This window comes from Carassius auratus, chromosome 28 (assembly GCF_003368295.1).
Source record: "Carassius auratus strain Wakin chromosome 28, ASM336829v1, whole genome shotgun sequence".
Lineage (NCBI taxonomy): Eukaryota > Metazoa > Chordata > Actinopteri > Cypriniformes > Cyprinidae > Carassius > Carassius auratus.
In genome coordinates this window covers 1,269,581-1,341,669 of record NC_039270.1, presented here as the reverse complement: position 1 = coordinate 1,341,669, position 72,089 = coordinate 1,269,581, and the positions used below count along the sequence as shown (strand labels likewise).

General features: G+C 39.2%; 1 protein-coding gene across 1 annotated transcript; it reads left to right on the top strand.

The window, feature by feature from the left end:
• The first annotated feature begins 54,388 nt into the window (after window positions 1-54,388).
• LOC113046565 (interferon-induced protein 44-like) lies at window positions 54,389-60,781 on the top strand. The gene is made up of 7 exons (XM_026207382.1): window positions 54,389-54,540; window positions 55,547-55,580; window positions 55,690-55,888; window positions 59,210-59,356; window positions 59,483-59,648; window positions 59,907-60,007; window positions 60,323-60,781. Exons 1-7 carry the CDS (start codon window positions 54,498-54,500, stop codon window positions 60,503-60,505), a joined length of 873 nt encoding a protein of 290 aa, XP_026063167.1. The 5' UTR covers window positions 54,389-54,497; the 3' UTR covers window positions 60,506-60,781.
• Window positions 60,782-72,089: the final 11,308 nt, after the last annotated feature.

The following is a 72,089-nucleotide window of genomic DNA, read 5'->3' as shown; positions in this document are numbered from 1 at the left end:
CACCCAAAGATAAACTGCAGTGCTTTACAACCATAGGACAGGAAGAGCTAAATAAACTTATCACTGTATCTAAACCAACAACATGTTTATTAGATCCTGTACCCACTAAATTGCTGAAAGAGTTGTTACCTGTAGCCGAAGAACCGTTTCTCAATATTATCAACTCGTCGTTATCTTTAGGTCACATCCCAAAACCATTCAAGCTGGCGGTTATCAAACCTCTTATTAAGAAACCAAAACTAGATCCTAGTGTACTGGCAAATTATAGGCCTATTTCAAATCTTCCATTTATGTCCAAAATCTTAGAAAAAGTTGTGTCTGCTCAATTGAGCACCTTCCTGCATAAAAATTATCAAATTACAAATGACCTGCTCCTTGCGTCAGATCAAGGCTGCATCTCATTTCTAGTCTTACTTGATCTTAGTGCTGCGTTCGACACCATAGATCATGACATACTCATAGATTGATTACAAAACTATACAGGTATTCAAGGGCAGGCCCTATAGATGGTTTAAATCCTACCTGTCCGATCGCTACCATTTTGTTTACTTAAATGGGGTGTCACCTCATTTATCATCAGTAAAATATGGAGTGCCACAAGGATCCGTCCTAGGTCCCCTTCTATTTTCAATATACATGTTGCCCCTTGGTAATATTATTAGAAAATACGGAATTAGCTTCCACTGTTATGCTGATGATACTCAGCTATATATCTCAACGAGACCAGATGAAACTTCTCAATTATCTAAGCTAACAGAGTGTGTTAACAATGTAAAAGATAGGATGACAAATAATTTTCTCCAATTAAATTCGGAAAAGACAGAGATGCTAATTATTGGACCAAAAAACACTACACAGAATCTTGTATATTACAATCTGCAACTAGACGGATGTACTGTTACTTCCTCTACAGTGTTATATTTAGACAGCAATTTGTCTTTTGAAAATCATATTTCCAATGTTACAAAAACTGCATTCTTCCATCTTAGAAACATTGCCAAGCTACGAAACATGTTATCTGTTTCTGATGCTGAAAAGCTAGTTCATGCATTTATGACCTCTAGACTGGACTATTGTAATGCACTTCTAGGTGGTTGTCCTGCTTCATCAATAAACAAGCTACAGGTAGTCCAAAACACAGCAGCTAGAGTCCTTACGAGGTCAAGAAAATATGATCATATTACCCCAATTTTACAGTCTCTGCACTGGCTACCTATTAAGTTCCGTATCAGTTACAAATTATCATTACTTACCTATAAGGCTCTAAATGGTTTAGCTCCTGCGTACCTAACTAGCCTTCTACCACGTTACAATCCATCACGCTCCCTAAGGTCACAAAACGCCTTCCTAGGATAGCAAAGTCCACTAAAGGAGGTAGAGCTTTTTCACAATTGGCTCCCAAACTCTGGAATAGACTTCCTGATAATGTTCGGGCTTCAGACACACTCTCTCTGTTTAAATCTAGATTAAAAACGCATCTCTTTCGCCAAGCGTTCAAATAATGTATCTTTTAAATTGTGAGTGTAGTTGCATCTGATCAGATGTGCATTCTTATTCATTAGCTTGGGTTAAACTAATTTAACTTTGTTGGATCAGCAGCTATGCTAATGATGTCTCTATTTTGTTTCTATGTTTTGCCACAGGATCTTCATCCCGTGGTAACTAGGATTTACACAAGCGCCAGTCTGGATCCAGAACACCTGAGAAGAGATGATGCTGACCCTCAGAGGACCTCAGATGATGCTAACCCTGAATCAACTAACAAATATTGCTACATGTGTGACTGCATCATATAATAATTCTTAATGAATAATATTAATAATGTTCATCATCTAGCTGACTATGTCTTGTATTAATTTTTTCTAAAAATCCTGTCAAACGTGCACAAACTGACAGTCACCACCATAAGCTACTACTAAATATTGTAGAAACATAATTTTCTGTAAAGTTGCTTTGTAACGATTTGTATTGTAAAAAGCGCTACACAAATAAACTTGATTTGAATTGAATTGAATTGAATAGTAGCGAGTGACTCAAGTTCAACGCAACATGGGTGTTATTTGATTAGGTTAAGTAGATGGTGGGTGGAGTCGACCTATTTGTGTATTATTGTGCAGTTGTGACAAAAGAATTGTGTCAAAATTCACAAATGCGCAGAAAGCAATTCACAATGTACAGAAAGTGATTCACAAATGAATGCAGGCAGAATTGTGCTTGTGACATAAAAACATATTTGTAAAAATGTTTTTTATTAGCAAATAAAATTTTTATATATTTGTGAATATTTTTTTTTGTTTTTGTTAAACTCCTAACATATATTTGTAGATCTCATTCTATTAATTTGTGGATACGATCATTTTTTGTGAATAGCTTTATTTGTGGATCATAATCAATTTATTTGGAATATTGCTACAATCCTACCCCCATAGTGATCCACGTCATAGCAACAATCCTGTCAGGGAGTGAGAGTGTAACGTTACAGGTCGGCTGATCTGGTTTCATGGTTAAAGTTAACCTTTTGACATGTTTCAATGCTGTTGTTGCTCAATGCTCAGCTCATGTAATCCAGGGTAAATATAAATAGAAAATAACATTAAAATTAATTAGTAAAAGTAAATTATTAATAGTTATTATAACATAGCTATTTTTCCCAGTCACCTGAACACATCCTTCGTTCACATTTTTATGCTGGAGTCACATGGTAGTCTCAGTGAATGCTTTCAAACAATAATAGCACTTAAGCGTGTTTACAAGCTGTGGTGAGTTCCCCAATCAGTAGTGTGAGGGAAAGCCACCGGAGCAGCTGCACGCGGTATGTCTCTACACAAACAAAGCTATTTTTCGCTTAGTTTTCATCTTAAATGCTTGGTTAACTCTAGCATGCGATCCTTACTTGTAGTGTCCACTATCGTTGTCTTTAGAAGTCAACTGGTGCCGCGGTGTGTCTATATCTGCGGGAATTGGTGAGTCTGTTGTTGTGTCTGCTAGCATGTTGCTGTTGGCATTGGTTTCTTTATTTATTATAGTGAAGGTTTTTGCTAGCTTAATGCTAACAGCATTAAGCCATCTCAATGTATTTATATGGGCTATGGTGGCTGGTACCATTAGCTTTCCATTTGCTCCTATGGAGTTTTTATTGGATTCCATGAATTATAATGTAAATCTAGCATTTGTTAATGCTATGGCTTTAAATATTTAAATGGTTCATTTACATACTGAATGAAAAGATTATCAATTGTACTGAATGGTTGTAAATGATCCCAGTATTTATGGGTGGTTATTTCCATGCATTTGAGCATTTTTTTTATATGATTTTGTTCTTGTCATTTAATATAATTGACAATTCTTATGTAGTATTTTGAATAGTATTGTGTACACACTAGAATATAGAATGTAAAACTAGCTAGTAGGTAAATTATATTATTAGTAGTGACTAAACAATGGGTCCTGATATTTAATACAGCCCAGTTGCGGGCCAGTTGATGGCGAGCTATTATTACTTGGAACAGAACCTGCCCCAACAACATCATCAGGCCCTTTGGTTTGGAAGGAGGTTGTGCAGTTCTGCTCACCCCCCCACTCTCATACAAATACACATACACATACACACACCCAGCCATTCACTAAGCTCTGGCTCATGGACTATTTTCGTCTCGCGAGTTTTCAGTATGTGATCAGGGTTCCCGCGGGGTCTTAAAAAGCATTGAATTCATTAATTTGGAAATAATACCTTAAAAAGACTTAAAGTCTTGAATTTTCATTTCTGGTTCTTAAAAATTGTGCTGTATGTAACTTCTATGTATTCTAATTTTCCTCAAAAGTTTCATTTGTCAACCATGATTTTGATTAAATGACGTAGTATAAATAAAGAGTGGCGGAACCAGTAATTGAGAATGCAACGCAGCCCCGGGTCACAGTACAAAATACTGCGAACATGTGATGCCTTCAGTAAATGAAGATCACGTGCTAGCTACAGCACCACAACCATAGACTGCAACAAAACACAACACAGACCTTGAGTAACAAGCAAAAGAGAAGGGTGAAAAATCAAAGAAAATATCAGCATTCCAGAGGAAAGGACTGACGCCGTTATATTTTTAACGTTTGTTTTTAAGTTAGCTAGCTAACGTTACCAATTTCATTCTGAGGTTATGGGGAAATGTACATTTAATGAAGCGTGGCTGGATAAAAACTATTTTCATCATTGGTTAAAACCTGTGGACAGCAACGTTTTTGAGGCTTTTTGCACCATATGCACAAAAAGGATTCAGCTTGGTACAAAGGGGTATGAAGGCATTAGAGGCTCATGCCAAGTCATCCAAGCACATGAATGCTCTCAATGGATAAAAACAAATTCCATCGCCTACGTGTTTCAACCATATACTGTATGGTTTCAACCAACAAGTGCCAGCTAGCTGCTAATGGGCCTGAAGCGGCAGAAGGATCTAATGTTAGGGGCCGTTCACATATCGTGCCTGAAAACGCTAGGCGCACCACTTTCTCCTTCTTTCCAAAGGGCTCGGCCAGAAGCGCACTTGAGGCAACAATGACGCGTGCTCTCCATTAAGACGCAGAAATTTCAGCAAAGGATAAATGGATTTGCAGCACTAAAAATCGCACGCAGTAGCTCTGCTACTAAATTTATTTCAAAATGGCAATCCATATACAGCTATTATCAGCTGTTCCTTCATCTTGGCTGAGCTTTCAACGTTGTTACGGGAAAGGATGAAGCTGATTGGTTAGTTCTTGTCACATGACCTGCGGTGCGCTTGCAGCTCTCTGAAAAGTTGAGATTTTTTAACTCGATGTGGTGCGTGGGCGTCGCAACCGCGACGCTTCCATTATGAACGCACATACCGCGCGCCTACATTGGAAATAACGAACTTGAGCGCGCAAAAGACGCGGTATGTGAAGGGCCCCTTATAGCCAGCTTGCTGCTATCGCTGCAGACCCTTCAGCTATGACCGCAACTAGAGTGGATCTGCACACAGCTTTTGGGTCCACACCAACAATGAAAGCCAAGGTGTTGTGGACTCTTAACACAATCGTTAAACATCAGTCCTACAATGGAAATGAGGGTATCTCAGAGCTTTTCAAATGCATGTTCCCTGACTCTGACATCGCTAAAATGTTTACTTCCTGTGTTTCTTAATTTAATGTATTGTTGAGTTCTAATTTTCGATGTTTATTGTTCAGGGGTCTCTCAGTTCCCCATATTCCCAACATGGAATAAGTAGCTAGCTTAAAAAAACAACTTAACATTGTTTGGCAAACTGTCTTGTGGCCTACTGAAATGTTTTTATTTTTCACACCTGCTAGGCTTATCTTTTACCCATTCCACATTTTAAAAGTTCAAGGATTTTGTTTTTCTTTGCTGGTAGGGACGTGAAATAGGTATTAATTTTTTATATAAATGGACTTAAAAAGGTCTTAAAAAGACTTGAATTTAACTTGAAGAAACCCGTAGGAACCCTGTGTGATGTTATATATGCTTCTAATATTCAAATCTGTTAAAGGATTTTTAGGCTGCATTAATTTGGTAAACCAGAACGGGAACACTTCCCATACCACCCGATGTACTTGCTACATCATTAGAAGAATGGCATCTACGCTAATATTAGTCTGTTTCTCTTATTCCGAGGTCACCGTAGCCACCAGATCCAGTCTTTATTTATTCTCAAAATATGATGACTTTTCTCAACAATATGGCTTGTGACTTAATTTTGATTTTATTCTCAAAATATTATGACTTTAATCTCGTAATCTTATTTCTTTATTAATTTTTTTTTGCTTTATTTCTTTATTTTATCTAGCATGGCACTAAAACACCATGGTAGATCTTGTCTTGGTGTTTACAGCAGATTGTTTTTCTCTTCGCCATCTGGTGGATATTTTGTGAAGCACAACAATGTTTCTAAAACTCAAAGCGTCTGCAGGAAACTCTGTGATGAATTGCGTGCTGCCAGGAGAACAAGCAAACATTCTTCATGGCCACTACTGTAAGTGATCTGTAGAGATCATAAACTTGAACATAACTGAGAAATTATCTGTAACTGTACTATAAGTACAGTAGTAGTACAGTATTGTTCAAAATAATAGCAGTACAATGTGACTAACCAGAATAATCAAGGTTTTTCGTATATTTTTTATTGCTACGTGGCAAACAAGTTACCAGTAGGTTCAGTAGATTCTCAGAAAACAAATGAGACCCAGCATTCATGATATGCACGCTCTTAAGGCTGTGCAATTGGGCAATTAGTTGAATTAGTTGAAAGGAGTGTGTTCAAAAAAATAGCAGTGTGGCATTCAATCACTGAGGTCATCAATTTTGTGAAGAAACAGGTGTGAATCAGGTGGCCCCTATTTAAGGATGAAGCCAACACTTGTTGAACATGCATTTGAAAGCTGAGGAAAATGAGTCGTTCAAGACATTGTTCAGAAGAACAGCGTACTTTGATTAAAAAGTTGATTAGAGAGGGGAAAACCTATAAAGAGGTGCAAAAAATGATAGGCTGTTCAGCTAAAATGATCTCCAATGCCTTAAAATGGAGAGCAAAACCAGAGAGACGTGGAAGAAAACGGAAGACAACCATCAAAATGGATAGAAGAATAACCAGAATGGCAAAGGCTCAGCCAATGATCACCTCCAGGATGATCAAAGACAGTCTGGAGTTACCTGTAAGTACTGTGACAGTTAGAAGACGTCTGTGTGAAGCTAATCTATTTTCAAGAATCCCCCGCAAAGTCCCTCTGTTAAAAAAAAGGCATGTGCAGAAGAGGTTACAATTTGCCAAAGAACACATCAACTGGCCTAAAGAGAAATGGAGGAACATTTTGTGGACTGATGAGAGTAAAATTGTTCTTTTTGGGTCCAAGGGCCACAGGCAGTTTGTGAGACGACCCCCAAACTCTGAATTCAAGCCACAGTACACAGTGAAGACAGTGAAGCATGGAGGTGCAAGCATCATGATATGGGCATGTTTCTCCTACTATGGTGTTGGGCCTATTTATCGCATACCAGGGATCATGGATCAGTTTGCATATGTTAAAATACTTGAAGAGGTCATGTTGCCCTATGCTGAAGAAGACATGCCCTTGAAATGGTTGTTTCAACAAGACAATGACCCAAAACACACTAGTAAACGGGCAAAGTCTTGGTTCCAAACCAACAAAATTAATGTTATGGAGTGGCCAGCCCAATCTCCAGACCTTAATCCAATTGAGAACTTGTGGGGTGATATCAAAAATGCTGTTTCTGAAGCAAAACCAAGAAATGTGAATGAATTGTGGAATGTTGTTAAAGAATCATGGAGTGGAATAACAGCTGAGAGGTGCCACAAGTTGGTTGACTCCATGCCACACAGATGTCAAGCAGTTTTAAAAAACTGTGGTCATACAACTAAATATTAGTTTAGTGATTCACAGGATTGCTAAATCCCAGAAGAAAAAAAATGTTTGTACAAAATAGTTTTGAGTTTGTACAGTCAAAGGTAGACACTGCTATTTTTTTGAACACACCCCTTTCAACTAATTGCCCAATTGCACAGCCTTAAGAGCGTGCATATCATGAATGCTGGGTCTTGTTTGTTTTCTGACAATCTACTGAACCTACTGGTAACTTGTTTGCCACGTAGCAATAAAAAATATACTAAAAACCTTGATTATTCTGGTTAGTCACATTGCACTGCTATTATTTTGAACAATACTGTAAGTATATTTTTATTGCACTGATTTTTAAAAAGATATGAAGATAAATGATGAGGCTAGGATTTGTCAAAGGAACACTTGACAATGTTGTGTAAAAGAAGCAGAATTATAATTAAAACAGAATTAAAATGCAGTATCCAACTTTATTACAAATATTTATTTAACCCATAAGAACCCGGACCAATTTCCCCTTATAGGAAAATTATGGGGCATATAAAACAGACTAAATGGACCACTTAAAACATGTTTCTGCAGTTGTTTTTTTAAATACAACCACTCCTTGTCAAAGATCTGTAATGTTACATATATGTGACATTGGGCGTTTATGATACATTTTTAATGTTACATATTTGTCACATTGGGCTTTTATTTCTCATTTGAACAAAATAACATTTTGTCAGTTTTCTTGCTAAATAACATTTTTTTTTTTTTTCACAACATTTTCAAAATTATTACTTTTCTGGGAAGATAAATAAAAAAAACTTTTTCAGAAGTAATACAGTTTTTGCATTTTATTTGCTTTGCCACATATTTCAAAACCACATAACTGTGACCATTCAATTTTACAACAACTTTTTTGTAACTTATCAAAATTCTACCTTTTCAGGTATACGGTTTAACCAGAAATAAAGTTTTAGAATATTTTTTCACAACTCGAAAATGTGCAAACTGAATAAAAATAAATAACTACCTCACACTGGAGGCAAACATGTTGAACATGCATGTAGTGCAATAACATTGCAAAAATGTGTATATTGTGCAATACAACTGTAAACAAACAAACAATACAATGCTCAGTGAAAAAAAAAAAACTTGTTCACTCTGATCAAACCATTTGTATCACTTTTCACACTTTTTTGGCAATTTAGGGCAGATGGAATGGTATGCAAAAAAAAATTCTAAAATACATTTCATTAACAATGCTATGTTAATGTTAATGTTAATTTTACATTTATTTTGTTTACATATGTTAAAATATGCTTTTAATTGAGCAGCAGAATATATATAACACTAAAATGATTGAATTTTATTTGAGAAGCTCATTACCATTTTTCTTAATGTGACACATACGTCACATCAAAATTCCACCTACTGTTTTGTTTTATATCAATTTGTACAAGACATGTTTTAAAATCAGGTCAAGTGTAATCTAGGATATGTTATTGAAACATTAGAATTGTTGCATGGGTTGAAACATACCTTTAGTAACAAAAACAAGCGTTTTTAAAAATTGCTGACACTGCAACATGTGCACACCAGGCAGGCCACCACGCTGAACTTCCAGTTGTGTGTGATGTCTCTTATCTTCTCCTTATTGTAGCCAACCTTTTTAATAACTTTCTTGTGCCAGGTCACTGCTGTTTTACTATCATTACTTGCACTTTTGATATTCTCCCACTTGCCAAATGCTGGGCCTTTAGTCATCGACAGCACACCAGAAGTTAACAACAGAGGGGTGAACAGAATGGGGATCGTAATCATTGTTTTCCATTATGCTGTTGGCTTTATTATATTCAGCTCCCTACTCTGAGACTGGCCTGAGGAGGCAGAAGCAGTTGTATCTTTATTAAGGTTAGATTTGTTTGTTTGTGCGTGTAGATGTATCCACATTTTATATTTTATATTTTGATCTAGATTTTTAGGCTTTAATGTTAATGTTATCTGTGTGCACCGGGGGTCTGAAAGTAACGCAATTTCGATTCTCTGTATGTATGTACTCTACATGTGAAAGAATTGACAATAAAGCAGACTTGAACTTGAACTTGAATGTCTGACGAAAAGTTCCTTTTTCTTGGAAGATGATGTAAAACCAGCCATTAGCTGAGAAGTAGTTGTCCCCACCCCTGCAGTTGTCATCAAGACTCAAAACTACAGCATCGCTGTCTGTTGACAGGTCTTTGACCTTGCGAAAGGAGTTACCCTTAATGATGTAAAAGTTGTCATTCCAATCTGCAAGATAATGGTCTCCATATTGGCAGGAGGGGTGCAGACTGAAAATAGTGATGTCTGAACCTTTATTCAAATTACTTGACTGCATGTAGCAGCCGAGATCAGAGCGGATTATATAACTGTGTGTTTGCCCTCCACAGAAATCAATCCCTTTTATTTTATTCTTAGAAACAATGGCGCTCATTACGCCTAAACCTGCAACACAGGATAACACAGACATTTAGCAAGCAGATCTGATGGGATTCTGTTGTTCTAGTACTCTCATAAAGAACTAATATTTATCTTCTATAAATTATACTTTGCAAAGTAAAAACTCAACTTAATGTCTGTAGCTAGTAGTAATACAATCATGTACTAATATATTGTACTGCTTTCCTCTGACAACAGCTGCATTTGAACATTATTCATTAGACATCTTCAGCTCACCTGCGTTTGTTAATCTCTGTTTATGAAGTTCAGTACAGTTCAGTTTCAGTTTATTGTCCCCTAAGGGAAACTTGTCTTACAGCCAGGTAAACACACAGGTAGCACAACAGGTAAACACCACATACACATACGAATAAACAATACAAACTACTAATTAAAAAAACACTGTTATACTACTACTCATCTAGATCAAAAATTTTGCAAATTTGGCAACCGAATTGCACTTGGTATAAAAGAGTTATTTGGCCTGTTGGACTTAAAACAAGGGACTCTGGCCTGAGGGGAGGACCTCAAAAGAACAATAGCAATCGGGCTAGTGCGTGCCAGGGCCAGTCGCGTTTCCACTGTCACTTCCGGGGCTTGATCGTGCCTCCCCGGGGCTTCCTCGGGGCCAAGGTTTTTTTGGCCCGACGAAATCCTTGGGCCAAAGCGGGCCAGCTGGGGCTAGAGGAGGGGTTATGAACAAAGGCGGAGTTTCTCCGCGTCTAGAGAGCGTCAGCAAGAAGAAATATTTATAAGCGATGTAAAAGACTGTGCATGCTAAAACTTAGCATTACCATAGTGAACATGGTAAATACAACAACTTGGAGAAATCAGGTTTCAGCTTCTTATTCTCTATTGTGTTTTTATTTATTAACATATTTTATCTGTCATCTTGTCTCGAGAGTTTAGCTCCACGTTGCATATCATCAAAATAGTATAATCATTTTTGTTCGTGAGCATTTATAAAAATAGCGAGTCTGCGCTGCTGATCATTTCAGAAAGATAACAGCTTTAACACCAGCATTAAACACTTTTTAAAATAAGTCAAGCTCAAAACTCACTTTCAGTCAGCAGCGAGTCTTTGAAATAATTTGATCCAATGTGTATTATAATCACCATACAAGGCAGAAATATTTATAAGCGATGAAAAAGACTATGCACACTATAACATTATCATAGTAAATATGACCGTTAGAAGAAATCAGATATCAGCTTCTTATTCTCTATCACAATCGTGTAATTATTTAGCAACTTATATTATCTGTCATGAGTCTCGTCTCGAGAGTTTAGATCCACTTTGCCTATCATAAAAATAGAATAATGTTTTTTTCTTTTTTTTTTCGGGAGCTTTTATAAAAATGTGACGTATAGGCTATACTGTGGCTAAAAATAAACAGAAACAGAGTCGACTGAATAAGCAGGCTATTTTCATAAACGTTTAAAATAAATAAATAAAATAGAAATAAGTTTATTTCTGTGTGATTTAATTTTGAATCCTGATAAATTAATTCATGATCAATGTATCACTTATTCTATAGTAAAACATCGATGCTTTTTAAATTAAATATTTAACAAAGCATGCAAACAAATGGCCGCTTTTATCATGTTCGTTTTTTGATCGCGCATCGACCACTGGTCCATGCTGAGATTCATGTTTCTGCAGTAAACTGACAATAACTGTATCATCAGCATATTTCGGGATGTGTCTATTACTATACTGACTCCTACAATCGTTAAAGAGCCAGTAAGATGAAAATTCTAAGCTTCCTATCACTGTTTATAAGTCCTGTACATTAGGTTTAAATCCATCCCAGGTTAAAAAACATTGTCATTTAATCAAAATATCATTTTAAAATTACCTCAATTCTCAGAGATCCCCAAACGATTCGCGTGAAGCTGTTCAAAAGATTCAGTTTCCTTAAACCCCACCTTTCGGTAGCATACTGTGTTCTGATTGGTCAACTAACATAGTCAGGTTTGATTGGTTGTTCCGCACACAACTTAAAGGTAAACAATGCGTTAGCATCTTTTTGGGGTGAATTATGTCTTATTCCTCTCATCGCGAAGCAAGCATTAAGATAAAAAACTTGAACGGTCTCGCTGCTTTTTCTTCTGTGTGGGTGTATTCAAGCCGCGCGCTTCAGTTTGAATCTGAATAGCGCGTTCAGCACGGGGGCGTGGTCACATTAGATATAATGAAGGGAGACGTGAAAAACAGACATCGCGTTGTTTTCATATGTATTACTTTATCACAGAATATCTGTTTTCAGCAGCACTTGTTACACTTCATTTTAAAGACTTGTTTCTAAATGAAGATCAGCACAGACAAAGGCTGCAGACAGCACACATACTGATAAGACGCTCGGGAGAAAACAGACACATAACTTCATAATCATACTTCGCGTTGTGATTCGGAGATGCTTGTTGGTCTAAATAAAGTTGGTAATGAACCCTCTTTTATGGCCAAACGCTTTGAAAATCCCGCTGTACTCACCGAGATTAGAAAAGCAGTCATCAGTGAAATGTTGTGAACACAACAAAAGGGATTTGTTGTACTGCTCTGGTATTGTGGTAAAAATGAATTTTAGCCATTGGTTCTTCTGATCTTCATTCTTTGGCAGTGAAAATAAAACAAACTTGCCTTTACAATGAAAAACACACTGTCTCCTCAACATGATGCTATCACACCAACCAGAGCGTCTGTGTGTGGGGGGGTGGGGCAGGTCAGAGGTCAGTTTCTCCCAAGACGGTAGGCGGAGATTATTATGCAAAGTGTCCTAGTGACGTACATAGAGATGGGCAAAAGATTTGAAATCTATAACGACTCGTTTCAGCGATTCAGAGTCGACTCCTTACTTTAGAAGCCAATTACTTTATAAATCGTGTACTTTTTGGTTTAATTACTTTGCACATTGTTTACACTGATGGACAGCTACATCATACACTGTAATACAGGTAATTTTTGATTTCCCATCTGTATGGCTCTTTAATGTAGAGGATGTATAGTAGAGGTGAAAGTACACAACCCTGTGGGGAGCCAGTGGAAGAGACACACCTTCCAGAGAGACAAAAACCGATTTAATGAATGTCAAGAGCAGACACGTAACTAAATATTCAGATTTACTTCTACTATATTTTCAGACATAACTATATATTAAGATTTACATATATATATATATATATATATATATAATTTATATGTATATATTAAGACTTATAACTATATATTCACAATTTACATTTGTATATTCAGATTTGTATCTTTATGTTCAGATTTACATATTCAGATATGTAACTGAATATTCAAATTAGCTTCCATATATTCACATTTTACATTTATATATTCAGATTTGACATAATTACTGTATTTCCTGTGTGTGTGTGTGTGTGTGTGTGTGTCTAAGTATATATATATATATTGTAACAGATATGCAGGTCAGCGATTCATGGGTTAAATTCTGTTTTATAAATTCAGACTGTTGGTACTAAATGCCAGCCTGGCTGGACTTAAATTACTTTACGATACCCATGCGAGCCTCAAAGGATACCTGAACCCCCCCCCCAAATTCCTCCAACACACTGGAGACAAAGGAAACCTTTTTGTATAAGTTCCTTACTTTCATTTTATTATTAATATGTATTTTAATTATGTTTTTGGATTGCATAAAATGGTTAATCCTTGTTATGTGAAGAGTATAAGTTGCAAGCTCATACTTTAGGAAATGTCTCTCCTCACTTTAACTTTCTCAAAAGGAAATGTTCTGCAACCCCCACACTCCTTGGTAGCTCGTAAAATTTTACGACCACACAGGACAGGAGAGAAGCCAAGTCACTGGCTTCTTTTGAACAATGCATTCTATGGAATGTATTCATTAACTTTCTGTTTTCATGTTTTATAAATGTATTACGTATTCCCTTTTGGTACATTTAGATGTTTCCCAACATCTGCAGTGTTATCATGTGTTAAACAAATCTTTAAATGTGTAATTCGATCTAAAAATTAGATCTTTGGTCATATATATATTATGTCTAGTCTTGTTCTAATCGTCATGCTTTGACAGACCCACTTATCTAAAGTAAAGTAATGAAAAATGTATTATTCTGGAATTACGAACGTGCTAGAATATCCCTGATGAAATCGGACAAGTCCTAAATCATTAGGGTGGGTTGTTCCCAGAGACAAAGGAACTTTCCCGCCGCTTCAGATCGCGGATGTTCATTGGGTGGTTCACGCGAAAAGAGGCGTGAACATCTCAAGCTATAAGAGTCGACCGAACAAGGTCCGCCTCTCTCTTCTTCCCGTTCTCGGACACGTCGGGCCGCGCTCAGTTCTCCTCCCCCCTCAGCACACGGACTGAGGAGAGGAAAGCCATTTTCATGGCTCATTTGGAAACTTTCATTTTCGTTGTTTTGTTTTCTTTTCTTTACTAAGTTTATTCAACTATTCGCCTCTCCACACAATGAAGACGAATTCTGGAACATTGTTTGTTGAACCTTTCAAATACCGCGCGAAGATGAACGAACACCTCTTTGCAACAAAGGAACACGTGACTCCACGCTCACGCCAAGATCCAGCGCAGCTTGCACGCGCGTCACACGGCCTCCGGCCCACGCGCGCAGTTTTCAAAGGACCACGTGACATCACACGTGCGTCGCCGGTACCACGCTCACCCACTGGGCCATGCAAGTATCGTTTTCTATGGAGATTTAAATGCTGCTTTAAAGTGTTGCTATTATTTGATTCGTTGTTGGTTCCACTAAGGTTTACTGACTGATTTTCATACCTGAGCTCATTCTGTGATCTCTCTCGCTTTCTCCACTTCTCTCTCTCTCTCTCTCTCTCTCTTTTATTTGGATTCCGTTATGTCTTGTAAATGTTTATTGTCTGTATTTTCGTACGCATATTTACTCTGTGTGATTTGTAGTTTGATGTATTACTAGTTGAATTATTAAAAACCCATATATAAAATGATTGGCCTGGACTCCACCCCACTCACATTACGAGTCACTGAAATGTTCTGATCTTTAGCTACAAGCTCTAAATTTAGAAACTAAATTTATCATAAGGATAGGATAATATTTTCATGGCCAGAGAATACTTTTCCTTGAATTATAAGGCGTGATAACTTTATTGAAAATTGATAGGTCTACAGTGGTGTGCTGGACATACCACGGTTTGATCTGCAGTAATTTACAGTAAGAGATCACAATAATTGATATGAAGAATGTAATATTGACATATTAATGAGTAAATTACAGTGCCCTGTGATTAGTATTGGTATTGGCAATTGAGCTATTTTTCATAATCAATAAAATTAAATGTAACTGTCATCTGAGATATATATTAATCAAATTCTTGATTAATTATTCAAATTCCCTATATATCATTTGAGTTAATTACTATGTAAAACTCATTGTTGTTACTATATATATATATATATATATATATTGTCACGGGAGGAGCACAAGACAGACACAGTGGGCGTGGCGTCAGGCCTCGGAGAGGCTTTTATTAACAGAAATCAAATAAAAGCAGGGGATAAAAGGTGGCCAAAAGGGAAGAGGGTCCAAAATAACAGGGAATCTGGTGTCCTCGTCGTGCTGCAGGGTTCGTGTGGGTTGGGCAGTGTTCATCGAGGAAGGGTCCAGGTAAGGGACGGAGTCCAGTGGCCACACGCGCTCCCCTCTTCAGTCCGTGGCGCGAGGGGTGGCGGCTTCCTCTAGCGGCCGCATCTCTCTCATTGGCCGCGGCGCTGTCAGGGGATGGACGGCCCGGCATCCTGGCCCGTCGGCCGTGTAAACGGGTGCGGTTCTCTTCCGGATCGCGGGTCCGGCAGCTCACATCTCTTGTGGCACGGGGGTCCCTCAACGCGCCCTTCCTAGACCCACGAGGACACCAGTGTGCATGCACGGGGAAGAGACCGGTCCCCCGAGGAGAGGCGCGTTGGGCTTTTAAACAGCGGCGGTGATGAGGCTCCATTCCCTTCAGGTGTGCCCCATCACACGCCGCCAGCCCTGACTCGTCCAGCGCCCCTCCTCACACACCCACTCCAGTCGGGAGCCTGGTGAAGGGCGGCGATTTAGGACGGGGTGCCGGTGACAATCAGGGAGGAGGCAGCTGACTCGTCACAATATATATATATATATACAGTCTTGTTCAAAATAATAGCAGTACAATGTGACTAACCAGAATAATCAAGGTTTTTAGTATATTTTTTATTGCTACGTGGCAAACAAGTTACCAGTAGGTTCAGTAGATTGGGGGTCCGATGCCTTGCTCAAGGGCACCTAAGTCGTAGTATTGAAGGTGGAGAGAGAACTGTACATGCACTCCCCCCCACCCACAATTCCTGCCGGCTCAAGACTCGAACTCACAACCTTTCGGTTGCAAGTCCGAGTCGCTAACTGTTAGGCCACGACTTCCCACAACATAGGGAAGAGAACACTGATTCCGAGAGTCTTGTGTGCCAGTTTAAAAAGTTAGTTAGCCATTTTGCAACTAGCAATTACTCTTATGAAAAATAACCATGGTTTTACTACCAAACAAAAAACACATGGTTGATATAGTTAAATCATGGTATCCACAGATTAATCATGGTTTTGCTGCACTAACCATAGTTTAACCATGGTGTTTGTACACACTAAAAAATGTTGGGTTAAAAATAACCCAAAAAGTAACCCAACTATGGGTTGGTATAGCACCTTCCCATCTATGGGTTATTTCAACCCAACCCATTGGGTTAAAATCCTGTTGAGTTAAAAGTTACCCAACAGTTGAGTTAAATATTTATATTAATTAACATCAGTATTTTTAGTAAAAATTACTTAATACAACCATATTTTGAAACTACTTTGTTGTAAATTACAGATTTTATTTTAATATGCAAGTAACACATTTACAAATATATTTTAATTTTTTTTATTTAAATGTACAAGAACGTGTAAAAATACAACTGACATTTTCAAGATGTACAAATGTGTCAATTCATATTCATATCAAAACACACAAATGTGCAAATACAGTTCACAGCTGTGGCCTAATGGTTAGAGTTGGACCTGTAACCCAAAAGTCTCAGGTTTGAGTCTCTGTGCTGGCAGGAGTTGTAGGTGGAGGGAGTTAATGAAGAGCACTCTCTTCCACCCTCAATACCCATGGCTGAGGTACCCTTGAGCAAAGCACTGAACCCCCAGTTGCTCTCCGGACACTGGATCTATAGTTGCCCACTCCTCTGGGTGTGTGTTTACTTCTCACTGCTGTGTGTGTGTGCACTTGAATGGGTTAAATGCAGAGCACCAATTCCGAATATGGGTTACCACACTTGGCAAATATTATGACTTTCAAATAAAATGAACATAACATATAATAAAACAAAAAATAATCAAATCAAGTAATAATAAAAAAAAAAAATACTGCTGGACCTACTGATGATCAATAAAATAAAAAAGTTTTTTACTGATTACTAAATACAAAGTTTTTAAGGAGGAGACAGTTTGCAGAAGAAACTATTAAAGACTGTGTGTTACAAAAACTCTCAAATATAAGCAGAGGGCTTTGGGTAGTAGATTTCATATACAAAGAAAAGTTTAAAACACAGATCGACTGCTTGTAGTATCGTCTTCTGTTCCATCGCCTCCCTGTTTAAAATAATAAAAACTTGGGAGGAGTTTTCCTTGTCACCAAGCACCAGGACATGTGGATTCTGACTTGTCTCGTGTTTCATGTACAGCACTAATTAGTGCCAACCTTAAAAGAATATAAAAAAAAATGTTCAGTCAACATGCATTGTGATGCACTGTCATTTTAAAGCTGCGGTAGGGAACTTTTGACGCTCTAGCGGTTAATAAACAGAACTGCTTGCGTCTTGCAGAAGAACATCGTAGCCGGAACTACTTCTCTCTGTTTATGTCTATGAAGAATCACAAAGGTACTGGGTTACTCCGCCGCGGTATCCCCGAAGCAATCTAAAATAGTCCGAATATAAACACTTATTATAGGTGCACCCTAGTGATTCAGGACAAGCTAAAAACACGGTTTGGAAAATGGATTCATGGTGTACTAGCTTATTATATACATTTTTTAACATTTTGAACACAAACAAAGTTACGGACCGCAGCTCTGATTGGTTGTATTTTACCGGGAGCGGATGACTTTCTGCAAATGGCAATAGGACACTGGGAGGAGCCAGAGGAGCTTGATTTTTTCCACAGATTATCTGTCTCATATTCTACTGTCAGGACATAATGACAGGTTTAACAAATATGTAAAAAATATATTTTTAAAAAAATTACCTACTGCAGCTTTAAGTGTTGCTTTTACTTACAGGTTGAATGTCAATGAAGGACCGCTTCATTTCCGTGTATGATGTGCACACCATTTTTCCATTAGTGTGGTATGGTGCAGATGGCAGGAAGGGTTTTAAAGACAATTTCTGCACGAAGGCCTTTAAATGACAAAAGTAGAGATTTTACAGACAAGTAAAAAAAAAAAGCTAAGCTTACAGTTTACATTTTTACAGTCCTTGTGGGGATCTACTATCATTTGCACTTAGAGACAGACTAAATCAGTTTTCACTCCCTCCAGAAAATTTGGCAATATTTGCGGCTAATGTGAGTTAATTTTCCCACCCTTTGACCTTTGACTGATTTGGACTTCTAGGGAGGAACAAAAGTACACTATCAATGAAAGGAAGCTTTGTTGGATGGAATGCAACAATACACTTATTTCACCTCATTTGTCCTTTTTCATAATTTTTGGAAGTCATAGGTCTAAGTAAAATTGAAAACGTATGTATCATTAATTTAAATAGGTTACTTACCTTGAAATGTTTCAGTTAACAGGCAGAAATTCTATTGTTGCATTTTTTTCCTTCACGAAAAAGTCCATTGTCTAAAACATAAGTATAAACACATTTAGTACAACACATTTAAAAAAACATGTCAATCAATCTAGCTTCATAAGAGAAACTGCTGTAATTATAGGGTATTCTAATAGATGTTTAACAATATTCAATATGAATAAACCATTAAAACACTTTTACTGTAAAATTAATTAGTGCTGGTGCGCTAAGACGAATATGGCTTCTGTTTTACGCTCCCCTCTTAAAGGTAGGAGTAACATTATGTAAATTTGGGGCACTGGTATAAATTTTCGCTGAAAGAGCGGATTGCCTCACGACTGCGCGCTTTTCTTTCGTCTGGTTTTTTAACTTTTATAACAGAAAATTGCAGGTTCATTCAAACGATTCTTCTCGCGGAGTCTGCTGTCTGTCACATGACTGATGTGTGTGAGCTCAGCTCGAGCAGCTTCTTACACTGGTCCGATCCGATAAATGGTCCGTGCGGCTTTTCTAACATTCTTATTAACTTTAAGTAATACTTGTCTTAACATCTTTGCAGCTAATCTTTTAGTGTATTAATACTGGCGAACAAACAGGAATAGCATTCATTTACAATCGATCTGATTATGTGGGGGAAACAAACGGACTAAAGGGAATTAAATCTTTTTAACGTATAAAAAAAAAGAATAATTAACCTATCAGACACATTACTTATATGACAGTTATATACATCATACGATTATATTAACAGTTACTTACCTTTCATAATCATGCAGGCTGCCGCTGATGTCCGCGCTGAGTCTCTGACTGGACCGTTAAAATTTGAACAGGAGTGAAGCGGGAAACATATTTAACCCAACAGTTGGGTTATAACTAAAAATAACTCAACGACGAAAAAATAATTACCCAACAAATTTTAAGATAACCCAACACATTGACCCAATATGTGTAACCCAACGGTTGGGTTAAAAAAACAACCCAACGTTTTATGCTGTGTAGTAAAACTCTGGTTATACAAATGGCACGGTAATCATTACACAAAAAAACATGTTAGTACCCTTTTACTACAATAAAACCATGGTTACTTTACGTCTGGGTAAAGCAAATTATTTAGAGCTATTAGATTGAAATATTAGTCTAATTATAACATACCTGTATTAGTCTGACACTAGTTGTTTAATTAAATGATTTTGTAGAAACAATGGTTCTGTCTTATAATTAAATATATATTTGTTTGTTTCAGTCAATCAAGTTATTGCTGACATTTTCTGGGTAAGCGTGGCTACGATGAGCAGGACGATTACCTGGATTCAGTACCCATTTAGATGTCCAGGCAACAAATAAGCTCCTCCATGCCAGAGAATTACTGTTTGTTCAGTCCAAACCTGCGAGTCATCCTGGACTGTACAGAAATCTGGGTAACACTTTAGAATACTGTTTCTTACTTACTACATAACTAATTAGGAATTATTGAAGAACTAACAGGTGATTATTCATTAACACTTAACTCACTACTGTTAACTACTAAGGAAGATGTGTTAATTAATCAGTATGTAATATAATTTTATGATTATGTTAAGTAACAGTTAGCTAATCAATAACTAATGTATTCTGTCATACCTCCTGAAGAACTACTATTGATTATCTACTAGTTAGGGTTCAAGAAAAATAACTATGAAGTAACTACTAATGAACAGTTTTACACAATTACATTGAATTGTGACCCTCATATAAATGCTATTAGCAATAATAGTAGTAGTATGAAAATGCAATAATAATAAATGCAATAAATTTTATAGATGTTTTGCCTATGTAGTAAATTGTTTTGTGTGTGTGTTTTGTAAGAAATCACCTTCCAGTAGGAACCCCACTCCAGTGCCTTGTGATAACTTACCTTAGTTTTTATATTTTATATACAGTACTGTATGTGTGCCTCCTCAGCATATACCACATTATATATATATATATATATATATATATATATATATGTACCCAATTTGTAATTAATAAAGAATTATAAAATAATTATGCAGGACTTATTTTGAACCTGAAACATTAGGCCTATTCTAAAGTGAAAATATTGGGAACCCATTAGTAATTAATAAAGAATTATCAGATAATTCCTGAAGAATTACTTAGAATCTGAAACAGTATTCTAAAGTGAAAACATAGGCAACCCATTATTAATTAATAATTAATTATCAAATAATTCTGCAGGACTTATTTTGAACCTGAAACATTAAACCTATTCTAAAGTGGAAATGTTGGGAACCCATTAGTAATTAATAAATAATTATTAGATAATTCCTCAAGAATTACTTAGAATCTGAAACAGTATTCTAAAGTGAAAACATAGGGAACCCATTAGTAATTAATAATTAATGATCAAATAATTCTGAATGACTTATTTTGAACCTGAAACATTTTGCAATATTTTGCTGTGTGATTTTCTCCTATCCAATGAGTGGCATTACAACCATAGATACACAAAAGCACAGCATAAAATTACAAATCACATCCATTTTATTTGTTTGCTGTACTCCATATCTTTAGAATCCAGATGTTTGCGAGGAACATATCCAAATTCAGCCCTTTATCAATCGATCTTCATCTTCATTCTCAGTAACAGCAACCGTCACATAGTCAAAGCCAGCGCTCGTTATGATATGATTTGAATGTGAAAATAGCGCCAGTGCGCCACCCTCGAGAAACGTTACGACACGGTTTACGGCACTGATATCGAACTCTCATTGGTTCTCACCTAATTCGTCACAGATTGCGACATGCTGTGTTTCAGTTGATAGACATTTGAAATCAGTACTGCGCCAGTGCGCCTTCACGAGAGAAGACAGATTCATAATTTCACGGATTAATAAATTAAATTCTGCTCTGTACCTTATAAAAACTATTACCTCCAGAGATGACTGCGACTGGAACTCATTATCATTTGAACTACTTTTGGTACCACTTTTGATCTTTTCGCAAAAAATAAATGATTAATGTTACGTTTGTTTGTCTGTTATTTGTTTATTTTTTAACAGTAACGTTATGTAGTTTTAAGAAATGGTTATTGGTAGGTTTAGGAGTAGGTGTAGAATTAACGTTAGTGGCTCAAAATAACGTTTTAATGTTATATTTTTACTAAAATTGTGTTTTATTATGTTTTATTCTTTTAACATTCTGTATAAATTGGGTAAGTTTAGGTTCGGGTGGGGTTACGCATTTTTCTATGGATAACTGACTGGTCAGAGAACACGTTCTATCTGTACGTATTTTAGGTTGTTTTTATGTGAATTTAGTTACGTATCGAACCTGTAATTACGTCCAGATAATACGTAAACAACACTGTAAATACGTAAAGGCACATACGTATTGGATAGTTTTAATTTACGTCTAAATATGTACGTTTTGATTGTGAGATCAGGTTGAATTATTAGATAATTCCTCAAGAATTACTTCGAATCTGAAACAGTATTCTAAAGTGAAAACATAGGGAACCGATTAGTAATTAATAAAGAATTATCAAATAATTCCTGAAGAATTAATTAGAATCTGAAACAGTATTCTAAAGTGAAAACATAGGGAACCCATTAGTAATTAATAATTAATTATCAAATAATTCCTGAAGAATTACTTAGAATCTGAAACAGTATTCTAAAGTGAAAACATAGGGAACCCGTTAGTAATTAATAAAGAATTATCAGATAATTTTGCAGGACTTACAGAATTCTAAAGTGAACCTAGTAAATAATAAACTACATCATTTTGACTAAGAAAAACCTATAAAAGTAATCATAAACTTTGTAAAATACTCTCATCTGTTTATTTCAGATGAGAACATTTCTTAATACAGCATATTTTATTCCATTTTAACATGTATACTGCCCACATTTTAACTAATTTAACAAACATTTCATAATCAAAAGTTAAACATTTAGAAGCAAACAAAATTCATATTTCATTTCCATTATAGGCTAATAATTGGGCTGTAACAAAGTTGCTACTGTAGTAGTACTTTGTCCTTTTACTCAAGTAATTTTGAAAATTAACAAGCCTACTTATAATTTTACTGGAGTAATATTTTATTGGGGTATCTGTACTTTTACTCAAGTACTTGATTTGCGGGACACAGCCTGATTATTATAGTGTTTTTTTTGCGTATAACTGTTCAGAAGTAGTTATTTCATAGTTATTTTTCTTGAACCTTAACTAGTAGATAATTAATAGTAGTTCTTCAGGAGGTATCACAGAATATATTAGTTACTGATTAGCTAACTGTTACTTAACACAATCATAAAATTATATTACATACTGATTAGTTAACACATCTTTCTTAGTAGTTAACAGTAGTGAGTTAAGTGTTAATGAATAATCACCTGTTAGTTCTTCAGTAATTCCTTATTAGTTATGTAGTAAGTAAGAAACAGTATTCTAAAGTGTTACCGAAATCTGCTGTGAAAGCCCTACATCCCTGAAACTCCACCATGAAGTTATAAGTGCACTACCACATTCAAAGGTCTGGTTGGAGTAGCTCTGTGTGGTGCAGTGGAGATGTGGTCATGGCAGAAAAGGGGTTCACTATTGAAGATATGCTCTCCAGTGTTGGTGCTAGACGGATCATTCCACCTTTCAAATGTGCCAAGCAGTTCACCAAACAGGACTGTGAAAAAACACAGGCCACTGCACGCCTCAGACTTCTGGTGGAAAGAGTGATTAGAAAGGGTCAAGGAAAACCACATCTGGGATTCTGTTGTGCCACTCACCTTGTCAGGAAGAATTAATCAGATCTGGCATAATTGCTGTTTTATGGTTTATTGTCAGGGACCAATGTTTCTTGAGCAGTGAATGTTTATTAATATATTTGACTGTGATTATTACAATAGTAGTGTTTCAGTGTTAACTTTAGTTGCAGTGCACACCCTTTAATACTTACCATCATTAAATGTGTTTTTACTTATTTTTACTTTTTATTGTAAAGTAAAATTTTATCTTTTGAATATTTAAATTATTTATATAAAATTTCTCTGAAAATAATTTGACAGACACATTGAAATAGTTGGCAATGAAAAGTCTTTTTATAATAACTTATGAAAAAAAGTCAATTCTGGTGTTATTTGTTACATCACACAATGTATCAAATGTACTGTAAATATACACAACTAGTAAAAGAATATGCATATCATATACATTACAGAAGATCTAATACAAAACAATGTATTCACCTCGGTATGTACATATTTACATCTAATTAATGGCAAGTACAATATATTTAATGTTATAATTTGTGATTTATCTAATTTGTTACAAAAGATCTACTACAAAATATGCAACATACTGCTCGACTACATAAAGTAGGCTATAAACTTACTATTACTGTAAAAATAAATCTTAGGTTCATACTATAATAAGAACAGTATCTGTCCATTCATACCACTGAAAGATACACATCCAGGTAAACGTTATAATAGTACTTTCATTGATGCTATGAAGGCATCATCTCGCCAGATCATCTGTATTATGAAATCTGATTTTGTGTCAGTCACAAAGTCACACCAGTGTAGACCAGTGACTGCAGTCTGACCTTGTACCTGCCAGTAGTACTTACAGGTCTCTTTAAGTTTGGCTAGTCCTCTTTGAATTTTCATTAATGGAACCTGAGCAATGTTTTCAGCAGAGGTTTTTACCTCCACTAGTCCAAACTGGAATGTTTCAGATGGATCATGTACTCGTCCATCTGGATTATTTTAAAATTACAGCCAAACTGAAAACCAAGCACAGGTAGTGGGAAAAATACACATCAGGAACACCTGCAGCTATAGGGGGACATTGGTATGAAAGTGGACTGCCATGAGGTACAGGACCAAATTGTGAGGGGACCAACTCTACTTTTGACATGCCCTCAAGTATGTGTGCCAGCATAGACTTGGGATTTATCCGATTTAGTTTTGCACCAGAAGCCAAGACATCCAGCATTTAGAAGAGGACCTAAAGAAGTGAACACACATGATGAGTCATTAAGACTTTAATCTATAGCTGTGCACACGCAAACAGAGTTGTGAATTACCCGTGTAAGCCTTGTATAGGGTAATCTTGATTCCAGTCTTCCCAACTGATCCTGGTTCCAGGACACAAAGTTCACTTACTGCCTCTGGATGTACTCCCTTAGTATAAAACTAATACAGTTGTAATGGTGGTGGCTGCCCTAGCTGAAATAAACTTTTAAAGAATTTTTTTTTTACGTTAACCCAGGATAACCCACATGACAAAAGGTCATAAAAAAAAAAAAAACAAAGTTCACACTTTTCTCTTGACACGTGAAATTTGCGATTGACGTGCAGAAAACCGCGTCATTCAGGTATGCAAATGTGAAGGAAGCTAAAGTAGCCGGTCACTGTCAAACACCAGGACAGGAGGATGAACAGGCAGCTTTTTGTTGGAATATTTCACCAATAGAGATGGTCTGGAAGCATCACGCTTAAGTTTAGTCAAACTCCACGCCGCTCAAACATCACTCACAGGGAACAATACTCCAAGCAGCGGTATTTTTACTCCTCACCTCCATTAACTCTGAACCATGCACCTGTCAACCGTGCATGCAAACTTTCTGATGACGCGCTTCTCTCAGGTACGTCACATCACCTTTATATCCTCCATCCTTCCGCCATTAATTGAAAACTCTTCCCCAATCATTCCAAGTGAAAACAAAAGTAAAATAAAAGATATGGTGGCCCGAAGTTTTTCCACTGCCACACAGTAATAGTTAAAACGTGTTTACTGATCTTGGGTGATTTTCATTTATATATTTGTTACTTAATCTGCACCCTTGTTAATTATTAGTCCATGATGTTTTAATGTTTAAATATACTTTCTTTGAGTTAATGGTGTTCTTTCCAAGTGCAGAAAAGAATAATTCATGCCTGTGCTCTTAGACGATGACATCTCTGTGGCTTACTTGATTTTATTAATCTTTTCAGATGCCTTTCACAGCAAGATAAAAGCATAAGATGCTGTAAAAAAAATTTATCATCTTTATAAGGATATATTGTATATTTAACATCAGTCTAGCAGTACATTGATTTAACTTAATGGTAATACGTTCTATGAAGACCGTATTTAAAACACATAAGAGTATTATGGCATAATGTATTAGAAATAAACGTTATAATATTTCAAATCATCTCTTGAGTAATCAACAGTTTTAATGCGTTATAATATTTACTTATTTGTGGTTATAGCATTTAAGATTAGGATTAATAATACACAAGGAATATAATGCATCCACTTAACTAACAATAGATTGTTAGTCACAGGTCGGGTGGCCCCAGCTAGACTGCGCCCACCCCTAAACCAGGACCACCTCGAGGAGCATATCAGAGGGAAGAGTCGGAGACAGAATAAATTTAACAAGTTTTATTTTGAAGTAAAAGCAAATTGGAAATCCTAATCTAAAACCTTCTTTGTTGCCCTCAGGGATCGAAGGTGAAGAGTGCAGCGACCGGAGTCTCTCCCGCTTCCTCTTCCTCTGGGCAAGTGAGAGGTCCGGTAAGGATGTAATTCCAACCTTCCTTCCTTTCACAGATGCGAAATTTGAGGTGAATGATATCAGTCGAGTACGTATACGGCAGGTGCACGGTCTTACGGTAAGGTGGCTTCTCCTGACACCGACAGAGTGGATATTCCAGACAGAGCGTGCCAGCCTCAAGTTCGTGACAAAGGACAGTCATCTCTCTCAGCACAGGTGGGCCACAAGGATGCAGCAAACTCGAGGTCAACAGGCTGTGCGGGGTTTCTACGGAGACAGACAGAATGAATGCTTCAGACAAAGTATACAATTCACATGTGTTGGAAGGAACGAACACGTCTCACAATACAGATGTATGGCAGGCATACAGCAGACTCAAAGTCAACGGGCTGCGCAGGGTTTCTACCGAGACAGAATAGATGCTTCAGACAAGTCTATAGTTCACATGCATTGGAAGGAACGGACACTTCTCACCATACAGATAAGTTGCAAGGATACAGCAGACTCAAAGTCAACAGATTACACAGGGCTTTTACTGAGGCAGATAGTAAATATTTTAACAGGGCATCTCTTCTCCTATTAGTACAAACAGAGGGGTTAATTCAAATCCCAGATGATAATTCCTCAACATCCAGACAGTTGGAATAGATCAATGTCACAGAACTTACTATTGACCGTCAGCCCGCATAACACATGGAGAGTGCATGGCAAAAAGGAATATATCTTCCACACACACAGCAATTCCACTTCAAGCATATAATGTGGGGGAAAACATCAGTTTTAGGCACTGCAAACTCACTTTGGGGGGGGGCGATCCTCAATGCCGCTGAGGATGTTCTGAGATGTTTTTCTAAACGGTCACAGGCAGAGTTCACATCACCATTTATAAAGGAGGGAGAGGTAAGAGATCACAGCAGTGATTTTCTTTCTTTTTTGCAGTGATTTTCTTTCTTTTTTGTTTTGTTTTCTCCTCCCGGAATGGCTTTCCCGGCAGTCTGACTCCTATACCTGGATAAACTGGACCATTCGCTGGAGGACCACACCAGGGACTTTATTGGTACGTCGTGCCTTACCCACTTCCCAGACTGCTCGCTCTGTACTTTTTATTACACCAGCCTGAGCGAGCGGTGTAAGGCACGCCTACCAGTAAATGGTCCCAGAGAGGATTTTGCCACCTTCGTGTAGTGGGTGCTGGTGAATAACATATCCCTGTTCACCGTCGGCCCAGCTGAGGAGGATATCTCCAGCCCCACTCAAGGGGGGGGCGATCCTCAATGCCGCTGAGGATGTTCTGAGATGTTTTTCTAAACGGTCACAGGCAGAGTTCACTCAAGAACCAGAGACCAGCCAGCCATCATCCCGCTGCACAGAGTTAAAGCCAGAGCCCACCACAGCCGCAGAGCCCGAGCCATCCATAATAAAGGAGCCAACCATTGTCCGGGAGCTAGGACTTGAGAGCACGATTGACCAGGTGTGTGAGCCGGCAACACCGTGCGTCGTGGCATTTCTGGTGGAGATTGAGGGCATGGAGAAATGCCCTACCCACACTCCTGCGACTGAGGGTGAGCTGCAACTGGTTTCTGAAAATTATATAGAGGAATTAATGGACATTTTTCAAATGGACCTTATAGACTTATAGATGTATCTCTCGATGGCGCCGCTCATGGCTGTTTCGGTGCTTGGCTCTCCAGTGTTTGTGCTGTTTTTGTTCGTTTTTCCTGTTTTTTGTTTAACAAACACGATCAGTTTCACCAGGGATGAACTGCTGAACATTCGGCAGAACACACCACAAGATCTTTTACCGGATTTTAATTATTCAGACGTTTTACTGAACGTTGTTATCGGTGGAGCGGCGGCGCTGATCAAACGCTTCAGGACGCGCAGACGGGGGAAGCGAGCGGGAGCGCTCGTCAGACTCAGGAAGCGCGGATTTCGAACGCCGTTGCCTAGCATCCATCTGGCAAATCTCCGCTCTCTACCCAACAAAACAGACGAACTCCTTCTGCTCTCTCGGACAAATAAGGATTTCTCTCACTCTGCTGTTCTGTGTTTCACGGAAACCTGGCTGAATGACGCCATACCGGACAGCGCGCTCCATCTGCCGGGCTTTCAGCTGTTCAGAGCGGATCGCGAATCAGAATCAACTGGGAAATCGCGCGGTGGTGGGACATGCTTTTACATCAATAAACGGTGGTGTACAGATGTAACTGTGTTAAAGAAGATGTGCTGTCCTGATCTAGAAATGCAGTTTGTCAACTGCAAGCCGTTCTATTCGCCGCGGGAGTTTCATTCGTTCATTCTGGTCAGTGTTTACATCCATCCGCAAGCGCATGTGGGCTCAGCTTTACAGAAACTCGCTGATCAGATCACAGACACAGAACAACAACACCCAGACTCTGTTTTAATCATTCTTGGGGACTTTAACCAAGCCAATCTCTCCCGTGAACTGCCAAAATACAGACAGCATGTTACATGTCCCACCAGAGACAGTAATATATTGGATCACTGCTACACCACAATAAAGGATGCATATCGCTCTGTTCCACGAGCAGCTTTGGGACATTCTGATCACTGTCTGGTTCATCTTATACCATCCTACAAGCAAAAACTTAAATCTGCTAAACCTGTAGTAAGGACTGTGAAGAGATGGACCAGCGAAACAGAGCAGGATTTACAATCTTGTTTTGACCTCACTGATTGGAGTGTTTTTGAAGCTGCTACCACCGATCTGGACGAACTCACAGAGACTGTAACATCCTATATTAGTTTCTGTGAAGATGTATGCATTCCTACCAGGACTTATTTAACATTCAACAATGATAAGCCATGGTTTACAGTAAAACTCAGACATCTTCGTCAGGCCAAAGAGGATGCCTACAGAAATGGGGACAGGGTCTTGTACAATCAGGCCAGGAACACACTGAACAAAGAGATCAGAGCGGCTAAACAGACCTACGCTAAAAAGTTGGAAGACCAGTTTACTTCCAACGACTCAACTTCAGTGTGGAGAGGTCTAAGAGCCATCACGAACTACAAGACACCATCCCCTAGCACTGAGGCTAATCAACGACTTGCTAACGACCTGAATGAGTTTTATTGCAGATTTGAAACCCCCAACACCCATTCTGACCATCTCCCTACACAACCATTAACACATCCTGCAATCCCACCCTCCACACCTCCTGCTCTTCAAATCTGTGAAGATGATGTGCGCCAGGTTTTCAAGAAGAACAAAAGAAGAAAAGCACCAGGCCCAGATGGTGTTACACCAGCCTGTCTGAAAATCTGTGCTGACCAGCTGGCCCCCATCTTTTCACAGATCTTCAACAGATCCCTGGAGTTGTGTGAAGTGCCTTCCTGCTTTAAACGCTCCACCATAATCCCCATTCCAAAGAAACCCAAGATAACAGGACTTAACGACTACAGACCTGTGGCTCTAACGTCTGTCGTCATGAAGTCCTTTGAAAAACTGGTTCTGGCTTATCTGAAGGACATCACTGGACCCTTATTGGACCCCCTGCAGTTTGCTTACCGAGCAAACAGGTCCGTGGATGATGCAATCAACATGAGATTGCACTTCATCCTGCAACATCTGGACAAAACAAGGACTTATGTGAGGATCCTGTTTGTGGACTTTAGTTCGGCATTCAACACCATCATCCCAACAGCCCTTCAGACCAAACTGACCCAGCTCTCTGTTCCTAGCTCTATCTGTCAATGGATCACCAGCTTTCTGACAGATAGGCAACAGTTAGTGAGACTGGGGAAATTCACATCAAACAGCTGCTCCACCAACACTGGTGCCCCTCAGGGATGTGTTCTCTCCCCTCTGCTTTTCTCCCTGTACACCAATGACTGCACCTCTAAAGACCCCTCTGTCAAGCTCCTAAAGTTTGCAGACGACACTACAGTCATCGGCCTCATCCAGGACGGTGATGAGTCTGCTTACAGACAAGAGGTTGAGCAGCTGGCTGTCTGGTGCAGTCTTAACAACCTGGAGCTGAACACGCTCAAAACAGTGGAGATGATCGTGGACTTTAGGAGAAACCCACCTGCACTTTCCCCACTCACCATCATGAACAGCACTGTGACTGCAGTGGAGTCATTCAGATTCCTGGGAACCACCATCTCTCAGGACCTGAAGTGGGACAATCACATTGACTCCATTGTTAAAAAGGCCCAGCAAAGGTTGTATTTCCTTCGCCAGCTGAGGAAGTTTAACTTGCCACAGGAGCTGCTGAAACAGTTCTACTCAGCCGTCATTGAGTCTGTCCTCTGTTCTTCAATAACTGTCTGGTTTGGTTCAGCAACAAAATCAGACATCAGAAGACTACAGAGAACTGTTCGGACTGCTGAAAGGATTATTGGTGCTCCCCTGCCCACCCTTCAAGAACTTTATACATCCAGAGTGAGGAAAAGGGCTCAGAAAATCACTCTGGATCCCTCACATCCAAGTCACCCCATCTTTGAACTTTTGCCATCTGGCCGGCGCCTCAGGGCCGCAAACACCAGAACAGCAAGGCACAAGAACAGTTTCTTCCCCCAGGCAATCTACCTCATGAACAGTTAAATGTTCTCTACTTATGCTTATAAACGTGCAATATCCTTATATTTATTTGTTAACCCTCCATCCTAGAACATTCCTGCATCTCACTCAATCCTATTCCATTATCATTTATAGCACAATAGTTTATACACGTATTTATTTGCTAATGTGTAAACCCCTTCCCTTTATTTTCTATTTTTTTTTTTTTTTTGTCTCTGTGTTGTTGTCTCTGTGTACTGGAAGCTTATGTCACTAAAACAAATTCCTTGTATGCGTAAGCATACTTGGCAATAAAGCTCTTTCTGATTCTGATTCTGATTCTGATCTGACTAGTTTGGGGAGGTAATTCTTAATTCTCCTGTGTCTCCGCTGGTTCCGTCCAGCCCTGAATCTCCTGTGTCTCCGCTGGTTTTGTCCTGATCCTCCTGTGTTCCCTCCCAGCCTCCCCCTAGACCAGTCAGTTCCTCTGCTCCATCTCTGCTGGTGCCTGTCAGCCCTTCGGCTCATCCTCAGTCAACGCCATCTGGGCGCTCTGGTCCGCCTCGGGACTTTTATTCTCCAGCTATGCCTTGGCATGAAGATCTCCTGTCTCCACTTCCAGCCTCCAAGCCCTGGACTCCACCTTAGACCTCCGACCCATCAGCTCCCTCATCTACACCATGGCCCGGCATCGCACCAGCTCCACCGGGTTCCCTCGTCCCTCCGGCTCCACCTTGGTCAGTTGTCGACCATCCGCCGCCTTGGGACTCCATTCCTCTGGCTTCGCCTCATCACTCCATCCCTCCTGCTCTGTCAGGCTCCTTCCCTCCGGCTTCACTTCCACCTTTGCCTTGGTCGCCTGCACCTTCTGCTCCGCCTTGGCCCCACTGGATCCTCTGCATCACTCTGTTCTCTTCCGTATATAACTTATTATATTTTAACAGTTTTATTCAAATGTGACACTAATTATGTCAGATGCTGCTTACCTCCTTTTGCCATCAATCAACCATTAAATTTCACTTCCTCTGGACGGTGTGCTTGTGACGTCACATGGGGCGGGGGCAGTCCGTTTCATCTGAATTGTAGTCATTGATGTATTTTTTCCTTAGACCTGAAGGTTTTCAGTCCGAGTCGCGATGCTGTTTTGTCCAATGACTGAAGCCATTATTCTGAGGCATGATGCCTTTTCATTTAATGACTGAGGTCTGAGGATTAGAGGTCGACCGATTTATCGGTTTTGCAGATTAATCTGCACCGATAGTTGATTGCTGGAACAATCTGTTATCGGCATGGATTCCATGAGGATAGTTTTCCGTGTTTCGTCCGTTGCTGCAGCGGCTGATAGTTTCACCTGGTTGGGTCCGTTGCTGTAGCGAGAGCGGCATCTAGTGGCTGAAATCACTGACAGCACGTGCTGTTTTAGACACGTGAGGCTGCACGCTAAACAGAGCAATTTTCAGACAGAAAACCTGCCACGCCTCAGAGCGCCATTCACATAGTTTACCATTAAATTACATTATATGTGCCCTGAATCGTTGTTAATGTACATAATGAATTGTATATTGAGCATATCCATTGAAATGTTTGTCTTTCTGTGGCTCTAATAAAGTCTGTATGCATCATTTATAGAGCTATAATATAGATTGCTCTTTCCATTTGCTCGGTTAAAATGTACATAGCCTGATTTTACTACTAAAATGAAACCATCATTGTTTTTAAGGAATAATCACAGAACACTTCTTCCATGTATCCGAAAATACATGATTGGAGTGGTGCCCAAGATGAACAGGGATTTTACCAACTCAAGAAAAGATGCCAAGCAACTGTGCAAAGCCCTCACCATATAGGATTTTAGAAAGAACGCAGAATACCAGTTTGCAAACTTACCAGAAAGATTTCAGAAAGTGTGCAAAGACCTCACGTGCACATTTACCATAGCATGGGTTTTCAAATACTGTTCTAAGGAGGGGCTCTTGTGGCACTCTGATAGAGCAGCTCATAGATGGAATGGTGCATCTCAAAACAGTATGTTTGAAAGTCATCAACTCGATCTGTGGAAATAATGCTGGAGCGCTCTGAGGAAAAATCAGAGAACTCAGTCTCATGTGAGAGGAGAACTCCGAGCTCAGAGTAGCATGCTCATAGGCAGGGCCGTGCACAGGGGGGTGGCCCGGTGGCCAGAGCCACTGCCCCTCTGCCCTCATCGACTGAGGTACCCCTTTTCCCCACCGCTCCGCTCAAAGCATTCCGTTGATTCCGCGAATCCGCTCCAGGTTTTCCCGCTCGCTCCGCACTCTGCAGCATCACTCACAGTATGTGTCTGCGGCACTTGTGAACACGACAGTTCACGAAAGCTGTCGCATTAACAGGTAGGCTATGCAAGACAGTGGTTGAATCTGCGAAATTAGTCATTTGTTTTTGTATTTTTTTGTATTTATGTCGGTAATGTTTTGTGCTCTTGGTCTTCTACTAGTGCTAACAACTTTTACAACATAGCCACGTTCTAAGAAGCTGCTTGTCTAATCAAATTATAATTGTACTCTCTTTTTTTACAGTAGTTGAAAAACTTTACACCTTCATTGCCAACTCCACAAAACGACATGCAGCTTTTGTTCAAACACAGCAAGCCATGAATCCTGGCCAGCGTCCCCTTGAGCTACAGAAGCTCTCAGACACCCGATGGACCTGCAGGGAAACAGCCCTCAGGACTCTCAGAAAATGCCTCCCTGCAGTTGTGCAATTCCTGGAAGATCTGACCAAGTCTGAGCCACCTGATCTGGCAGCAGGGGATGCACACATGCTGTTGCACAGCATTAACTTTGAATTTATTCTTTGCTTGGAGATAACAGCTCCAATATTCATGGAAACAGCAGTTGCTTCAAATGCTCTTCAGCGGCAAGACTTGGACTTGGCAGCAGCATACACTGTTGTAAATGCTGTCATAAGCAGAATGAACACACTGAGGACTGAAGAGCAATTCAAAGAAATATTTCACAATGCTACCATTCAAGCAGAGACAAGAGGGATCAGTGTGCCTGAAGAGATTCCAGGACAAGCAAGGCGGCGGAAAGTACCAACAAAGTTTAAGTACTGCTCCACATCAGCAACAGAGGACCACCAGCCACAGACTTTAGAGGAGTACTACAGAGGAAGGATGTACTTCACTTTTTTGGATTCCCTGATTCAGGAACTCCACAGGCGATTTCAAGGGAAGGGGAACACTGACAAAATTGTGATGTCACTGCATTGTTTGATTGAGCCATCAAAGTGGAAAGACACTGCAGATGCTGAAGCACTTAAAGCTGCCCATACTCTCTGTGAGTTTTACGGATTTCAAGAGGAGGAGGAACAGCTGCGAACTGAGCTTAGAGTTTTCCACTCTTCATTCACATGCTCACAAATGAGTGCCCGTGCAATTTTGGAAACATTTAAGGATTTTGATGCTCATGTTGTGTTTCCAACACTTTTTAAGCTGCTGAAAATCTTTGGAACACTACCTTTCTCAACAGCCACTGTTGAACGCTCATTCTCGAAGTTGAAGCTGGTGAAAACGAAACTTCGTAATGCGTGTGGACAAGAACGACTCTCTGATCTTCTGCTTCTGGCCATTGAAAAAGACATCCCAATCATAAAAGATGAGGTTATTAAGATCTTTCAGGACATGGTACCAAATATAAAGGTTTTGCTGTAAAAGGAAAAGGTAAATACCAAAATGTAAAACGGACGGTAAATAGTTTATTATCACCAATGTGTAATTATGAATCATAAAAAATTTAGTTATCAAGATCTTTCAGGACCAAATAAAAAAGTGTTGCTGTAAACGGAACAAGTAAATATAAAAAAGTATCAGTAATGTGTAATTGTGATGTTCTATCAAAACTTCTACAATAAAGTCTGAAATGTATTTGAGCGTGTACTGTCTTCTTTTTTAATTGTACATTTTGTAATAACTGGATAATTTGTGTTAACAAGCAACCACCCCCTTAGTGCCCCTTTTTTTGGTTTAGGCCACTGCCCCTCAAAATGTCTGTGCACGGCCCTGCTCATAGGCGCCCATTCTTGGAAAAGGGGAGCACTGCTAAACTACCACGAGAATCGCCCAAATAGCCTCTCATGTTGAGGGAAGCGATGCTTGAAGTGTATAAACAAATATACACTGGCTGAATGGAGCCCAAGGAACCAAGGTCTAATCATCTCAAGAAAGGAAACAAGGCAGACACAGATGCACATATTGTCTAAACGCTTGCTAGTAGTCACCATGATAGACAGAGAAAGATCACTCTTACCAGTTCTTTCAGATGCACGTTTCAAACAGAACAGTCAGTGAAGACGAAGAAGAGAATGACGTGTTCTCCCGGTGCCTGTTTATAGTCTGTTAATATTTAGGCTGTGATATTATAAAGCCTGTTTACAGCTTTATAATATCATAGCCTAAATATTATAATTTCTAATGGATTAGATTCAATGAAATAAATAAATAAATAAATAATTCTACTCACCATAAATAAAACACCTAATGCTGTTGGGAGCTGATTAATTTTGTGAAATTCGGCTTGAAAAGAGTTACAGCACAATTAAGTTGTGATTTGTAAGTTGCTGTCTTTAAAACGGACATGGAAACATGGCTTTACACTCTACACTGCAGAAAATGTGTGTTCACATGATGTAGTCTATCTTGATCCAAATATGGAAAGCACTTTCAAATTGAATAATCTTCTCTCCAGAGATGTTTTTCCTTCACTAGCATTTTACACATTTAGTTTTTCTCCCTTAATACAAATTTGTCCAAACTGATGCTCAATTTTACAGAACTAATGGCTGCTGAATAATATTTTAATTAAATTCTGCCAAAATGCTCGTTTGTAAGTGTTCATTAAATGCATGATGTTGATTACATGAGTAGCCTTTAGGTCTGCTAATGTCTGAAAATAATACATGAAAAACGAAATTATTTTACTTAACAAAAAACATTATAGCTTATATTTATTACATTTTTAAATTAGTATAAAAACTAAAATGAATAGTAAAATTGAAAGTTATTTTTTTTTACATTGTTTTCAGCACAGCGGGGTGCATTTGAATTTGTGAGGGGCCACGGGTTGAGAACCACTGATCTAGAGTCCAGAGAATTGTTATGCAGTGCTTTAAATACACTGCCCTTGCCTTAGCAACAATATAATTATCCTTCACTTTCCCTCACTTAAAAGTAATGACTTCTGCTGGTTTCTTTTGCAGAATGGTCAATGAGATATTGCTTTGCATAAATTGGGATTCTCCTTTCACTTTCCATTTACTTGAAATCATTCCAGTTATTCAACCCCCAGTGTTTAAGTTCACTGTTTGTCTGAAGTAATAAAAGGTTTGACCTGATAACAATGATAATAGCTGATAATTATTTTGTTCATGCTATCAGCTCTGCAGAGGAAAGCTAGGCTAGTAATTTAAATATTTGAATTCAATTAATACAACAAATTAACGTTAATTCTGAATTGTTGGCCATAAAGCCTGCATTTAGGAAATAATGATTACAGTAGGTAATATTGGTACAGGAAATGTGCATACTGTGTGTGCGGTACACACACTATATACGGTATACACTATATATACTTCTACTCTCTCAACTAAGGTTGTTGAGACCATACTCCACTCCAGAGCTTCCTCCACAAGGTAACTGTACTCCTTAAAGTGAGTTATTAATTTTATGGTGTGGAAATCGTCAGCTGCTCCCAGTTAACTGCCCAGTTGGTTCAGTTCTGGAGTTCCTGCAGGAATGATTCTTCACAGGTATGACCCCCTCCACCTTTAGAGTGTTTGTGGTGGCCATAGCTGCTTTCCACGTCCCTCATGGTGGTCATTCGCTGGGCGAGAAACCTGGTGGTAAAGGTTTCTTTCATGTGCTTGAGGCCAGGAGAAGTATGGTACTGCTCCAGACTTTCAGTTGCTTCTGTCTTAACGGTGCTCACCATGATTTCACACTAGACAAGCATTTGTCAGTATGGTGGCGTGGGTTCACTTGTTCCCAGATCGTTTTGACACAGCTCGAGTTCCTTAAGGGGGAATGTCTCAAGGTTACATATGTAACCCTGGTAACTCTGTGAGCAACTTGCTTCAACTATCAGAACCCAATGCTACTTGTTTCGGATGCCCTTTTAAGCTCTCTGATCTCTACGTCACCATGCCCGTGACATTTTCTTCATTCCATTGGACTGATTTCACATGTGATTCAGCACCTTGTCATCGCTGACGTTGGCAGCATGCTTTCAATGGAGCATCTGTAGAAGTCTGTGATGATTTTTGTAAACCTCTGTTTAGCTCTGTAAAAAGTAAAGCCGGTGATGGGTAGACTTTACTACTGTTGTGACATGTAGGGACCAGGACAGGTCATCAGAGATGTGCACACAGAGAAACTTGATGCTCCTAACACTTTCCACAGCAATTCCATCAATGTGTAAGAGGGTGTGGCTGTCCACCTGCCTCTTCCTAAAGTCCACTATCATCTCTTTAGTTTTGTTGATGTTGAGACAGAGGTTACAATCATTGCACAACTTACATAGTGTTTTTTACATCATCTCTGTAGGCCATCTCAACACCTTCATGATAAGGCCCAAGAAGAAGGTGTCATCAATGAACTTAAAGATGATGTTGACGCTTTGTCTGGCAATACAATCGTGCATGAACAGAGAAAACAGTAAGGGACTTAGGACACACCCCTGTGGAGCACAAAAGTTTCTCAGCGTCAGCGTGAATATTTCTCACCACCTGGGGTCTGTTCGTCAGAAAATCGAGTATATCATATCCAAGTATGTGAGAGAACTGTGCATTGCAAGACTGATGGCATCATCATCATCCGTTGCTGATTTGCTGTTTGGCCTGTTTTGCTGTTTGGCCTGTCAATCATCTGTGACGAGTTGATTGGGTGTGCCCTGTGAGGGCGTGATCCTAATCATCCCAACGCTTGACACCTGGAGAAGAGCTATTTAAGGGAGATGCTACTGCCAGTGCAAGAGAGAGACTTTTTGCTTTGATTTTGTTTGTGCTGTGCCTTTTGTTAAGTGAGTTTGTCATGTGAATCTTACCTGTTGTGATTTAACTCCTTATGTGTGAGCTTTGGAAGTTTTAAACAACTCTTTATAGCTGGGTTAAGTTGGAAGGAGAAAAGGGGTTTAGGTAAGCATGTCACGTGACATACATTTGCAGACATTTAGATGTAATTTTGTCTATGCACACTAGTTTAGGGATTTGTGCCACCCTCTGTATTTTTGGTTTGATTAGAGTAGTTTAGTTACGACGTCACGGACATTGAAGACTTTTTCTTTGATCTTTTGTTTTTAGTTTAGGAGTAGATGGAAATGGTTTAGTTTCCTTTTTGATTGTTATTTTATTTGGCACAATCCAGGTTTCCCCTTTGTCCTCCTCAGTTCCTAAAAATTATCTTTGTTTAAATATTGGTTTTCTTGATGTAAAATGATTATTCGTAACACACACACTATGATAACCATGTCATAGATACACTTATCTTCTTTCCAGCATCTTATTATGTATTATTTCTATAATAATATGCTTAAAGATTAAAATATACATCTAATATCAGTCCAAAAGCGTTTCTTCATTAAACTTCAAGGCAACAAAGAAATCTTTGACAAAATAGTTCCAAAAAGGTCGTAAATGGGGCTGTGTTCACATTTCACGAGTGGGGGAAGGATGGAACGTGAGATTGACAGACGGATCGGTGCAGCTTCTGCAGTAATGCGGTCACTGTACTGGTCTGTCGTGGTGAAGAAGGAGCTGAGCTGTAAAGCAAAGCTCTCGATTTACCGGTCAATCTACGTTCCTACTCTCACCTATGGTCATGAGCTGTGGGTCATGACCGAAAGGACAAGATCCCAGATACAGGCGGCCAAAATGAGCTTTCTCCGTCGGGTGGCTGGGCGCTCCCTTAGAGATAGAGTGAGAAGCTCGGTCACTCGGGAGGAGCTCAGAGTAGAGCCGTTGCTCCTCCACATCGAGCTGAGGTGGCTCGGGCATCTATTTCGGATGCCTCCTGGACGCCTTCCCAGGGAGGTGTTCCAGGCACGTCTCACCGGGAGGAGGCCCTGGGGAAGACCTAGGACACGCTGGAGGGACTATGACTCCCGGCTGGCCTGGGAACGTCTCGGGGTCCCCCCGGAAGAGCTGGAAGAAGTGGCTAGGGAGAGGGAAGTCTGGGTGTCTCTGCTTAGACTGTTGCCCCCGCGACCAGGCCCCGGATTAAGCGGAAGATGATGGATGGATGGATGGATGGATGGATAAATAAAGGTGATTGATTGATTGATAGGGAATGGCGAGTCCATTAGCCGCCCGTAGTTGGAGCCATTGACAAAGTTTTAGACGCTCTTGACCCCACGGTTCAAAATGGTTTAAGAAACAGCTCTCGGTTATAGTAGACACCATAGAGCTAGTGTCAATCAAACATGGCACCCCTACTCCCCCAATCTTAACCACCAATTGCGGGCAGACAGACATTAAATGAGACATCGAGCCCCTAATTACCCCAGCCGAGCTGTGGCTCAACAGCCTGGGGGGCACTAGTTTCCCGACGGCTGGCTTGAATGACGTGGCCCTCCTGCTACAGATGACGCGGTAGGGTCAGAATGCGAGGGATCAGAAGACAAAGAACCAGAGGTCAAAGTGCCAGGCAGTGATAAATTCCATTCCCTGGCAAAATGGCCAGGTTGATGGCACCGCCTACAAATCACCGGTCCGTAGTGCTGCGAGTGACTACGTGAATGCACACCTTGAAATTGGGCAAAGCTTTGAGTCAGCTGATTCAACTGATTTTGTTGTGCTTTTAACATTTCTCGTAATTCGCTCAATTCAGACAACGAAGACTCATTTGTAACAGAACGCTGCCCCCCCTGCACACCATATTGAATCCCATATGAAAATGGGACAGACTGTCCACGAGCCCTCGCAGCCCCAGGCAAACCCTCCTGTTCACACCAGATCGCCTCACTACGTACTTCTAATAGCGTGGTATTTGGTTGACGGCGAACTAACTGCTTAAGTTCACACCGGAGGGCATTATCGACGACATGCTCAACAAACTGGTCATGCAGTAATATGGGAGCATTTAAAACAGCCCCAGGAAACCGCTGCTTTAATTTTTCCATAAGACCCATCAGAGCGAGCGAAAACTCCAATAGACTCTCCCCCCCTAACTGTCGTCTGGGAAAGAACGCCTCCTGCAGTGCTACGTGGGACTTTGAGCAGCCAAAAACCTCACCCCAGGGGAACCGAGAGCGGACGCCGCCGCCTAGGGGGAACTGTGAGGGGACACCACCACCGCGCCTCGGAGTAACTGAAAGCGGACGCCGCCGCCACCTCGGGTGAACTGGGAGCAGATGCCGCCGCCTTGTGGGAACTGAGAGCGGACGCCACCGCCACCACTTCGGGGAAGAAGAAGGTGTCAGCAGCGAACTCAAAGATGATGTTGGTGGGTTGTCTGGCAAAACAGTTGTGCATGAGTAAGGGACTTAGGACACAACCCTCTGTCAGCTTGTATAATTCTCAACTCCTGGGATCTGTTCATCAGAAAATCCACAATCCTGTTGCATAGTGGTATGTTCAATCCTAAATCCTTAAGTTTTATGATAAGTTTGGGTGGGGTGATTTTATTGAACACAGAACTGTAGTTGATGAACAGCATTCTCATATAGGTGTATTTCTTAAGTGTGTGAGAGATCTGCTTTCCAAGACTGATGGCAACATCTGTCGATTGGTTTTGCAGTATGCAAATTGGAGAGTTGTCTGTCGAAGATTACATCTGCTCTTCCCTGTTAGTTCGCTCAAAGCTCTTCATAACGGTAGAGGTCAGTGCTTAAGGTCGGTAGTCATTTAGGCAGCTGACAACATGCTTTTTAGGGAAAGGGATAAGAATATTCGTCTTAAAGCAGAAGGGGATCACAAACATTGTAAGGGAGAGATTAAAAATATCTGTAAAAACCTCCACTAACTGGCTGGCACAGGCTTTAAGAACACCATCAGTAGCTGCTGATTTTTGTGGATGTTCTGTACACTTCAGGCAGACAGATTTTTAAAACACGTTTGTTCTCGTCAGCTGAAAATTTCACTGCAAAGAATGTATTGCTGTTCTCAAACCTTGCGTAGAACATGTTCAGTTCATCAGATAGAGAGGCAGGCTTTTCTGTTCTTTTTGTCTCTGTAGTCAGTGATTGAGTGCAGACTATCCACAATGCGCTTGATTTCAGATGCTTGATAGTTTGCTACCATCTTATCTCTGTATTACCTCTTTACATTCCTGATGGCCCTCTGAAGTTCATACCTGGACTTCCTTTATTCCGCTGTGTCACCGGAGTTATAGGCTGAAGTGCATGTTTTAAGTTTTGGTCCTGACATCAGCATTTATCCAGGGTTTTTGATTTGGGAATGAATTGATGCTGATTTTTGGAACAATGTTTTCAGTAAACATACTACTGTAATCCGTAACAGAGTCAGTATATTCATTAATGTCTGTGTCTGCTGGATCACAGAAGATCTGCCAGTCAGTGGTTTGGAAGCAAATAAATATATTCTCTTTCCCAAAACTATAAACACACACTATGATAACTATGTCATAGATACACTTATCTTCTTTCCAGCATCTTATTATATATTATTTCTATAATAATATGCTTAAAGATTACAATATACATCTAATATAAGTCCAAAATAATTTCTTCATTAAAACTTCAAGGCAATAGAAATTTTTTTGACAAAATAGTTCCAAAAAGGTCGTAAATGGGGCTGTGTTCTTCACATTTTTTTTAGGCCAAACCAAGTTTTTTGTCAGTAACTTGCCCTGCTGAGGACCACAATGTGAAAGCCACTAGAAGAAATGCTGTCTTACCTCTATGGTAAACTGGTGGTGAAATATTCACTGCTTAGTGTGTCAACTGCTTCGTAAACTAATGTAAATAATGTACAGTAAGTTTACAGGTTTTAGTTCATGTTAATTAATGCATTAATGCTAACTAATTGCACTGTTAATGTGAATAGATGCATTAATATTTGTACGAGTTAACGTTAACAAAAATTAACTAATAATTGTTCATGGTGTTGTTCATGGTTAGTTCGTTTTAACTAATGCATTAAATAATGTTAACTATTACAACCTTATTGTAAAATGTTATTGGCTGCACTATGGTCCAAGTGCATGTCTCATGTGCCACATGCATATCATTTACATATTATGTCACTAATACAAGCCAACCAGCTTTATAATATCATAGCCTAAATATTATAATTTCTAATGGATTACATTCATTGAAATAAATAAATAAATAATTCTACTCCGCATTAATAAAACACCTAATGCTGTTGGGAGCTGATCAATTTTGTGAAATTCGGCTTGAAAAGAGTTACAGCACAATGAAGTTGTGATTGTAAGTTGCTGTCTGTAAAATGGACACGGAAACATGGCTTGACACGCGACACTGCAGAAAATGTGGGTTTACAAATGTAGCCTACCTTGATCCTCATATGGAAAGCACTTTTTAATTGAATTATCTTCTCTCCAGAGATGTTTTTCCTTCACTAGCATTTTACACATTTACTTTTTCTCCCTAAATACAAATTTGTCCTAACTGATGCTTAATTTTACCAAACTAATGGCTGCTGAAGAATATTTTTAATTAAATTCTGCCAAAATGCTTGCTTCTAAGTGTTCGTTAAATGCATAATGTTCATTACATGCGTAGCCTACAGGTCTGCTCATGTCTGAAAATAATATATGAAAAAAGAAATTATTTTACTTAACAAAAAACATTTTAGCTCATATTTGTTAGTACATTTTTAAATTAATATAAAAACTAAAACGAATAGTAAAATTGAAAGCTATTTTTTAAAATTGTTTTCAGCACAGCGGGGTGCATTTGAATTTGTGAGGGGCCATGGGTTGAGGACCACTGATCTAGAGTCCAGAGAATTGTGCTGCAGTGCTTTAAACACACTGCCCTTGCCTTTGCAACGATATAATTAGCCTACACTTTCCCTCACTTAAAAGTACTGACTATTGCTGGTTTCATTTGCAGAATGGTCAATGAGAGATTGCTTTACATAAATTGGGATTCTCCTTTCACTTTCCATTTACTTGAAATCATTCCAGTTATTCAACCCCCAGTGATAAAGTTCACTGTTTGACTGAAGTAATAAAAGGTTTGGCCTGATAACAAAGATAATAGCTGATAGTTCTTTGTTCATGCTATCAGCTCTGCAGAGGAAAGCTAGGCTAGTAATTTAAATATTTTAATTCAATTAATACAACAAATTAATGTTAATTCTGAATTGTTGGCCATAAAGCCTGTATTTAGGAAATAATGATTACAGTAGGCAATATTGGTACAGGAAATGTGCATACTGTGTGTGCGGTACACACACTATATACGGTATACACTATATATACTTCTGCTTTCTCAACTAAGGTTGTTGAGACCATACTCCACTACAGAGCTTCCTCCACGAGGTAACTGTACTCCTTAAAGTGAGTTATTAATTTTATGGTGTGGAAATCGTCAGCTGCTCCCAGTTAACTGCCCAGTTGGTTCATTTCTGGAGTTCCTGCAGGAATGATTCTTCACAGGTATGACCCCCTCCACCTTTCGTGTGAGTGTTCGTGGTGGCCATAGCTGCTTTCCACGTCCCTCTTGGTGGTCATTCCCTGGGTGAGAAACCGGTTGGTACAGGTTTCTTTCATGTGCTTGAGGCCAGGAGAAGTATGGTACTGCTCCAGACTTCCAGTTGCTTCTGTCTTAACGCTGCTCACCATGATTTCACACTAGACAAGCATTTGTCACTTGTACACATGTTCCCAGATTGTTTTGACACAGCTCGAGTTCCTGAAGGGGAACATCTCAAGGTTACATATGTAACCCTGGCAACCCTTTGAGCAACTTGCTTCAACTATCAAAACATAATGCTGCTTGTTTCGGATGCACTTTTAAGCTTTCTGATCTCTACGTCACCATGCCCTTGATTCCACCGGACTGATTTCACATGTGATTCAGCACCTTGTGATTGCTGACGTAGAAGCTTCCATACCAGACAACTAAGCACCCTGTCAAGATGCTTTCAATGGAGCATCTGTAGAAGTTTGTGATGATTTTTGCAAACCTCTGTTTAGCTCTGTAAAAAGTAAAGCTGATGATGGGTAGACATGTTGTGACATGTAGGGACCAGGACAGGTCATCAGAGATGTGCACACAGAGAAACTTGATGCTCCTAACACTATCCACAGCAATTCCATCAATGTGTAAGAGGGTGTGGTTGTCCACCTGCCTCTTCCTAAAGTCCACTATCATCTCTTTAGTTTTGTTGATGTTGAGACAGAGGTTACAATCATTGCACAACTTACATAGTGTTTTTTACATCATCTCTGTAGGCCATCTCAACACCTTCATGATAAGGCCCAAGAAAATTTGTCATCAGCTAACTTAAAGATGATGTTGGTGCTTTGTCTGGCAAAACAATAGTGCATGAACAGAGAAAACAGTAAGGGACTTAGGACACAACCCTGTGGAGCACGTTATCAGAGTCAGTGTGAATAATTCTCACCACCTGGGGTCTGTTCGTCAGAAAATCTAAAATAGAGTATGTTCAATAAAGTATGTTCAATCCTAGGTCCTTAAGTTTTATTGAATGCAGAACTGTAGTTGATAAGAAAAACACATATGTGAGAATGTTGTTTATCTAAGTGTGTGAGAAAACTGTGCATTGCAAGACTGATGGCATCATCTGTCGTTCGGTTTTGCGCTATGCAAATTGGAGAGGAACCTAGGTGTCTTTCAAAGATTACATCTGCTCTTCCCTGTTACTTTGCTCAAAGCTCTTCATAACGGTAGAGGTCAGTACTTCAGGTCGGTAGTCATTTAGGCAGCTGACAACATGCTTTTTAGGGAAAGGGATAATAATGGCCTTCTTAAAGCAGAAGGGGATCACAAACATTGTAAGGGAGAGATTAAAAATATCTGTAAAAACCTCAACTAGCTGGTTGGCACAGGCTTTAAGAAAACCATCAGGGCGTGGTGATTTTCGTGGGTTGACCGCCCCGGAATGTTCTGTACACTTATAGGGCATAGAGATATTTAAAACACATTTGTTCTCTGCTGAATATTTCACTGCAAAGAAGGTATTGTTGTTCTCAAACCTTGCATAAAAGATGTTCAGTTCATCAGACAGAAAGACAGACATACCCACATCATAGGTTTTTCTGTTCTTTTTGTCTCAGTAGTATGTTATTGAGTACAGAATATTCACGTGTGCTTGATGTCAGATCCTTGATAGTATGCTACCATCTTATCTCTGTACTATCTTTTTACAATCCTGACGGCCCTTTGAAGTTCATACCTAGTCTTCCTTTATGCAGCTGTGTCACCGGAGTTATAGGCTGAAGTGCATGCTTTAAAGGGATAGTTCACTTTCAAATAAAATTTTTATATGTTTTAGCTTACCTTAACCCCTTTGCGTGCAAACATCGCTGACGGCCCCAGTTTATTATTGTTTCACTTTCACAGCACATTAAACATCACTGTCTTACTTCATCTGGACAAACTGTGCATCAATGGAAAGTTTAAAGACTCAAGCTTCGATATTTGACCAATATTTTGATAAAACATTGTTGCAGTGACAGATATTTAGTGATTTATGTCAGGAGTGCAAAATAATAAATCCGTATTATGCCACATTTTGAATAGAAATTCACAACTCACTCATACTCAGTCACGTCAAGAGCGGTTTATTTGTGTTCACAAAGACTCACTGAACAGCGTCAATAAGGATTTACAGACCAAAGATGCATATCTGCGGATATATGGATATATTTACTGATGTTTACTTCATATTTCTTCAGACAGAATCGTCATTTCTATTCATTTTCCACGGATTTACGCGATCAGATGATAAACAGCCTCTCCCAGCGATCTGTGTGTGCGTGCAGTAGTCACAGCTCGTGCGGTGTGTGACTCAGACTCTGATTGGGTCTTTCAAACGTCAATCTTAGAGTTTCATATCTGGACACCGCCCCATCGTGTCACATGCTTCCTGCACACTTCCTGGTAGTTATCTGGCCAAAACAACACTGAAACACCTCTGTACACACAAAATATCCGAATAATAAACCCGCGATTACGATAGTAAAGCTTGGTATGAGAATTTCTTGAGATCTGGGGCGTTTTTATAAAAAAAATCGAAAATGTACATCGGAAATGCTAACTTGTGCAGCGATGAAAAAGGCTACAAATAACATATTTTTACAACAGTAAACGACCAAATTCCACCCCTGATCGCTAAAGGAAGTTATTATAAACACTCGATCGGGGTTTAAAGTGAGTTTTGAGTAAAAGTGTATTAATAATTTCATAAATTGTCAGATGTAGCTTGATGCTAACGTTAGCACCAATGCTACTAATAGCAGGTGCTTTTCTTCTTCATAATGCATTTTTGTCTCAATAATTCACGTAAGGTCGTAAGAAAATGTTTTGTTGTATTTTTATAGTAAGACTTTTGATAAATAAGGGCTAAATGCAAAGAGAGACTGAAGTGAGATCGCTGCTTTGTTGCTTTGTAAAGCCTGAAAAACCACAATCAAGGCTAATAAAGGTGGAATAAAAACAAAAGAATAATGATAAAAGAATAATGCGGATAATGTGTCATACTTGGCGGAGGTGTGAAAGACTCGTTTGGTGAGAACAATACAATCATGATTCGGGCAGTTTTCAACAGTGAAACATACACAAAGAGCACAGGAAAGTTTACATGTGAGATCTTACAGAGATGACAAGGGCCATAAATCAATCTGATTAGCCTTCTCTAAAAACACACATGACATGGCCTTAGAAAATATTTCATAAAATTCACAGTTTTACAGATTCGATTATGAAATTTTTTATGAAGTCTTGGAAGACTTGTGGCCTTAGCTACACTGTGTTTTCAAACTCATTTCCTACATCAACATTTTTTTAAATACATTTAAAACATATGTTTTTAATATTTTTATTTTTGTTTTTATGTTTGAGCTTATATATCTCTATTATCATAACAGTCTGAGTGATTCTGATTCCTGAACAGTAAACTTTAAAGTGTCAGCTTTGTGAACAAAGGTTGATTATGTATCTAGTCAGAAAGAATCATGAGCAGAAACCTTTTTATTTTGGGTATGTAATTTCGGTCTCCATGCCAAAAAAGGGGGGTTACTAGTAAGGGGTTAAGGGCATCCAAGATGTAGGTGTCTTTGTTTCGCAGTAGTTTCCATTTTGATAATTTTTGGTCAAACCGTTCTTGTCTGTGACTCATATAATGGAGGTCTATGGTCACCACCTCAAAGACCATGCACAGAGAAGTCCAAATTAAACAATTCCCTATAGTAAGTACACATTGACGACCTAAGACACGAAAAAAGCGGTTTGTGTAAGAAAACAAACAGTTTTTATATCATTTTTACCTCTTGTACACAACCACGTCCAACTGATCTGTGGGCGCGAGTGCTCCCTGGTGTGTGACGTGTGCGCATGCTCTGGCATACACAGATCAAGTACTCAGGAGTGATGGAGGAAGTATCCGCTGCAGCAGCATGTCTTCAAGCATCAGAGAGACAGAGATTTCTTCAAAATTGGTGGTGTTTTAGTAGCAAGTGTTGTGAGAGGCCAACAGAAGTGGAGAGCATATGTTGTCATGAATGGAACACAACGATTAAGATATTGACAGTATCGAATCACACACCTGCCTGACTGAAGATCCTGAGTTTTCTCCGCTGTTGAGCCACAGCGTTTTGCACATTGTGTATAGTTTGCCACGTATAAACTGGAGGTGTCTTCCAATGCCAGAGGGACCCAATCATACCTGTCAAGTATCCCGTTTTGGCCGGGAAAGTCACGTATTTTACCCTTCTTTCCCGCCGTCCTCCCGTATTAGTATTTTCCCGTAAATCTCCCGTATTTTAACCTGCGTTATATAATAATAATAAAAAAAAAACATTCCCAATCTGAGCTCTGTCACTAGCCTCGCGATAACTGCCACCTGAAGTAGCCTGTCGCGAGGGGTGTGTGATGTCAGATGACAAGAGTTACAACGCGGGAAAAACAACAACAAAAGAAAAAACAGAGACGGATAATGGATGCTACGATAGAGAGTGAAGGCACACCTGCCAAAAAACCAAAACCCATGTGTAAATACCGTGATAAATGGGACAGCGAATTTACTTTTCTGAAGAGGAGCAGTGTGGGGGACAGTCACACGTTTTGTAAATGTTGTAACTACGACTTTAGTATTTCACACGGGGGAAGGAATGATGTATGTCAGCACGAGAAATCCGCCAAGCACAAGCGCGGGCTAGAAGCACAAAAACATTCCCAGGCAATGTCAGCATTTGTGACGAGAAATGCCACCGAGGCAGACCAGGTCACAAGTGCAGAGGTAAAAATGGCAATCCTGTGTGCCAAAAACAACATTCCTTTCTCCTTCCACGACAACTTCAACAAGTGTGTAGCTGACATGTTCTCGGACTCTGCTATTGCACGAAAATGCTCAACAGGAAAAACTAAGGCTACTCAAATCATCAAAGGTAAGTAAAACGTTAGAAAATGGTTTTGAAATGTATTTGAATATTCTAACATTTGAGCATTAATAACCCATGGCATGCATGTTGTAGGCTAACTTACTAGCTAATTACTGGACATTCAACAGGTGCCATAGCAGCAGAACTAGAGGACGAGTTGGCCAAAACATGCCGATCTCAGCCCTTTTCACTGATGTGTGACGAATTGAATAACAGAAAAACAGACAAAGAATTCGTCATCCTTACTAGACTCTACGATGAGGACACTCTGCAGGTCACTACAAGAATCCTGGAGATGCATATATGCAATGTAGGAAATGCAGAAAATCTTCATGTAAAGCTTAATGAAGCATTAAGGTAAGGGGAACTGCACTGTGTTCTTGACATGTTAAGTAGATTGCATTTAATTACAACCTTACATTTTTTCATCTAGGCCTGCAGTTCATATTCTTTACACACACACACACACACACTCACTCACAATTCCAACCACTAACAGAGTAATTTTCTATTTCTCAGTGCAAAAAGATGTGAAGTCTACAAAGAATTTGTAGACTTCACTGATTCAGACCACCTGAAGCTCCTCAGGTAGACCCAGGAGTCTGTTATCCTGCATCCAGAGGGTGATGAACCAGTGGGATGCACTACAGGTAGGATGGTAACTCCACTTAGCAGATATCTACACAGTTTACTATGCTATATTTCCATTTTAACCATGTATTGCCACCCTGTATCTCTATGTACTGTAGGCCTACTTTAACAGTCATGAAGAGGTGGAGAGGAGTGTTAAAGTGCGTGATCTGGCAAGCCATCTGCGTGATCCAATAGTGAAGACCTACTTCCTGTTCCGGAGTGCTGCCCTTAAGCCTTTATCTGAATTTAACATTGCCGTCCAGGTGGGTGTCAGTGATATTGAATGAATGAGTGAATAATAGTATATAATTAAATGTTTGTGCTTATTGTAGCATTCTTATTTCACTGTTATTTTGTTGTGACCATTGAAATTATCTGCAGTCAGAGGGAGTACAAAATCACAGACTTGAAGAGGAGATGTGCAAGCTGATAAAGAGGATCCTGAGCTACCTCATACCAGCCAGGGCAATCATGGGTGTACCTCTAAGGGAGGTGGAGTATGGAGAAGGACATCAGTTGGCTGATGAAGATCTCTTTATCGGAGCAGACGCAAAGACATTCATGAGAAGCGCTGAGCTCCCCGTGTCAGCCAAGAAGAAAATCTTTCAGTAATATATCTTTATATTACCCAGTAGTTATATTATGATATCATCTTTTGACCGTATGAGAGTATAGGCTGTAGTGTGCCTAAAAATATTACCACTAATGCATTTTTTCACTCTTATGCTGTTGTAGAACTGTGAGAAGCTTCTATGAGGCAGTTCTTAAGAAGATGTTCTCCTCCTTTCCCCTCGACCATCCACTCCTTAGGGACCTAAAGGTGCTGGACCCTGCAGCTCGTCTTAACATAACTCTAGGGACAGGTAGATAATAGAAACAGTTTCCAAAAGGCTTTATCCCCAGCTCCACTACTTACCATAGCAACCACCCTAGCAATGGTCAGACACACCTGGATTAATCACAGGGTTCGTAGGGGTGCTTGAAATCCTTAAAAGTGCTTGAATTTTGATGTTGTGTTTTCAAGGTTTGATAAGTGCTTAAATTTTGGATAAAATGCTTGAAAAGTGCTTGAATTTGACCTTGGAAAAGGTGTATGAACCCTGTAATCAGTTTGTCCAATAGTGTAAGACAGGAAATAAAGGAACTGGCTTAAGTCCAAAACTATAACAACATCCTCTGGGGACAGTTCCCCATTGATAACCAAACAAATTATTGGCACAGTAGCCTATACTTGATACTTGTTTAGATCTGCAATGTTCAGTCAAACACTTGTTTTACTTTACAGTGGAAAGGCTAGGGGCCCTGTTCCCTCAGGTGAGGCTGAAAGAGGATAAGGTGAGAGAGGAATTCACAGATTATCAGGTGACAGATAGGAAGCAACTCCCACAAGAAGACAGAATCGACAGATTCTGGGGCCTGGTAGGAAAGGACATGAGGTTCAGTGAGCTGCCAAAACTTATGAAGGCTTTACTATGCATTCCCCTTAATAATGCAAGTTCAGAAAGGGTGTTTATCATGGTACGAAAGATTGTTACAGAGAATAGGATGACGTTAGACAACAGAACTGTTTGTGCTCTACTTTCATGTAAAATGAACCACTCTGGCCCAGCCCACAAATACACTCCTTCCAAAACTGTTTTAAAGAATGCAAAGTCTGCAACAAATTTGTACAACAACTCACAAAGAGTAAAAGAAAAGTTATGTGAAATGAAAAGAAAAACTGTAAAAGAAAAGCAATATGAAGTTAAAAGAATGTGTGGAATGAAAATAAAATGTAAATGTAAAGACAAGCAAAGTTAAATTAACAGAAAATATGCAAATAAGCCTTTAAATAAATGATCTTCATATATACCCTTTTGTGTTTTCATTTGGACTATAACACCTGTCTTAAAATGTAAGGGATATTGGAGCTTGGTTGGGGTGGTGGGACTGCTTGCGGTGGGTGCCAGAAAATTTCCCTTATTTTCAAATCCAAAACTTGACAGGTATGGACCCAATGGCACCCTGTCAATAGAGTGAGTAATGTGTTGTATTATACAAGCCCTCAGATCAGTTGGACGTGGTTGTGTACAAGAGGTAAAAATGATATAAATACTGTTTGTTTTCTCACACAAACCGCTCGTTTCCTGTCTTAGGCCATCAATGTGTACTTACAATGGGGAATTGTTTAATTTGGACTTCTCTGTGCATGCTCTTTGAGGTGGTGACCATAGACCTAAAAATATCAAAATGGGAACTACTGCGGAAACAAAGAAACCTACATCTGGGATGCCCTTGAGGTAAGCTAAAACATATACAAATTTAATTTGAAAGTGAACTATACCTTTAAGTTTTGGTCCTGACATCAGCATTTATCCAGGGTTTTTGATTTGGGAATGATTTGATGCTGATTTTTGGAACAAGGTTCTCAGTAAAAATACTAATGTAATCCGTAACAGAGTCAGTATATTCATTAATATCTGTGACTGCTGGATCACAGAAGATCTGCCAGTCAGTCGTTTGGAAGCAGTCCTGAAGTGTGAGAAGGGCTTCCTCAGTCCATTTGTAGACTGACCTGATAATAGGTTTTTCCTGTTATGATCAGCTTTAATGAAAGCAGGGTGGGGAAGAGGTTTTGGATGTCCTTGAGCGCAGTGTAACATTGATCAAACGTCTGCTCAGCTCGGGTAGGAAAAGTTGTTTGCCCAGAATTCGTTCAGCATATATGGAGGTAGAAAGGGGTCAAACGGTTGCTGACGTTCCAATCCATGTACAAGTTGTTAATAAACTTTTTATGATTTATGAATAGTTATGATTTTAACTATTGAAAAGAAAGGCTGAACATAAGTTCACAGATAAAATACATTAATAATGTTTAAATTGATTATAAATTGCTAAAACAGTAACTTGGTCACTCAAGCTACTTAAAAACACTATGGTACCATGTCCAAAATCATTGTAGGTTTCTGTAAGAGAACACAAACATACCCAAACTTTCCCAAAACTATAAACACACACCATGATAACTATGTCATAGATACACTTATCTTCTTTCCAGCATCTTATTATGTATTATTTCTGTAATAATATGCTTAAAGATTACAATATACATCTAATATAAGTCTAAAAGCTTCATTAAACTTCAAGGCAACAAATAAATCTTTGAAAAAATAGTTCCAAAAAGTCAGAATATTAATTTATACAAGGTCGTAAATGGGGCTGTGTTCTTCACATTTATTTAGGCCAACCCAAGTTTTTTCTCAGTAACTTGTCCTGCTGAGGACCACAAGGTGAAAGCCACTAGAAAAAACGCTGGCTTACCTCTAGTGTAAGATGGTGAGTTGGAAATATTCACCCTTATTGTGTCAACTGCTACGTAAACTAATGTAAATAATGTACAGTAAGTTAACCTTAAAACATTAAGGTTATTTACAGCTTTTAGTTCATGTTAATTAATGCATTAATGCTAACTAATTGCGCAGGTAATGTGAATAGATGCATTAATATTTGTGTATTTGAGTTAACGTTAACAAAGATTAACTAATAATTGCTCATGGTTAGTTTATGTTAACTAATGCATTAATTAATGTTATCTAATACAACCTTATTGTAAATTGTTATCGGCTGCACTATGGTCCAAGTGCATGTCTCACGGGCCGCATGCATATCATTTACATATTATGTCACCAATACAAACCAACCAGCTTTATAATATCGTAGCCTAAATATTATAATTTCTAATGGATTCCACCCCTAATGCTGTTGGGAGTTGATCAATTTTGTGAAATTCGGCTTGAAAAGAGTTACAGCACAATGAAGTTGCGATTTTAAGTTGCTTTCTGTAAAATGGACACGGAAACATGGCTTGACACGCGACACTGCAGAAAATGTGTGTTCACATGATGTAGTCTATCTTGATCCAAATGTGGAAAGCACTTTCAAATTGAATAATCTTCTCTCCAGAGATGTTTTTCCTTCACTAGCATTTTACACATTTAGTTTTTCTCCCTTAATACACATTTGTCCAAACTGATGCTCAATTTTACTGAACTAATGGCTGCTGAAGAATATTTTAATTAAATTCTGCCAAAATGCTCGTTTGTAAGTGTTCATTAAATGCATAATGTTAATTACATGAGTAGCCTACATGTCTGCTCATGTCTGAAAATAATATTTGTTAGTACGTTTTTAAATTAATTTAAAAACTAAAACGAATAGTAAAATTGAAAGCTATTTTTTTACATTGTTTTCAGCACAGCGGGGTGCATTTGAATATGTGAGGGGCCACGGGTTGAGAACCACTGATCTAGAGTCCAGAGAATTGTTCTGCAGTGCTTTAAATACACTGCCCTTGCCTTAGCAACAATATAATTATCCTTCACTTTCCCTCACTTATAAGTAATGACTATTGCTGGTTTCATTTGCAGAATGGTCAATGAGAGATTGCTTTTCATAAATTGGGATTCTCCTTTCACTTTCCATTTACTTGAAATCATGCCGGTTATTCATAAATTGGGATTCTCCTTTCACTTTCCATTTCTTTGAAATCATTCCAGTTATTCAACCCCCAGTGATAAAGTTCACTGTTTGTCTGAAGTAATAAAAGGTTTGACCTGATAACAATGATAATAGCTGATAATTCTTTTGTTCATGCTATCAGCTCTGCAGAGGAAAGCTAGGCTAGTAATTTAAATATTTGAATTCAATTAATACAACAAATTAACGTTAATTCTGAATTGTTGGCCATAAGCCTGCATTTAGGAAATAATGATTAAAGTAGGTAATATTGGTACAGGACACGTGCATACTCTGTGCGGTAAACACACTATATACTTTAAGCATAGAGTAAGCAGTGTGATAATGTGGTGATGCCATTTGAAATATTCAATTAGAGTCCATGGTGAATATTACAAACCACCTTCTTCCACTGAAAATACATAGTGCACGGAATAGAGTTCTGTTTTTACAGTCGGGGGGGTTGGGATTAGCTGTAGATCCCAAGATTTGCTGCTGAAAACATGCTAGAGAAACAGATGTGAGTCAGTCATGCAGTTGAGTCTCTATTTAAAAGAGAACTGAAGCCACATGAGAAGTGGTCTTCGGCTCAATGGTAAATTCAGAGGAGAAAAATCCTGTTCAAAATATACATTTATATATGTTATTACAAATATACCTTTCTTACAGTTATCTGAAGTGAAAAAAACTGACCTTTTCATAGAAAGGTCAACGTGTGAAAATATGTTCAAACGAAAATACGTGTTCAAAAAAACATTAATCATCTTAACACCTCGTCTTACAATTCTCTTTTAATTTCAAGGCATTCAATAATATACCTTGAAAACAGAATCTGTCCAGATGTGTTTTTATTGTGTGACATGGCACAGAGTAGGTTATATGCCACTTAGTCATAAAAACATTAACAAGGTGAAAGTGAAAGTTGGACCTGGAGGTATAAATACAGGCTGAAATCAGGGCATGCCTGCACATCCCAAAGAGAAGAACATTAAATAGTAATTCTGTCCGTCTTGTTATTACTCTGTATTGAATTGAAGTCACCTTTGTTTTTTTTCAATGGGAGGATCAGAATCAACACCACCACCACCACCACCAGTGGGTAAGTTTAATTTTAGAGTTGTTGTATTGTTTCTACATGTATGCCAGCTGTGATATGATATCATTTTGTGAGAGTTAAGGCTTGTGGACATGTGAAATAGCAACTGTGTGATTTGTCTATTGCTATTCCAAAATGACAGGGTGATCTCTTGTAAGACTTTGTAAGACACTGAAACACAAATGTCCAAGTTACATTTGCATTTTAATGATTGCAAAAAATAATATAATAATAGCCTTGTATGACTCTAACTTATTTGGATTATTTGTAAAAACCTGTTAAATTTGTTTGCATTTAACTAAATAAAAATAATACATTTATATTTAATGTTAACATATATTCTGCCAAATGTAATTGTTTTTCTTTTAATAAAAGTGCGGTTATTATTCAATTCAGTGCATCGCTAATATATATAGTTTATATATATATATATATATATATATATATATATATATATATATATATATATATATATATATATATATATATATACACACATTAGAAAATAATCAGAAAATAAATAATCAAGTTCATGCTTTAACCAGAAACTAATTAGTACATTTTACACTTGTACTTGGTTGAAAATTAGAGCTCACCTCAGACTTTATAATATTTATAGTGAATCCTTTAAGTGTTTTTAAATAATAGCAAAAAACTACTTAGTTAGCTTTTAAATTAGGCTTATTGGAATAATTGTTCAGCAAAGTTTTTTTTTTTTTTACCAGCACACATGCCACATTTAATCTGTTTGGTCAGTTCTTGGTATTTCCTTTCTTTGCTTGTTTTGTAATTAGTCTCGCCTGTTCCTTGTTTTACCCCTCATTTTGTATGTGTAGTTACTTTTATTTAGTCTAAGATTGGTCAATATCTAATCAAAGACTATAATTTTGAGAGAAAACACATTTGAAATATTCCTTTGATTTTTATTAAATACTGAATTGATGTTCTATTTCATATCTTTTTTGTTGCAGTAATCAAAATCATAAATTATTTCTATCTCTATTAACAGAATTTGATAAACCATGGAGGGACACACCCTGGGAGTAAGTGGAAAATAATTATTCTTTAAAAAAGAAAAATGACAATCTATCTGTACAAGCAAAAGTGTGTATCTTCAACATTGTTTTGTAAAAAGGCCCTATTTTTCAACAGCAATAAAGCACTTTTGGAGAAAAACCTGAGGGAACTTAAGCTGAGTGATCCAAAAGTTAAGTACATCAGGATCTTGCTGGCTGGAGAAGTGGGAGCAGGAAAATCCAGCTTAATCAACTCAGTCAATAGTGTTTTTCAAAAAAGAATCACAACAGAAGCTCTTGCTGATAATGCAGGTGGTAGAAGTTTTACAAAAACAGTGAGTATATGAACCTGTATGTTTTAATAAAAAAATACATTTTGTTTGGTAACACTTTAGAATACTATTTCTTACTTTACTGCATAACTAATAAGGAATTCTTGAAGAACTAACAGGTGATTAATCATTAAGACTTAACTCACTACTGCTAACTACTAAGGAAGTGTTAACTACTCAGTATGTAATACAATTTTGTGAATTTGTAAAGTAACAGTTAGAAAATCAATACCTAATATATTCTGTCTTACCTGCTGAATAACTACTATTAATTATCTTCTAGTTAATGTTCAAGAAAATTGACTATGAAATAACTAGTACTGAACAGTTATACACAAATAGTCACTATACTAATCAGGCTGTGGATGATTACTTTTATAGGTTATTTTTAGAATGTATGTTTGATTTGAGTCAAAATAATGTTGTAATTATTTATTTAATAGCTTCACTTTAGAATACTGTTTCAGGTTCTGAGTAATTCTAGCAGAATTATCTGATTATTTTTTATTGATTACTAAAGGGTTCACTATAATTTCACTTTAGAATAGAAACCTGCAGAACTATTTGATAATTATTAATACATTTACATTTAATCATTTAGCAGACGCTTTTATCCAATGCCTACAAATGAGAAACAATAGAAGCAATCGGATCAACAAGAGAACAACAAAAGTATACAAGTGCCATGACAAGTCTCAGTTAGTCTAGTACAAAACATATAGCTATGTGTTTTTTTTATATGCGGAGGACGCACACATACAGTACTTTATATAAAATATAAAAACTAAGGTAAGCTATCGCAAAGCACTGGAGGTTCCTATCAGAAGCTAATTTCTTGCACAACACTCACAAAATAATTCACTTCACAGGCAAAACCTCGATAAAATGTATTGCATTTATTAATATTGTATTTTCATACTACTACTACTTCTGGTAATAACATTTATATGAAAGGGTCACAATCACTTCACGGGAAGTCGTGGCCTAATGGTTAGAGGGTTGGACTCCCAATCGAAGGGTTGTGGGTTCTAGTCTTGGGCCGGATGGAATTGTGGGTGGGGGTAGTGCATGAACAGCTCTCTCTCCACCTTCAATACCACGACTTAGGTGCCCTTGAGCAAGGCATCGAACCCCCAACTGCTCCCCGGGCGCCGCAGCATAAATGATGAACACTGCTCCGGGTGTGTGCTCACAGTGTGTGTGTGTGTTCACTGCTCTGTGTGTGTGCATTTCGGATGGGTTAAATGCAGAGCACAAATTCTGAGTATGGGTCACCAAACTTGGCTGAATGTCACTTCACTTTCACTTCAATTCAATGTAATTGTGTATAACTGTTTGTCAGTAGTTACTTCATAGTTATTTTTCTTGAACCTTACCTAGTAGATAATTAGAAACTTAATAAATAGTAGTTCTTCAAGAGGTATGACAGAATACATTAGTTATTGATTAGCTAACTGTTACTTAACACAATCATAAAATTATATTACATACTAATTAGTTAACACATCTTCCTTAGTAATTAACAGTATTGAGTTAAGTGTTAATGAATAATTACTTGTTAGTTCTAAATTGTTACAGAGTAATCCTGTGTTTGCATCTCTCTAATATTTCCTCTCCTCCTACCACTTGCACGAATCAGTGGGCGGGGCTAAAGAGGCAGCGACGTAGAATCAGTGGGCGGGGCTAAAGAGGCAGCGACGTAGAATCGGTGGGCGTGGTTATAGAGGCATTGATGTAAAATTTGTGGGTGGGGCTAAAGAGGCAATGATGTTGAGATGTCTTCTTCCAAAACGAGTCATTTTCTGGGCTTGGTTTCAATAAAAGCTGTTTTTAAACTGATGAGAGAGTTCTGAGTTTTGAAACTTACAGAATGTTTTTGGAGTAAATTTGATTTCTTATTTCATGACCCATTTAAAATGATTGAATTACTTAAGTGTGCACTGGATTCATGCCAACCAATCCCTAAATGACAGCTAGAACTTCTACACCAGGGTTCCTCAATAACCAGCCGCAGGCCGATAGAAAGATGTTTGGCCCGCGCTAATTTAAATAATGTGTCATGAAACGCAGCATCAGAAAGCAACATTAACTTACATTGTGTCTATATTGGATGCTAGAGTCGAAGTGCGACGCAAGAACTTACAACAGAACTTCTTATAATCAGTAATGCTGTCTACACTGGATGCGATGCAGTGCGCCGTGACGAATCCCTCAAATGATTTGCAATGCTTAGTCGTGCCCAGTGTAGATTTATACAATGTGACAGCAAAAACATGGGAAGTGTTAAATAAAGAAAAGTGGACACTGAAAATAGATGATTCAAATGTGAATGGACTAAACAGTTTTGAGTGAGTGAGGGATCCTATTTTTGTTATTAATGCTGGTTCGCAGTGACTTCAGAGTTTTAACTAAGTTTGCTTTAGCCTAATTTATTTTCAAGATCTGTGGTAATATATCTATTGTTGCTTTCAATATGGCTATAAAGATCATGCAAATAATATTCAAACTCACATTAGACACTTCTAACACTGAATTAAGCACATTATCATTACCTGAGAGTTTCACTGTCATATTTTGTTTGTTGTTCCTGATGCGATGTGGCAGAAAATTAAACATTTCTAAAATAGAATTCTGTGTCACTGATTGTCACATGTCTCTGTCGCGTGTGGTTAGAGCAAAGACTACATGGAAAAGATTATTTTTAGTGTGTTGCGTCACGTCTGTTTGGACACACGGCGTTACAGTTTGATCCCCAACAAAAATCTAAGTATAAAATTATTAATGCTGATCTACTAATTTAATAAATAAGGGAAAGTGGAGAGAAGAGATCCAGTCTGTAGATGAGCAGGAACAGTTCATTTGCATGACAGACAATGGAGATCCAGATCTCCATTTAGATCTTTGTTTGTTCATATGTATATTCAACAGACAAAGTTCTTCTGTATCTAAATGCAAAAATGTGCATAATTGTTTGAATAAAATACACTACTGGGAGGAAAAATCTGAATATTTATCTTGTGACCATCTTTTGATTATTTTAACAAAAGCAACAATAAAATAATTGTAATAATAATAATTATATATATATATATATATATATATATATTTCAAGCCCTTGGCTTGGTATTGTTGGCATAATCCGGCCCTCTGTGAAAACTAATTAAGGAACCCTGTTCTACACCAACAAGCAAAAGTAATCATCTACATAAAACAATCCAAAAGTCTCATTTTACATGCTGGTTGCTTTTGTTTGTGTCTATATCAAATATATTTGAAATTCCCAAATTGTTTATATAATTGTTGTACTTCTGCATTTATTTACAGTACGACACTTATTACATAAGAAATGGACAATCAGTTCTGCCTTTTGTCTTCAATGACATCATGGGCTTAGAACCTGGAGAATCACATGGTGCAGATCCAGAAGACATTGCCAAAGCCCTTGAGGGTCTCCTTAAGGAAGGACACAATGTAAGGAGGAAACTTTTGCCTGTTAATTTACTCAGCTTTTAAGTGAATTATTTCAGTGTTATTCAAACAATGCATTGACGCCTTTCCTCTCACCTCTTTGTTTTTCTCTTTTATTTTTACATCCAGTTCAATCCAGTTGCTTCTGCTAAAAATTACGACTGCAAAAGTGAAACAAGCCCTGAGGATCTGACATACTGTCTGGTCTATGTCATAGCAGCTGACAAAGTATCAATGATGAATCAAGAAGTCTTCAGAAAGTTAAGAGTCATTAGACAGAAGGCCAGCAGTCTGGGTGAGTATCAGCAATACATTTTAATAAATGTATAAATCATTAATGCGACTCACTAAAAGAAAACTCACTAATGTGTTTTCTGTAGGATTCTAAAAACAATAATATTTTTTTTAAAATGAAGTATTTAAATAGTCAACTTTATTTGGCTCATTCAAAGTTTTTGAAACTTTCTTCATGCTACACAAATCTAGAAAAAATTATGTAGAATGCAAAATCACACAATTAATCCATATTTAAATGTATTTTTCCATTCAACAGGAATTCCTCAGGCAGTCATCATGACGATGGTGGATGAAGCTTGCCCACTAGTAAAAAAAGACCTAAGAAAAATCTACACTAGCAAGAAGATAAAAGAGAAGGTATTACAGGTCCTTTCTGTTCTCAGATAGAGAATGTGGGGTTAGATCTCTGGCTTCACCTTGCAGATTTGTCTTACAGTATAGGGCTTTACAACATAATAATAATACATGCATTATTTAAATTATTTTCTGCAGATCATTAGTGTGGCTAGTCCCAAAAAAACGATGATTGAGTTTTAATAACTGAAGCTGCTCTTTTCACTGACACACAAGTAGATTTATAACATGATACAAACATAAATATGTTCAAGAGAATATTCTTTTATATATATCACAACCCCCAGAAATATTCAGCCCGTGTTCTTCATTCTCCAGATGCAGGAGTGCTCTAATTCAGTTGGTGTCCCTGTGAGCCACATCTTCCCTGTGAAGAACTACCATGAGGAAAGTGATACACAAAATGACATTGATGTACTGATCCTGAGGGCTCTCACACACATTGTGCAAATTGCAGATGATCTGCTGAACAGAAGAAAGAGGGGTTCTGAAAAATGTTAATCTGAATCTAACATAATGGAGAAAGCATAAGCGATTGTGGGAACTTAGTATTAATTCATTCTACTTATTCTCATGCTGTCTAACATATAACTGTAGTTTTATATGCAAGGCTGAACTGCCTCCTATGTTTCTGGTAAAAACTGATAAACCAGTACATGGAGCTCCAGGAACTGGGACGCATGCTAACACTTGAGCAGACAGGGAGGGTGATATATGTACTTGGGATTTCTGTGTTCTCGGCAACATTAATAAAAGTCTCTTCTTCTCCACTCCAAACTCCTGTCTCTTCATTCATGATCCAACACAATTTTCACTTGATTAGACTTGTTTCATGCAAATCTTGCATATTGATTTCAGTTTGGACATGGGTGCAAGTGATCTTTTTTGTAAATTATCAAGACTTCTGAGTGATTAGCTGCTATCGGGGCGGACTGGCCATCTGGATGTTTTGGAGAAGTCCAGAACGACCGTCCATCCCAATGGCCGTCAGCCTGCTGGTTCATCATCAAAGAAAAAGTGTCAGATAAAGTGACGTGGACAGCCGACAAAAGGGGGCGCTAATGTAATCTATTTTTGCTTGTAAGAAACTGAATCTGCCATATACGGCCACAATGTCTTTTAATACAGCCTGCTGGATCATTTTAGTCTCAGATGATCAATTTGAAAATATTTGAAATGTAAGTCACGTAAAGATTGCTTTTGGTTTATAAAGTTAATATTATCTCGAACCAGGAGAGGTCACTAGTTTCCAGCCGCTTCATTTCAGCACGGTAGAATGTGCACTCTAATGTAAACATTCACTAACATTAGCGAATAATAAATGAAAAACTGACCATGAAAACAGCATTTTCCAGTCAAGATGGTAAACAGATTATCTTTTTACCAAGTTCAAGAGGATACTTATATGTTTGGAAATCTGTTATTTAAATCATCATCACATCACTACGCACAAACAACAGGGACGCACTTGTCTATTGTCAACAAAAGCTTTTTGCCAAATGCATGACATAAATGTTTGCACTGAACGTTAGGGTTAGGCTTTGTTCTTAGGCTTTCCACAGGTCCTAAAAAATTCTTCAGTTAAATCATTTCAATTTAAGGCCATGTAAACTCTAAAATGATACAGAAAGTCTTAATTATTAGAGGTCTTACATTTGGGGGCAGAAAGACAAGGATTGCAGTATAGATTAGTATGTGGATTAAATTTCATAAGGCTATGATTTCACTGATCATACTTGAGCACTGCATGTTTCAAATTCAGGCACACTGCTTTGTTGCGCGGTTCCCATGGCAACTGTCTGCTAGATCCGAAAGTGACACCTGCTGCAGAGCCATTTGGGCTTTACTTTTTATCAAGCAGATTTGATAATGCTCTAAAATATTAAAAGTTATAGACACTGAAGTGCCTTGAATTTTTTTTTACCACACTTAAATATTTTTTTTATTTTATATAAAAATACATGAAATGAGTCCTGCAGCAATCCAAAAAAGTAATGGGTTGAAAGCCACATGTCTCATGAGTTTCTATTTCAAATCTGAAAAAGATATCATAAAAAATGAGACTCCTGCAAATATTTTTATGAGACTATGTCTACACCCCCCACCCCCCAAATATTCAAAAATATATTTCCCAATAGTATTGAAGGCTTTTACAAACTATTTAGTCAGTAAACATACCACTGCATAGTTTTTTTTTTCAATTATAAAACACTAGACAGTAACTTAGACATCATATAAGTGATTTATTTCAGCACTAGAAAAATACAAAAATAAGAATAATAAGAAAAATAAAAAAAGATTTAACTTTGTTTGCCAATTACAGAACATCATGAGATTGCTAGAAATGCAGCATTAACAATGAATTATGATGCAAATAAGTGCTGATGTGCTGATGGCCACTTATACAGATGGTTATAACACAAATGTGCCATAAAGTAAATAATCCACTTTCTTTTCATACGCGTTCACTTTGATAGCCGTGATCATACAGTAATAGCGAGCTGATTTGGGCTGATTTACACTCAAATAGATGGTAATCATGCAGATACATTCAACATAAAAGACACTCACATATATAAAAACTGTTGAAAAATAAAATAAACAAAGAAAAAGACGATCGCTATAAGTTCCGCCTCCACCAGCTGACAGGTGTGTCAGAGCGCGTCACTAGGGAGCACCAAATTCAAATATACTATCTTTCATCTTTCATTCACTCTTTTTTCCGGTGGATTGCCTCATTCTGTTTGTGACACTGTACGCTGCAAAACCATGCCGTTTTTTTACTACCAAGACGCAGTTTCCTTCCGTGAGTTATTCCATAACGGACGCAAACAGTTCTGTCGCTGAAGAACTGAAACGTAAACAAAGGAATTATGATCCATATTACAACATTATTGCTTCGTTGAACTTAAACGTGCTTCATGAGATGTCGTTCAGTGGACCCTTACCTTTCCAACTAAACCATGATTTACAGCTGTGGATGTGTTTATGACTCGTTATTACGACGGATCTGGTATGTACAGTATTTCTAATGTTCATGTTTGTATGTGTACTGCTTACACAAATGTAGCAAATACAGTCTTTATAAGCTGTCCATTGAAAAACAGCGATCTGTCGTCGATGCTTGAGGCTTAGATCTTTATAATGATACATAGATTGTCAAGATTAAATTTGTCCCATTTCATTTACATTTACATTTACATTTAATCATTTAGCAGACGCTTTTATCCAAAGCGACTTACAAATGAGAACAATAGAAGCAGTCAGGTCAACAAGAGAACAACAACAGTATACAAGTGCCATGACAAGTCTCAGTTAGTCTAGTATAGAACGCATAGCCAGGGTGTTTTTTTTTTTTTTTTTTTTTTTTTTTTTAAATAAAGACAAGAAAAGGAAAAGTACTGGAGTTAGTAGGTTAAGTGCAGGCGAAAAAGATGAGTCTTTAGACGTTTCTTGAAAATGAGTAAAGACTCAGCTGTACGAATTGGGATTGGGAGGTCATTCCACCAGCTAGGCACAGTCCAGGAAAAGGTCCGTGAGAGTGATTTTGAATTTCTTTGGGATGGCACCACAAGGCGTTGTTCACTTGCAGAGCGCAAACTTCTGGAGGGCACATAGGATTTAACCAGTGAGTTTAGGTAAGTTGGTGCCGTGCCAGTGGTCGTCTTGTAGGCAAGCATCAGTACCTTGAATTTGATGCGAGCGGCTACTGGTAGCCAGTGTAACCTGATGAGGAGAGGAGTAACATGAGCTTTTTTTGGCTCATTGAAGACAACCCTCGCTGCTGCATTCTGGATCATTTGCAGAGGCTTGACAGTACATGCAGGAAGGCCCGCCAGGAGAGCATTACAATAGTCCAGTCTGGAGAGAACAAGAGCTTGGACAAGAAGTTGGGTTGCTTGCTCTGACAGGAAGGGTCTAATCTTCCTAATGTTGTATAAGGCAAACCTGCAGGACCGGGTCGTTGTAGCAATGTGGTCAGTGAAGCTTAATTGATGATCCATCACAAAACCTAGGTTTCTGGCTGTCTTCGAAGGAGTTATGGTTGACGAGCCCAGCTGTATAGAGAAGTTGTGATGAAGCAATGGGTTAGCTGGAATCACCAGGAGTTCAGTCTTTGTAAGGTTAAGCTGAAGGTGATGGTCATTCATCCAGCTAGAAATGTCACTCAGACAGGCTGAAATGCGAGCAGCTACCGTCGGGTCATCTGGCTGGAATGAGAAGTAGAGTTGGGTGTCATCAGCATAGCAGTGATAAGAAAAGCCATGCTTCTGAATGACAGATCCTAAAGATGTCATGTAGATGGAGAAGAGAAGTGGTCCAAGTACTGAGCCTTGAGGAACCCCAGTAGCAAGGTGGTGTGACTTTGAAACATCACCCCTCCAAGACACACTGAAGGATCTGTTAGAGAGGTAGGACTTAATCCACAGGAGAGCAGTTCCAGAGATGCCCATCTTTCTGAGGGTGGACAGGAGAATCTGGTGATTAACAGTGTCAAAAGCAGCAGACAGGTCCAGCAAGATGAGTCCCGAGGATTTTGAAGCTGCTCTTGCTAGTCGCAGGGCTTCAGTAACCGAGAGCAGAGCAGTCTCAGTTGAGTGGCCACTTTTGAAGCCAGATTGGTTGCTGTCCAGGAGGTTGTTCTGTCCAAGGAACATCGAAAGCTGGTTGAACACAGCTCGCTCAAGTGTCTTTGCAATGAATGGAAGAAGGGATACCGGTCTGTAGTTATCAAGAAGCGCTGGATTTAGAGATGGTTTCTTGAGCAGTGGGCTTACCCGGGCCTGCTTGAATGCTAAGGGAAATGTTCCAGAGTGAAGAGAGGAGTTGATAATGTGAGTAAGTGAAGGTATGACTGAAGAAGAGATCGCTGGAAGGAGGTGAGTGGGGATCGGATCAAGTGGACAAGTAGTAGGATGATTGGACAGGAGAATTTTGGAGACGTCCATCTCTGAGAGTGGGGAGAAGGAGGATAAAGAGTGTGCATTGGTCATTGTGAAGTTGTCCTTGGTCTGCGGTGTGGAGAATTGGTCACTGATGGATCTTGTCTTATTTGTGAAGAAAGCTGCAAAGTCGTCCGCTGTAAGAGTCGATGGAGAAGGCGGAGGCGGCGGATTAAGAAGAGAAGAGAAAGTCTTGAAGAGTGTCCGAGCGTCACTGCAGCTGTTAATTTTGTTGTGGTAGTAGGATGTTTTAGCTGTGAAGACATTTGCAGAGAAGGAAGAGAGGAGAGATTGATACACACTGAGGTCCGTAGAGTTTTTTGATTTCTGCCATTTCCTCTCTGCAGCCCTTAGTTTAGAGCGATGTTCACGGAGAACCTCGGACAGCCAGGGGGCAGACGGGGCAGTGCGTGCTGGTCTAGACAACAGTGGGCAAAAGTTGTCCAAGCAAGATGTTAAAGTGGAGCAAAGAGTGTCCGTAGCACTGTTCGTGTCCAGAGCAGAAAACTGAGAGAGTGGTGGAAGAGAGGATGAAACCACAGCAGATAGGCGAGATGGAGAGAGTGAGCGTAGGTTCCGTCGAAAGGTGACCTGCGTTGGAGTGTGTGCCACTTCAGGAGTAAGTGCTAGGTTAGCAGTCTGATGAGAAAACAAGACAAAACACTCACAAGCTGCTGTCCTTCTATGTTGCTCGACTGTTTCTTCTGACAAGTGTTTTACAAACAGCTAATTAAGTACTTTCACTGGCTTTGGCCACGCCTCACTATTTAGCAGATCGAAACCAGGCAGTCCCGCGATAGGCAAACGCTAAACCAAGCGCCACTTTCAGCACGTATTTAACCAGGGTAAGACACACACAATTTAAACCAAAAACTTTCCTAGCAATGATGATCACACACTAGTCTGATGAGAAAACAAGACAAAACACTCACAAGCTGCTGTCCTTCTATGTTGCTCGACTGTTTCTTCTGACAAGTGTTTTACAAACAGCTAATTAAGTACTTTCACTGGCTTTGGCCACGCCTCACTATTTAGCAGATCGAAACCAGGCAGTCCCGCGATAGGCAAACGCTAAACCAAGCGCCACTTTCAGCACGTATTTAACCAGGGTAAGACACACACAATTTAAACCAAAAACTTTCCTAGCAATGATGATCACACACTAGTCTGATGAGAAAACAAGACAAAACACTCACAAGCTGCTGTCCTTCTATGTTGCTCGACTGTTTCTTCATTTAATCTATTCATAAACACTGACACCTGCAAGTTGAAAGGCGTTGAGGACGAGGACGTCTTTGTGCTGGCTAAGAGGTTAAAACACTAGACAGAGAGCTTTGAATAACAAAAGGTGAAATAGGGCCCTATCTTGCACCCAGCGCAATTGACTTTGTACACCGACGCATGTGTCATTCCTATTTTGCACCCGCGCAAAGCGCGCTTTTCCCTCCACAGAACCACGTCGCTAAACTAGTGAATGAACTTGCGCTCCCTGGGCGGTTCAGCGCAAAAAAGGAGGCGTGTTCCGGCGCAAACAATCCCTGGTGCTATTTTGCTGTTCCATTAAACAATTGCGCCACTGACCAGAAAAAACCTAGTCTAAAGTCAGTGGCGCGTTGCGCGTTGTTCATTATGCTATTTTAAGGGCACATGCTTGACCATAATGTATAGCGTGCACAACGCGCATACACTTTGCTCATGTAATCTACACAGATGCAACAGTTATTTTTGCATATCATAAATTGTTACACTAAAAAAAATATTAACACATGAGATGACGGAAATCATTGTGGTGTATTTTGGGTGGGTTTCTCCCATCCCCATACAACACAACTTCTCTGTCTTTCACTGCTCTTACAAGAACAACAGTCTCCTCGGCTGTGAACCGCTCCTGGCGTGCGCCTGGTAAATACGCCACAATAATAGCAATCCATAATGGAACTTGCGCACCTGCTTTTAAAGGGAATGTTGGATGACGCTCTGATTGGTTTATTTCACGTTACGCCCAAACCACACCTATGAATAATGAAGCTACTTCAGACCAACCCATTTTAGATTTGCGCCGGGCGCAAGAGCAATTTATCCCGCCGGGAAAATAGCAACAGCGCCGAGACCCGCCCACAAAGTTACTTGCGCTTCGCGCTTTGACACTTGCGTTTCAGATCGTTAAAATAGGGCCCATAGAAATAGTTAAATAAGAGTTAACAGAAGACCGTTAGGTTGAAACAAGACAATAGCTAGGTGGTGGTGAAAGGCAGCTGAGGCTGAAACAGACGTCCGTCCAGTATTGGAGACAGCTGAGGATGTAGCCGGTGACAGCCTGATAGTGGTGAAAGGCAAACCAAGGCTGTAGCAGACGACAATTCCTGCGATAAAACCAGCAGAGACCGTGCGGTGGTGGAGAAAGCAGCAGCTAAGGCAACTGACGACCAGACCAGTGACGGAGGCAGCTGATGCCGTAGCAGACGATAAGTCCAACTGTGGAAGATGCAGCTGAGATGCAGCTGAGACTTTAAACAGATAACCGCCCAAAGATGGAGGCAACTGTGGCTGTAGCCGATGACAGTCGGTTGGTTCAACCAGCTGAAGCTGTAGCTACTAAAGCTGCAGCAGACGATAAACTGGTGGGATGGGGGAGCTGAGTCCTTAGTAGGCAGGCAGTGAGGTAGTAAGGATGTGAGGGCCACAGCTGAGGTAGGCAGAGCCTGATAAAAGAGTTTTAGGCAGGCAGCAGCTTGATGGTAAAGGCAGTATCTGGTGGCGGCAAGCAGTGATAGCTGTAACTGCAGCTAGTGGTAGCTAGCTGGTAGCAGCTATGAGAAAGCCACCTGCTTTGCTGCAAATAGTGCTTAAAAATTGTTACAATTGTTTCCTGTGGCTAGTTGCTAGTGGATGAGCCAAAATAAAAGTCCATGTAGTGTAGGCCAAGGCACAAAATGGCTACTAGCACAAAGCTATGTAAGCCACACAAAAAGACTCAAGCAAATCCAGTTTGAAAAACATTCACCAATAAAACTTAGTACTGTGCCTCAATGTCAATCAAAGATTTCTGGGGTTTCTTTCACCCATTTCAAGGCAAAACACACAGATGTAGTGGTGGTGATGTACCTCATTGCTGTTCCAGAGAATGATGCAAACTGTGAGTCAGTAGTGTAGAGGCCCAAAAATACCAGGAATAAGTGAGTAAACTCCACGGCACAACACAATAATCCACTCAGTTTGCCTTAAAAGTCCAAGTGTTGTAATTTGTCAAGGTTAAAAAATAATATTTAAAAGATATGTCCTTTCCAAACAAGAGATAAACAATACAGGACGAACATAGTTTCTGCCATCTTGGATCATGGCTGTAGTAAGTTCGTAGGAGGAAAGGAAGAAGACAATGGGTCAGATGGACTGCTGACAAGTTTTTAATAATAAAACAAAAAGTAATCTTTACAAACACCAATTCTGACACTAGCGCACATACTAGCACATACATAGCGACACCTCTGGCGCCGATACAGGATGGCTGCCTCCGTGATGTGCTCTGCATATGTTTTTGTTAGTTTGTCCTGTCTTTAGTTATATTCCTGCCATCAGTTTCACCAGGGATGAACTGCTGAACATTCGGCAGAACGCACCACAAGATGTTTTTCCGGATTTCAATTATTCAGACGTTTTAGTGAACGTTGTTATCGGAGGAGCAGCGGCACTGATCAAGCGCTTCAGGACGCGCAGACGAGATTTCTGTGAGGATATGTGTATTCCTACAAAGACTCAACTAAATTACAACAATGACAAACCGTGGTTCACTGCAAAACTGACAGCTCCGTCAGGCCAAAGAAGATGCTTTCGTGAAGGGGGACAATGTCCTGTATAAACAGGCTAAATACACACTGGAAAAAGAGATCAAAGTGGCAAAGAGGAATTATTCTGAAAAAATAAGGACTCAGTTCACTTCCAACGACTCCGCATCAGTGTGGAAAAGTCTAAAGAAGATCACCAATTACAAGACACCACCCCCCAGCACTGTGGAGAATCAACGACTGGCAGACGATCTGAACGAGTTTTACTGCAGGTTTGAAAGAACACCCATCACCTGCCCTGAACGCCTCCCCACACAACCATTCACACCATTAACAGCTCCTGCAACCCATCCTGAACACCTCTCCAATCAAGCACTCTCACCATTCACACCTCCTGCATCCCCCTTCTCCCCCACACCTGCAATTCAGATCAGCGAGGATGCGGTGCACCAGGTCTTCCGGAAGCAGAAAAGGAAAAAAGCACCAGGCCCAGATTGTGTTACACCAGCCTGTCTGAAATCCTGTGCTGACCAGCTGGCCCCCATCTTCACAAAGATCTTCAACAGATCGCTGGAGCTCTGCGAAGTTCCTTCATGCTTCAAACGCTCCACCATCATCCCCATCCCTAAGAAACCCAAAATTACAGGACTAAATGACTACAGGCCTGTGGCTCTAACGTCTGTAGTCATGAAGTCATTTGAAAAACTGGTGCTGGCCCACCTGAAGGACATCACTGGGCCCTTGCTGGATCCTCTTCAGTTTGCCTACAGAGCAAACAGGTCTGTGGACGATGCAGTAAACATCGGACTGCATTATGTTCTGCAACACCAAGACAGACCGGGGACTTATGTGAGGATCCTGTTTGTGGACTTCAGCTCGGCCTTTAACACGATCATCCCGAACCTCCTCCTGCCCAAACTAAATCAGCTCTCCGTGCCCACCTCCATCTGTCAGTGGATCAACAGCTTCCTGACGGACAGGCAGCAGCTAGTGAGGTTGGGAAAATACACATCCAGCACCCGTACAATCAGCACCGGAGCTCCCCAGGGCTGCGTTCTCTCCCCACTGCTCTTCTCCCTGTACACTAATGATTGCACATCTAAGGACCCCTCTGTCAAGCTCCTGAAGTTTGCAGACGACACCACACTCATCGGCCTCATTCAGGACGGTGACGAGTCTGCTTACAGACAGGAGGTAAAAGAGCTGGCTGTCTGGTGCACTCTCAACAACCTGGAACTTAACACGCTCAAAACAGTGGAGATGATCGTGGACTTCAGAAGAAACCCCCCTGCACTCCCCCCACTCACCATCATGAACAGCACTGTGACTGCAGTGGAGTCATTCAGGTTCCTGGGCACCACTATCTCTCAGGACCTGAAGTGGGACATTCACATTGACTCCATTGTGAAAAAGGCCCAGCAGAGATTGTACTACCTTCGCCAGCTGAGGAAGTTTAACCTGCCACAGGAGCTGCTGAAACAGTTCTACTCCACCATCATTGAATCCATCCTCTGCACTTCAGTAACTGTCTGGTTCAGCTCAGCTTCTAAATCTGACCTCAGAAGACTACAGAGGGTGGTCCGGACTGCTGAGAGAATCATCGGTACAACCCTCTCTTCTATTCAAGAACTGTACTTATCCAGAGTGAGAAAAAGGGCTGTCAAAATCACTCTGGACCCCTCACATCCAGCACACCCCCTCTTTGATCTGTTGCCATCTGGGCGATGCTACAGAGCACTGAGCACCAGAACGACCAGACACAGGACCAGTTTCTTCCCTCAGGCAATCCATCTTATGAACAATTGATAAAAACTGCGAACACACTACACTTTATATTTATATACACATACACTTATTTATCTAACACACATACTTAGTATACACTTAATTTTTGCACATAATATACATGTACATACAGAACTGCATTTTGTAATATACCTGCCTACAATTGTCAATTTGTATATTGTCAATCACTATCTACTTATTTGTATTTTTTATTCTTTTATTATGTGTTTTATGTTCTGTCGCTGTCATTCTGATGTACTGCGGAGCTTCTGTCACGAAAACAAATTCCTCGTACAGTATTGTTCAAAATAATAGCAGTACAATGTGACTAACCAGAATAATCAAGGTTTTTCGTATATTTTTTTATTGCTACGTGGCAAACAAGTTACCAGTAGGTTCAGTAGATTGTCAGAAAACAAATGAGACCCAGCATTCATGATATGCTCGCTCTTAAGGCTGTGCAATTGGGCAATTAGTTGAATTAGTTGAAAGGGGTGTGTTCAAAAAAATAGCAGTGTGGCATTCAATCACTGAGGTCATCAATTTTGTGAAGAAACAGGTGTGAATCAGGTGGCCCCTATTTAAGGATGAAGCCAACACTTGTTGAACATGCATTTGAAAGCTGAGGAAAATGGGTCGTTCAAGACATTGTTCAGAAGAACAGCGTACTTTGATTAAAAAGTTGATTAGAGAGGGGAAAACCTATAAAAGAGGAGCAAAAAATGATAGGCTGTTCAGCTAAAATGATCTCCAATGCCTTAAAATGGAGAGCAAAACCAGAGAGACGTGGAAGAAAATGGAAGACAACCATCAAAATGGATAGAAGAATAACCAGAATGGCAAAGGCTCAGCCAATGATCACCTCCAGGATGATCAAAGACAGTCTGGAGTTACCTGTAAGTACTGTGACAGTTAGAAGACGTCTGTGTGAAGCTAATCTATTTTCAAGAATCCCCCGCAAAGCCCCTCTGTTAAAAAAAAGGCATGTGCAGAAGAGGTTACAATTTGCCAAAGAACACATCAACTGGCCTAAAGAGAAATGGAGGAACATTTTGTGGACTGATGAGAGTAAAATTGTTCTTTTTGGGTCCAAGGGCCACAGGCAGTTTGTGAGACGACCCCCAAACTCTGAATTCAAGCCACAGTACACAGTGAAGACAGTGAAGCATGGAGGTGCAAGCATCATGATATGGGCATGTTTCTCCTACTATGGTGTTGGGCCTATTTATCGCATACCAGGGATCATGGATCAGTTTGCATATGTTAAAATACTTGAAGAGGTCATGTTGCCCTATGCTGAAGAGGACATGCCCTTGAAATGGTTGTTTCAACAAGACAATGACCCAAAACACACTAGTAAACGGGCAAAGTCTTGGTTCCAAACCAACAAAATTAATGTTATGGAGTGGCCAGCCCAATCTCCAGACCTTAATCCAATTGAGAACTTGTGGGGTGATATCAAAAATGCTGTTTCTGAAGCAAAACCAAGAAATGTGAATGAATTGTGGAATGTTGTTAAAGAATCATGGAGTGGAATAACAGCTGAGAGGTGCCACAAGTTGGTTGACTCCATGC

What these genes read in the sequence shown, in the direction of transcription:
- LOC113046565 (XM_026207382.1), top strand. Translation starts at nt 54,498, where the DNA reads ATGGGAGGATCAGAATCAACACCACCACCACCACCACCAGTGG. An exon ending in ACCACCACCACCACCAGTGG is followed by an intron (nt 54,541 to 55,546) that starts GTAAGTTTAATT and finishes CTCTATTAACAG; the next exon opens with AATTTGATAAACCATGGAGG. An exon ending in GCAAGAAGATAAAAGAGAAG is followed by an intron (nt 60,008 to 60,322) that starts GTATTACAGGTC and finishes TTCATTCTCCAG; the next exon opens with ATGCAGGAGTGCTCTAATTC.